Below are 69,393 nucleotides of genomic sequence, written 5' to 3' on the forward strand. Positions count from 1 at the left end.
AGATCATGACCTGAGCTGAGGTTGGAGGCTTAACCGACTGAGCCACCCAGGCGCCCCTGAATAAACTTAAAAAAAAAAAAGAAAAAAAAAGACCATCCAAACACGGCAAGGGGCGGGGGGCAAGTAATTGGTAAGCACTTCCTTAGTTCTAAGTTCTACTTTGTTCTTAGCTCTATTGCTTAGTGCCAATTCTAGGGAAGAGCTTTCTAAAATCTGTATTTCAACTTCTCTGCTTTCCTTTCAAAGTGCCCCTTAGATCTTATAGAGCAGATACCATCTAAGAATTCAGGGCCAAATCAGGGTCTGGAGAGAAAGGGCAGCCGAAGTGGCAACTTCTGACCACTAGAGGGACCCCAGGCACCAGCTACAGGTTTTTTTTGTTTTTGGGTTTTTTGTTTTGTTTTTTGTTTTTTGTTTTTTGTTTTTGTTTTTTTGCAGCAATCAGTGCTTGGAATGGTGCCCACCGCTTGGAAAGATTCAGGTCAGGCGCATATCTGGCTAAGAATCCCTTCATTGTTCTACAGACCAGGTTTGCAAGAGACCAAAGTATCCCAGCTCTGAGCCAGGGGATTTTAATTCAAGGATCCAAGCAAAGAGATTAAAATCATCACCAGGGGGGAACACAGCCACCGGCATCAAAGAAGAGGCATTCTGGTCTAGCTCTCTCATTTAACCTATCATCACGGATTCTCACAGAGTCTTCTGCTACCAAATATTCTGGTTCAGAATATCTCGAATCGAGTCAAGGACTACTGAACGCCTCTCCCCAGACAGCCCTGTTGCCCTGTCCATTTGGAGGAAAGCTGCTGCACTGGTTCTGGCTCTGTCCCAGTGCATGGGACACCCCTCCACTATGTCTGAGGATTCGTTCCTGTTCGGCCTCAGCTCGAATCCTTTCTGGAACTGTGAGCTCATAACTCAAATCAGATCTGTCCTCTTACTCTCACAGGGGAGCGGCTCTGTCTTCCTGTAACAGCACTGAACGGCATGCACGATGTATCTGTGTGTGTGTAGGTGCATAATCTCTACCTCTCCCATTTGTCTCCAGACCCCACAAGGGCAAAGCCGAGCTCGGATATGTTCACCCCTGTAACACGAGCACAGAGCGGTGCAGAGTTCTCTGTGTGTGTGTGTGTGTGTGTGCATTATTTACAATAATAGGAATGCCACAGCCGACCCCTGTAAGCTGTCATCGCTTGTGGAAAACCTTTCTTAACATTCAGTCAAAAGCAGTCTGGGTTACTTCTCCCCGTCCGGTGTTCCCAGTTCTACATCTGCAGTTGCACTCTGACCTCAAGCTCCTCTCGCAGGACAGCCATCCGGTTACGTGAAGGTAGCTGTGTGTTTTCGACATTTTCCCAGAGTTGGGGGTCCCACCCACCTCCCCTGCTCCTTCAGCCCCTCCGTGGAGAAGTAGCCTTGTCTCCACATTGCTGTCATTTTATCCACTCCCCTTTATTTTTAAAGTTTATTTATTTATTTTGAGAGAGAGGAAGAGAGAGAGGATCCCAAGCAGGCTCACCACCAGTGAGCCCACCAGCACAGAGCCTGACGCGGCACTTGAACCCACCAAGCGCGAGATCACGACCCGGGCTGAAACCAAGAGTCGGACGCTTAATGCACTGAGCCACCCAGGCGTCCCCACGCCCCTTTAAAGAGCTCTGATTTGTTAGCGTGGCCCCCAGAGTTGAGCCCTCCATTGCAAAGCTGGCCTGGGCAGGGCAGGAAGGCGCGTAGGGGTGCCCTGCCTTGTCCCGTACGTTGCGGTTCTCAGTGCAGCTTGAGTCTCATTCGCTTTTTGGCCGCCACACACACTATTGAATCATCTCAAGCCTGTGGCCAAGGAAACCTGCAAGGTTTTTTTTTTTTTTTTTAATAGATAAGAACTTCTGTTGAGTCAGGTCTCTTACATCCTGTTTTTGTGCAAGTGATTTTTTTAAAACGCAGTTTTGCCTTAATTTCTATTAAATTGTGTTTAATCTCTGCAGTTTTTGCTACCCCAGTGGCCTCCCCCCTCCAACCCACTTGTGCTCCCGACACTGCCAGGGATCTCCCTCTGTCAGTCAGTCAGGAACGTGGGGTGTGTGGCTCCATCCCGGAGAGCAAAAGAGTGGATGTAGGGAGGAGGCACACGAGAAGGCCTTTGGAGCCTCCGGGCTGCAAGCACAGACCTTCCACTCTTCCTCACCCCTTCGTCAGGTCACTGACAGGAAAGGGCAACTGATTTGTAAAACACTCTCTTCCCCCGCCGCTCCATACCCGTTCCCTCCCCTCTGGGTAATTGCCCATCCACAATCCACCGCCCCCCCCCCACCCTGGGCATATAAGGGGAAAATGCCCTTCATTCTTGTATCTTCTCTGCATCTGTACATAAAGAGCATTCCTGGCTGTGACAGTGAGGCAGGACCACGAGCTGATGAGGGGCTTTGAGATTTGTTAAGGGTCTTTAGTTGTGAAATAGAAGCCTGGACTGAGCAATCAAGGTGACCAAGGTCTCGTGGGGTTTCTGTGTGTCCATTAAGATTATTAAGGAGAGGGCTGGGAAATCCTGAGAACCAAGGAAGGAAGGGGACAGGAAGGGACCAGATGGGTCCAGGGAGATGTGGATGTCTAGAGCTGTGTGAGTCATTTCTATGTCTGCTGGTACCTGTCCCAGGGTCCTGAACTTAGTAGGCACTCAATGATACATCCTTTAGGGGCGCCTGGGTGGCTCAGTCGGTTAAGCGTCCAGCTTCGGCTCAGGTCATGACCTCATGGTTAGTGGGTTCAAGCCCCATGTCAGGCTCTGTGCTGACAGCTCGGAGCCTGGAGTCTGCTTTGGATTCTGTGTCTCCCTCATTCTCTGCCCCTCCTCTGCCCACACTCTGTCTCTCTCTTTTTCTCTCTCTCTCAAAAATAAATAAAACGTTGAAAAAAATACATCTTTGAAATGAAATGAGTTACACACCCCTAAGTGCCTTAAAGGGTTAACCTGACTAAATGCCCAGAGTTTCAAGAAAATGAATTGCCACAGTGGGTGGGGGTGGGGCTATCGGAGGTGAGAGAAGGAGCCAGAGTTCAGAGGTCGGGAAGGGAATGGGGGTGGGGGGAGCTGGGCTGGAACTGAAGCTGAGGAGAAGGAATGATAAGGAACAAATGGCAGGGAGGCCAAAATGTCTCTGAGGCCCACAAAAAGTGTGGGTTCCCTCCCTGAGTGTGATCAAATCTGAAGAGGTGGCCAGGCTCCAAATTTGATTCTGAGCCAGTGGAAGACAGTCTCCTTGAACTTGGGGGCCTCTCTGGGGACTCCCTTTTCCTTAGGTAAATATGAAGGATGGCAGTCCTCCTGGCTCGCCCCTGCTGTCCAAAGCTGCACTGTCCCGAAGGAAAACAAGCATCACTCCAACCTGAGGTTCAGGGACTGTGGTGAGTCCCCTGGCTGCCACTGGCCCAAAGTTGACAGAGAAAACAGGTTCCCAGGCCAGAAATCTTGTGCGACAGTCCCCCAGTCTCTTCAGCCCCCAACCCTGGCCACGTGTAGCCCTTGGAGGCCCGGAGAGATACCCTGGGGGGGGGGGGCTTCTGGAGAGGAGCTGGGTGCTCTGGGGCTGTTTACTTGCTCCTCTTTCCTAGGAGCTTGGAAACCCTCCAGGGTGGAAGTCCACACTTGATTCATATGAAATTAATTCATTCACATATTTAGCACACATTTGCTGAGCTCTATGTTCCAGTCACAAGAGAAAAAGCTCCCGTACTCTTGATACTTGCTTTTTTGTGGTGGTGGGGATGGGGGGGGGGGTGCAGATCAGCAGTAAAGTGGTAGCAAACAAATGAAGAAAAGGGACATGCACAGTGTATGACGCATACACATTGGAAACCTCCTGGCGAACTGGTGGAGAATAATTGGGTGTGTGGGGGTGGCGGTGGGGCTACATCACACTGCATGTCAGGAAAGGTCAGTCTGGGAAGAGGAGATATTTGCATTGAGACCCCAGGGATGAGAAGGGACGAGTTCCATAAAGTGCACAGGGAACAGTCCAGGCAGAAGGGATGTCGTGTGCAAAGGCCAGAATAGAAATGGGATTTGCCCATCCAAGGAACAGAACATTCTTTAGGTCACTGGGCCTCAAGCTTGGGGAGCAAGGGGGAGGTGAAGCCACAATCCATCACAGAAGTCGTGCTCGTGTGAAAGCCCAGAGTTAAACTCCACGGGCAATGGGGAAGGACTCCATGCCAAACTGTGGATGTAATATTCTGTTGTCCCAAAGAGAGATTTGGGAACTTTCATCAGATTTCCCAAGAGACCTATGATTCCCTCTTCCCCAAACACTAGTAACACCCGACTTCGAGGGAGAAGACAAGCCGCGGGCCCTTCAGAAAGACGCAGTTTGCAGGGCTCAGAACATTCTCTGGGAATCTTCGGGAGTAGTAGGCAACATTAAGTGCCCCCCAAATACGGTACAAACAAAAACAAACGTGGAGAGACATGTCGGCGTTGGGACAGTTGGGGCTCTCATGCTACAAAACCCAGTTCCCAAACACCTGGGCGGCCAGTGAGACATGCTTAAGAATTGTGAGGACTTCTTCCTCTCGTTTATACAAACGTGTCTAGAAGGTCTCCGAAATCTAAGTGTTCCACACAGACGGCTGAAATCCCCTACAACTGTGCCCCCACTTCCCCTAAACCAGTTTTGCAAGGGGCTCTGTGTCCTGGGGATCCCCTCTGTCCACGTAGGCCCCAGGCCCCAGAGGCGACACCCACTTTTGCGGGGAGCTCCTTTCTCAGCCGGCCCCGCCCCCTGCGTGCCCCACAGCCCTCCCGCCCAAATCACCCCAAAGATGCGCGCGTTCCATTTGGAAGGACTTGGACTTGTTAATTAACCTGAACAGTCACATTGGTCTGCAAGGTGCTTTGTTGTTAATTAAAGCTGAGATTCTCCTTGTGCCCAGACAGCAGCGGCTGCTGTTGTCAGAATAGATAGCATGCGATGGTTTTCATGCAAATCCCTGGCAATTAGAGCCGGCGAGGAATTGGGTTTGAGATCCCAGGGAAGTCTTCCATCAGAATTCCTCCGAGGGCCGCCCCTGGGGGAAGGCGATGATGATGATGGGGCTGTGGGGTTCGGGGTTGGGAAAAAGGGTGTGAGGTCAGGTATCTGTTTCCTACGTCCTCTGGGAGGGGCCCCAGCCCGGAATGTATGAACCGTGGGCCTCAGTGTTCCTCAGTGTTCCTTCCTGAGGCAGTGCGGAGGGATCCTCCCCAGGGCCTGGCCTGCTCCCAGAGCTTGCCTCCTGCTCCCCTATTTCTGAGAGGATTGTTCCTTTAGCCCAGGGGCCCAGTAACTCATACACGGCTAACGTCCCTGCCAACCCTAGGATTAAATTCTGAAGGGTTCTAAGGAAACAGGATCTGAATGCTTGAGGGGTCGCTGAAAAGATGCCACATTCAGAGCAGTTTGGGGGAGGTTGGCAGCATGAGGTGGGTCCAATGGCCTGGGGTGGCAGGACTCCAGGAGAGCCTTGAAGAAATGGCCACGGTCAGGATCAGGCTCACGGAAGGCGTATCCCAGGGCAGTACACGGTACCGGAAGGGCCGCCCAGAGGGACTGGGTTGGGATGGGCCGGAGATAAGTGTGGGGAGGCCGCTCCAACCTCCCAGACCTCTTATCAGCCACCGGCTTCTGCCTCCGCCTTTGCTTGGTGAGAGATGTGATAGGGGGGGCCTGTCTGGGTTTCTCTCCAGCCAGACCCAGCAGGAGCGGTTTCTGTCTAGAGGCCCGGCCGGGGCTGGAGGGCACAGCCCCGGGGGCTTAAAGACAGCCTCCACGTGCATCAGATTACCCTGGAAGGCTCAGCGAAGGCAAACACCCTCCCCTGCCTCTCAACTAGGTCAGCCTGGCATCCAGGGCCCCGCGAGGGGCTGGGTGATGTCCAGTAAGATGGGGAGAGGGCAGGGCTGGCGGGTCCCCAGGAGCCGCTGCAAAGGGGGTAAGAGAGAAAAGCCTGTGACGTCTTCACGACCGGTGGTTGGAGGCCTTATGATAATTTAGGTTTGTAAATTCTCTGCTTTTCCTGCATTTTTCTCGTCTCTCCTTTCTGTCTCAGAACGCGCCTCCCGCGGCTCCACCGGCCCTAAGTCCCGCCTTTCCATTCAGGATGTACCAATCCGCAGCTACCCCGGTGGTTGCTAGGAGACAGGAGATCGCGGGGTGGGGGGCGGGCGGATTTCGAGGCTTTGTCACGCACCCACCCAGGAAAATTCCGGAGCCTGTCTGCCGCCTGCCTGGGCTGTTCTAGCTCCCGCCTGCTCCTCTCCTGCACTCTCCTATTTATCTCCGAGCCCGGAGAGTCCAGCAGAAACGGTGTAGGGGAAAACCAGGTTAGCCTGCGTCTTTAGGAAGCCGAAAGGCGGTATCCGGATTCAGACAGGTGGGGAAGGTACCCTCTCGAGTTTCCCCAGCTTTGAATTGGGTTGGAGGGAGAAACTCGTTTCTGTGTGTGGCATCTTGGGTAGAGGGTGAATTTGTTGGTGGCAGAAGTTGTTCTCTTATCCAGTGGCTTCCGACCATGGCCCAAACTTGGAGGAAAAAGCCCCCAGGGTCAGGATCATGCAGCCGGGGGGGGGGGGGGTGTGGTATCTGGGGAAGAGGCTCCCAGGGCACCGGGGTGTGGTGTAGAAGGTGGAGGGAAAGATTTGTGGGACGAGAAAGGTTCATTTCAGGAGCCGGGGTTTGAAAGGGAAATTTGGGGGATTCTCAGCAGAAGATGAGTCAGATCAGGCCCCTCCCTTTGAAGTGTCTCAACCTTCTGGACTTCTTGATGTTTCGTTCCCGCTACGCATCCCACACAGAAAAGACTCAGCACAGAAGCCGGGGGAAAGAAAACTCATTTGGGCAAGGACTGAGTCATAAATCCTGATTCCACGTCCTGAAAACCAGGACGGAGAGGGGGACAAAGTGGAAGGAAGGGTCTCAGAGAGGTCAGAGCTGGCACACAGGTGTGGGTGGTGGTGCGGACACTGATGGGCAGGCGAGCCGCACGCGGACGAGTGGTATCTCATGCCTGCACCCAGCATGGATGGGTCCCTACAGATAGAGACAGATGCACACCCACGTGAGCACACGCACGCACGCACGCACGCACACGCACGGGGATTAGGGTCCTGCCGAGAAACAAACTTCAGAGAGATGATTCCTGGGAAGTGGCTTTGGGAATTCTCTCGAATGAATGTTCCCGGACTAAGTGAGGTCCCCCAGGATGTTCTCTCCTCCTTGCCCACCACCCTGATCTCTAAGCAGAGCCAACAGGTGTCGGATAGAAGGCGGAGAGGAAGGCGGGACGAGCCAGCCAGGGTGGGGAGTCACGTTCTTGGCTCGCTTTCACTCTTCTCCGTTTTTCTCTCTCCGGGGCCTATGGTCTCTATCCCTGCTCTTCCGCAACAGTTTCTCTTCCTTCCTCATCTGCTAAGCCATCTCTTCGAGTTTTTTCAGGGGTAGCGGCTCCCCTCGTTCTCTGGTGCCTCTTCTCCTTGCCTTTGAGATAGCAGTAGCCTCTAGAGAGAACATCTGTGCGCCCTGAGGGTGTTTGTACACTTTCTCCCCAGGCCAGCTAGAGAAACAGACGCTGGCCGGGAAGTCTGGTGTGAAATCCCTCCCTCTCTCCCTCTCCCTCTCCATTCTCCTTCCTCTCCTCTGCGTCCCCGGATAAAACGAGAAACCAGCAGCTCGGTAAAAGTAGCGTAGACTTTAATTCAGGTTGACAGGTGCGAAGGGAGCTGGGACTTGCCTCCCGGGGGGTCCAGATGAGAAGGCCGTCTTACCGAGAGAGGCAGGGAGGGCAGGGGCGTGCGGGTGGTCTGGTGGTAGAACAGGGCCAGGAGCAGGGGCGTGGCCACACCGTGGAGTATCGCCAGGGCCTCTGCCAGGTGCAGGAGCAGGTCCAGAGCCTGCTGGGCCAGACACGTCGGCAGTACCAAGGACTTGGACCTCACAAGAAAGTCCAAGCCCAGAGCCACCCCATGAGGCCACCAGAAAACAAACCAGACCCACAGGACACTAACGCAGGGACCTGGCCACCTGCCCCACGCTTTCGTCAGCGCCTTGGTACCTAACAAGCCCAGTGGCAACAAGGTGAAGGCGGTAAGACTGGCCACCACGTGCAAAAGCGGCAGAAACCTGGGGCTCTTGTTGAAGCTCAGGGAGCAGAGTCCACGGGAGGTGTCACTGGCCAGCGTGACGGGCAGCCCCAGGAGAAGAGCCGCCCCCCAGAGTCCCACAGTGAGCCACAGGGTGATGCCCGCGACGTGGCCCACACCCAGTTTGGGGCCCAGGCAGGCGTGGCACCCAATCAGCAGAGCCTGGGCAAAGGCTGAGCCGTACCAGAGCAAGTGTGCCAGGCGGCACAGGGCCGTGCTCTGCACCCCGTTGAGCCCCGGGGCCAGGATGGGCACCACGATACTGAAGAGGGTGCTGCCCACGGCCAGCTGTACGAGGACCGGCCGCTCAGGGCAGACCCGCCAGCGGAAGAGAGGCCTGAGAAGCGCAAAGAGCACGGCTCCCCCCGCAAGGATGCCCAGGACGCTGGCGAGGACGAAGAAGGGCAGAGAGGAGTCGTCGAGCAGGGGGCAGGAGCGGCAGGGGGCGGCGGCTTCCACAATGCTGTAGTTGTAGTTCATGTCGTAGGAGTCATTAAACTCATCCCAGATATCTTCTCCCAAGGTGAACTTCGTAGCGTCCTCATCCGCCACCTGGAGGGCATCCCCCAAGGGGACAATCAGATCATCGGCTTACCCCACTGAAGAGTCCGGGGGAATGAGGGCAGGGAGAGGGGGACAGGTGGAGTGGAAGCAGGGGGGACAGTGGGAGAGGCCGGCACAGGGAGCCCCGGAGCCTGGGAGGGAGGGGCAGGGGAGGGGACCGGAGAGCACCGTAAGAGTCGGACGACGTCAGGGCCGGGGCGCCCGGGACCCGGCTGGAAGTGAGGACGATGATGGTGGGGGGGGGGGGCCCAGGAGACCAGAGTGGGAGGGAGAAGAAGGAAGAAGAGGGAGGGTGAGAGACGAGGAGAGAAGGAAAGGCGTATGAAGACCACCGAGGGGCAGACAGAAAGACGATGGGCCAAGAGGTGGGGGGCCGCGGGCCTGGCCCCACACTCACCCGGTGCTGCAGACAGTTCCCCATGGTGCCGCTGAGCTCAGAGCAGGCAGAGGCAAGGGCCGGGGACGTCCTGTCGGTGACTGTGGCTCCAAGATAAGTGCCAGGGACTAATGAAGGCCATCGGTTCTGGGCAGGGCCATGGGCCAGGCGGCGGGGGGGAGCGGGAAAGTCAGGAAGCCTTTGCCCCACGCCCATTGCCTGTCTCGGCCTCAGGCCCGCGGGGGGCACCAGCCCAGGGCTTCCTGTTTTGAGGCTGGATTCCGCCAGTGGGACCTGCACTCGGGAAAGGAAAAAGGTGGCGAGCAGATGGTGGGTATTTTCCCACAGGTGGAAAGGGAGGGAGGCTGAGAAGCCAGGGGGCTTTCCAGCCAGGACGGATCCTTGAGGCACAAGGAAGGAAGAGAGGGCCAGGGGTTACGCGCAAGACAGAGGTAAGAGGCGTGCTGGGGGAAAGTGGAGGGAAAGGACAGTCGATGACTCTCGCTGCCGCTCCATCCCCTTGAGCTGGATCCAGGGCGACATGTTGGGGGGGGGCGGCGTGTCAGTGGGGCCTGGGGTTGGATCCTGGGGGCGCTCGCGGCCTGAGGGGCCCGTGCACCTGTCTGTGTGGGTGGCTGCGTGCTGTGTGCCGCGCGCACGGATCTGAGCGCCGGGTGTCAGGCAGGCGCCTGGCCGGTCCGGTGTGGGTAGGGGAGGGGCTGGGGGGGCAGTTGCCCAGGCTGCACAATGAAGCTGCTTCGGGGAGTGACCGGGTGTCTGGCCACCTGTGGGCGCGGTGAATGCATTCTCCATGCAAGCACCACACACAGTGTGACGAGTCAGAGCAGCCCCTGGGGGAGGATGGGACGGCAGATTTTAAAATGCTGCCTATGGGGTAATCTCTGTTCATACTTCTGTGGGGGGCCGTCACGCCTCTGGAGCTGCTACACCGGGCTGGCGTCCTACCAAATGTGAAGCTCCTCGCAGGGCTGGGGGCTTCGACGGCTCTCGGGCTGGCGGAGGGAAAGCATTCGCTCTGCGGGCGCGTCCCCCTGAGCCAACGCCTCTGTTCTTCCGCCGCCCCTTCCCCTCCGCCGCTTCTCACGCTCTCTGCTGTTTCGTTCCCCACCCCTGCATTTTACTCTCTCTTGGGTGGGGACGGGCCCGGACGTTGGGAGGGGGGAGTCACGGAGCACCGGAGTCAGAAGGATGAGATAGGGGCCCGTTAGGTGACACTATTTCATTCCAAGAAAGCATGGGATGTTTTCACTCAGTTTCACCAGGTAGCTCTTTCTCATCTATGTTGGGGTGCGTGCGGCCAGAGGGGGGAAGCAAAGACACACGGTGGGGGGGGGGGTCCCTCACACAGATGGTCCCCATTCCCCCCAGGGTGCCAGCTCAGTTCAGGTTCAACGTGAGGGGGTTGGACAGTGACTCTGGCGGGGGCTGGGGGGGGGGGGTCTCTCCTGCAGTGCGGTTGACGGTGCCTCTGATTCCATCTCCTCCAGCACCGCCGGGCAGAGGGCAGCGGGGAGCAGTCCAGGGCCCCACCCCGCACACTCTGGAAGGCACGGACCCAGCCCAAGGGGGGCGAACACCCTTCTCTCCCTTGGAGAGTTCTGTTGTTTCCATCAGAGATGCCCTCGGGCGAGCGGCCCGGCAGGTGCAGGGGACACCGGCAGAAGCCCTTACACGCACACATCCCCACGGGGGCAAGGGCAGGAAGAAGGAGGCAGCCGGACGACACGGATAATCCAGATATATTGAGGGTGGCCCCTCTGAGATCAGCACAGGAGAGTTAGAAAGATTATAAAGATACACGATCCCCTCCCTGCTCCCGTCCCCCCACCCCACAGACAGACACACACAGCACGACGGCCCCTCCCCCCCCCCCCCCCCCCCCGTACAAATATGGCTTCTGTGTAATATGGACAGAGTGGTTCAGCTCAAAGAGGAAAGGTCATTTTCCCAAAAGCGGGTGCTGGGAGACAGGGAGCCCACGGGCCTGGGGCCCTGGGCCGCCTTGCTGCTGTGAGGGCGGGGGTGCCTGTGGTGCCCGAGGGCCCTGACCAGCGGCTGGAAGATTCGCGAGGGCGTTACCTGAACTGAGGGGGATGTGGGCAGGCCTCAGGGAGGACGTGCTGGAGCGGGGAGCGGGGCCAAGGGGCTCTGGCTCTGAGGCAGGGCGCCCCCAGCAGGACAGGGAGGGCGCGCAACCTCATCTCCACGGCAACAGAGGAAGACAGAAAATCGAAGGCAGGGGTGGAGATGGGAAGGAGACGGGCTTCAGCCCCAGCGCCCGCTGAGCAGGGTATAGCGACTACGCACGGGGCGGGGAGAGAAGTGACCGTGGCCATTCCAGGGTCAGTGCCGGGGACAGGCCTGAGGCGTGCATAGCAAAGGCTGTGGCACTGACTCCATGGCTCCGAGAAGGGAAACCGAGGCAGGGTTTGGATGCTCCGTGTCTGAGGGAGAGGCGAGATGGGACAGCCGAGCAAAACACATTCTGGGACTGTTCTCTCCGCGACGGGCGGGCACCGAGGGTGGCCTGGGACGTGCGGGGATGCAGCGGCAGCCCAGGCGAGGGACACAGCCCGACCAGGGCTCCCCTGCCCCCGAAGCCCTTCCTTCGCGCGTCCTGCCGCCTCCCACCTGCCCGCCTGCCCCGGGGCCCTCTCTCTTTCGCGCGCGCGCGCGCACGCACGCGCACACACACACACACACGTGCACACACACAGACACAAGCACAGACACGACAACCATACACCCGCAGAGTTCACATTACTCCCCTCGTCTGGGCAGGAAACGGCTCAGTGCAGTGAAGCTCCTTTTAGTATTTTTGTTGTTATGTCTGCCTGGCTGCTGAGGGAACGGGAAGGGGTGCGGGCGGCACAAGCCGGGGAGGAGTGGTTGCCGAGCGATGCCACGGAGGAGTGGTTGCCGAGCGACAGTCGGGGCTCGGGGCTCGGGTCAGCGCGAGGGGCCCGGAGCGGCGCCGCTCCCACAGCTGCCGGAGCCGGGAGGGGACAGCCTTCCTCTGCGCCGCCCCCGAGGGGCCCGGCTTCCCCGGCCGTGGAGGGGGCCCAGGGGTCCACGCCGTCTCTGCCATCCTTCCTCTGCCTCTGAGAGGTCCTCTGCCAGGACCCACGCCTCCTCGCGGGGGGCCTGCATCCGCCCCGGGGCGAGGCCCGGGTCCCTGCCTGGCTGCCTGCCACCTGCAGGTCACGCCTCCTCGGGACCCCCCCCCCCCCCCCCCCCCCGCTCGCCCCTCTCCCGCGGTGGTGGAGGAGGGGGGAGGCGACGGGGCGGCGCCTGGTTCCCTGTCCCCAGCTGGGGGTGTGCGGCTGGCCAGCAGAGGGAGGGCCCCCTGCGGCTTCCGCCCACCACCTCCCCATCCCCTCCCTGGAGAAAGCCAGGTGGAGGACGCGGGGCTGGAGAGGGCACCCCCCCCCCCCACCAGCCCGGCTCAGAGCCCTGTCCTTACGCCTCCGCCTTCGCCCTCCTCCTAACACTCAGGGCCTTTAGCTTTCCTCACCCCGGGGCCCCTGCCCCTCCAGCCTGGAGACGGATTTGATTTGGGATTGTTATAAAAATAATAATAACCCAAACGCAGAGAAGCCACGGAAAGGGCTGAGGGCAACCCTCCCTCCCCCCCGCCCTCCTCCCTCCCCATTCCAAACCGAGTACAAAACCGCACCCAAAGCAGACATTCTGTACAGGGGGGTGGGGGGGCCGGGGAGCAAGCGGGAGGGGCGGCCCTGGGGTCGCTCTGTACAAGTCCAGGTTGGCGATGGCCCCGGCAGTCCCCGCGGGGCCCCTGGGGGCGTAGGAGGTGGCTGGGCGCCTCTAGATGAAATACTCCTTCTTGTCATCCCCGCCCGACTGCCCGCCTTCTGCGTTGATGATGGCTGTGTCCGCATCTGGGGCGTCATCCGAGCCTTTGGCCTCGTGTGTCAGGTAGGTTCCTGGGGAGAGGCAGTTTCCACACCTCTGAAGCCCCCTGCCCCGGCCTCGCCCACCCACCGCACCTGCTCCTAGAGCCTTCTTCCCCGCCCGACCCAGTTTGCATCTTGCTGTCAACATCCATCACCTGACCGCGCCCCCACGAATTAATGAATGCTAACCTTAATTAGAATCTCATTTATAATACAGGCAAAAAAGCGTGCGTGTTAGTGCATGTACGTGTACGTATGTACACATGCGTGTGTGCATGTGAGTATGTGTGTGTACATGTGTATAGGTGCGTGTGTATGTGTGCCTGCATGCATGCGTGTGCACGCGAGTATATGTGTGCACGTGTGTATGCGTGTATGCATGTGCACGCATGTCTGCACATGTGTGCTCAAGCGTGCATGCACCTGTGTATATGAGTACGCATGTATGTACACGTGCGTGCCTGTGTATGTGTGCATGTGTGTGTATGTGTGTGCACCCGCATGTGTATTGTGTACCTGTATGTGTATGTGTGCATGTGTGTATGCACATGTGTGCGTAAGCATGTATGTGTGCACATCCTGTGTGCATGTGTGTACACCTGCATGTGGAACGTGTGCCTGTATGTGTGTGTCTGCATGTGTGCATAATCATGTATGTGTGCACATCCTGTGTGCATGTGTATGTGTGTACCTGTGTGTATGCGTGTGTGTGTGCACCAGCATGTGGAACGTGTACCTGTATGTGTGCGTCTGCATGTGTGCATAATCATGTATGTGTGCACATCCTGTGTGCATGTGTATGTGTGTACCTGTGTGTATATGTGTGTGTGTGCACCTGCATGTGGAACGTGTACCTGTATGTGTACGTGTGCATGTGTGTGTGTCTGCACATGTGTGCATAATCATGTATATATGCACATCCTGTGTGCACGTGTGTGTGTACCTGTGTGTATGTGTGTGTGTGCATCTGCATGTGGAACGTGTACCTGTATGTGTGCGTCTGCATGTGTGCATAATCATGTATGTGTGCACATCCTGTGTGCACCTGTGTGTATATGTGTGTGTGTGCACCTGCATGTGGAACGTGTACCTGTATGTGTATGTGTGCATGTGTATGTGTGTACCTGTGAGGACACGCGTGTGCACACACACACCCTAGATGGGGACAGGGAAACTGCAGCTCAGCCCCTCAGCAGGCAGCCGAGATCCGGGTCCGCCCAAGCACTGGGCTGCTGGCTACAGCAGTTGCAGAGGGGAGCGCCTGAGAGGAGGGTCTGCGGGCACGGATAAGGGGAGGCGGGAAGAGATGGTGTGGGGACAAGGGGCCCCGGAATCAGAGGACAGGTAGACGAGAAGGCAAGAAAGCGCAGGACAGGATGGGACAGAGCGGCAGTTCGGGCTGGTCTCTGCCTTCAAGCAGGAGACCCTGGAGGCAGAGCGGCGTGGGAGCAGCAGTGGCTGAGTGGGAAGATCACCGAGGGATCGGGCTCTACTGCGGGGTTGGTGGCGCTCAGTCATCGCAGGGCTGGCGGCCTCCTTTCTCCTCTCACACTCCAAGGGGCCACTGAGTCTCCAAAGGCCTGCCCCCAGCCCCCTGCTGCCTCCCCGCCTGCCCCCCAGCCCCCTGCTGCCTCTGACCTTTGTGCCGGATCAAGTAGTGGCCCAGGAAGATAAGCAGGATGAGAAGCAGGAAGACGATGAAAGCCACGATCCCACCAATGATGGCGTGGTAGGTGCTGGACGACGAGGGCACTGGGCTGGGGTCTGCAGGGAGGGGACGCACACAGTCAGACCTGGGAAGAGCCCTTGTCTTAGAGCCTCTCCGGCCATGGGTATCGTACACAGCACAGGACACGGGCCGACATCAGGAGAATGGAGCGCGTCACACGGCAGAGGGGATAAGCCTTATTTTGTACCCTTGTCTGGAACGCAGTAATTATAAAACAAATTATGTCTTCACGAATAAGCTGATAAATCTGCTCACACTCAACCCTTTAAATTGTGTCCGTGGCACCGAAGCTTTGGTCCAAGTAGCTTTAACATTTCCATCATTTCTCGTTCTCTCTCTTGCTTCGACTTTCAGCGGGTATCAGAGTATTCCTTCCCTGTCATCATGCCCTCTTCCCCTCCTGCCTGCTTGATGTCCAGACCTGGCTTCTGGCGGGGGGCTTCCCAGTCCGTTCACCTATTGCCCTGAGACCAGATCGAGGAGGTCTGTCTGGTGGACAAAGCCAAGAACTGGGAACTCTGGTAGCACCTTACAGAAGGCGATGCTGTGTAATGACCAGTGCTCCCTCTTTGTGGAGAAGTTTGGGGTTCCAGCTACATCCCAGTCCTCCAGCATGTCTCATCTGGGAGGTCTGGGACTCCAGCCTCACATCCCAGCATCCACAGGTTTATGGGAAAGGCAAAGAGACCTTCCTTCATGGATGGCCCCCAGTGCTTTCCTCCCACGGTGGCCCCTGTCTCCGCCATCAGATTAGAGAAACCGCCCTCCACTGCAGCATTTACAGGGGACAGATCCTCAGAGCACAGGCTGGGCCACAGGCGTGCCAAGGACAGCACCAGCTTAGTCCAAGTCCCAAATATCTGAGGAGACGGTGCCCAGGCCCAGGGCATAGGCTGGATGTGTCCAAAATTGCATTAGCCGTAGATATAACTCCTCCACCCATGGGAGAGCCACTGTTTTCCCACAGACTCTGCTTGAGTCTTGAGGCCTCACTGACTCCTTATGTATTTTGTCTTTCCTACCATGTCTCCTCAGGCTTGACTGGGCAGCTTTTTGGTTCCTTGCCTGTCTACGCTTAATTTGAAACGAAAACATTTACGCTCTGGTTTTTTTGGTGTTTTTTTTTTTTTTTTCTGCTCTGCTTGGGAGGGAGGGAGAGGATGGGCCTTGGGGCTCCATGACATGATGGGGTGGGTGTGAGGGTGTTAAGGCGGAAGAAAAGGAGAGAGGTTACCCCCGTCTTTCTCCCAAGCAGTAGGTGATACGGTCCACATTAAAAATAATAATAATAATCCTGGATCATTGTTCCAGGGGCTATGGAAGTGGAAATCTCTTAGATAAACACAGCTTCCCACGGCCATCAGTTACAGATCCCTGTCTCTAGGTAGAACTCCATTTCTTCCTTCCAGGCTGGTGGCGTCAGGACTGCTTAGGATCCTCCTGGAGGAAAATGCAGGACCCCCTCCTACCACCAGGTGTCAGCACCCAAGCAGGCATGTCAGACGGACCGCTGGTGGGGGTGGGACCAGCAGGAGACCAACCACAGGGGCGCCAGAACTTTCTCTCACTGCCAGTGCCATCAGAGTTGGCTGCCGGAGCTCTGGGGGACAACACTGGACCTCAGCCTTGCTGCTGGCATCCTACAAGAGCTCTGTCGTGCGGAGGCAGCTCCCACATGCTGAGGTCTGCCCATGGAGCCAGAATCACCCCATCTACACAAACATCCTCGTCCCAAGGTCTCAGGTCTCTTATCTATGGGAGCCTCAACTGCCATCACCTCGCTGATTTAACGGGCATTTCCAATAAGGGAGTCCCTGCTGTTCCCCCGACAGCGGATCTCCCCTATTCTCAGGAAAGGCTTGTGAGGTTTCCTGGCGGGACCCCACTGCCATTGGGTTCTTCCAGACTTCTGCCAACTCTCCAGTAAAAGGACCTCTGTGCTAGCCTGTCACTCCTCCTGAAGCTGGGTTTTGTGGTCACACCTTCGGGGAGAACTTCAGAGAAGAAGCGTCACTAGCGTCTCTGGAAGACAGGGCGTCGGAGGAAATGCCCTGTGCCTCAGCCGAGTACAAGCGGATCTCTTGTGTTCTGCCTCGACCCACTCTGCTGTGGCCAAGGTCTGCAGGAAGGAGTGCAGCGGCACGCCTCCCATACTGGTCACGGGGGAGGCAGTCCGCTGGACAGGGAAACCCCCACAGCTGCCCCGGAGAGACTCTGGGGCCTCTGCCAGAGTGGGTGTAGGGGTGCGGGGAGGGGGAGTGCAGGGGTGCAATGACGGCATCATGTGGGCCGCCAGTGCTAACCAGAGGCAGACCAGAGCCCGCTATTGTGTTGATTGTCCCGTATTACACATTCCAGAGTGGACCCAGAGACCGAGGCCCAGGCCCTCCCATGGCAGGCTCCTGTCCACTCACTTGGCCCCATGTATGGCGAGGGGCGCTCTCAGGAGATGGAGAGGCAGAGTGCGGGGTGGACGGAGGGGGGCTCACCGTTCACGTTGAGCGTGTAGTAGGCCTTGTAGCTGCCCATGTTGCTGGTGGCCGTGCAGCCGTAGGTCCCGCTGTCGCTCTTGTTGAGGAAGGGGAAGATCAGGGCACTCTCCTGGGTCATCTTTAGCGGGGGCACACTGCCTTCCTTCTCCCACAGGTACTGCTGGGGGCTGTGGAGGCAGAGAAATCACACGTGTTAGGGGGAGAGCAGGCCGGGGGGACAGAAGGGGAACAAAAACAATAACTGGGCAAAGGAAGTCAAGGACAGTTTGACGAAAGCTCAAGAAGTTACAGGAGCCACAGACACGAGCTGTTCGGAGGGAGGGTTCGATTTGAGGATGAAGGAGATTTTCTAACTTGTGTCTGGCTGTGGCTTGGTGCCCCTGGGGACCTCGGGGACAGCCAGGGGGTGACCTTTTCTGCTGCTTTGTAAGAGAAACAGAGGATGGATGGTGCTGGACAGGGGAGCAACGGTAGGAGGGAGACGGGGACACTCTAAGGGCAGATCACAGTCTGAGGTACAGAGGTGTGGCAGGGGCAGGAAGAAAGTGGATCTTCTTACACGGGATTTCCGCGACCCTCACAGTGAAGCAACAGCTTCTGGCCCTCGCGGGGATGCGGAGGGTCTGGCCTAATCTTCGCCGTTGGTGTGTCTGTGGAGAAGGAAGTGATGTCAGGGCAAAACTGTCCCAGCGTCCAGGAGAGGGCCGCCCCCTCACCGTCACCAAGCCGTGTATGACAGCCTTTACCCCTCAGGAGCCTACGGGACCAGGGACGGGGCCTCCGCCCTTTGCCTCTTGCGAGCCAAGTCCACTGTCGCTACTGAACGTGCGTGAGATTCGCACTGCAAACTCGTAGAGGTAGGATTTCTGAAGGTCTGTGCTTGGTGGGACCCGAAGGGGCATCCTAACAGGGAGCTGAGGAGGGTTCACGGGTGCACCTGTGCCCAGCACATAAATGGGACGTAATCCACATTTCTGACAGACCAGTGAACTTGAACTTGGTCATTTATTGAGCTCACAATCGCTCAATCCTCTCTGCTCTGCACGGGAGTTTAAGCCGGGAGTGACACTTGCACACAGAGCATCATTTTTAGTGGTCAGCCCAAAAGTGAAGGAAGAGCTTTGCAACAACAAGAGACAGGGGTCATATTTTGGCTGCAAAAAGGCGCTGACACGATATAGATGGGCTCTGTGACGGAATAATGGCATCTGCCACTGGCACCAGCGGGCTGCTAGCATGCTAGGTCCAGATGGCCTCACAGAACAATGCAACCAGATGCCGGTTTAGAACAACAGATAAAGAGGCCAAGCTTCCCCTGAGGACAGAGCCAATCTTAACACCCAGTTAATGGACGTGTTTCCATCAGATCAAACAGGACAAAAAGAATCAGGCCAGATGAGAGAATGGGGGTTCCAGGGTCCCACAACCACAGAAAAGTCTAGCACAGTGCCTGGGGTATAGCATTTGTTGACTGACTGATCGCAGTTGGGCCTGGAGGGAGTCAGTGCCAGATGGCCTGCTACCTAATAGAGAAGTCTTTGGGGTTCAGACAGGGGAGGGCCCTCGGAGCCCTGGACAGGGACCAGGGCCTGGGGGAAACGACCCCAAGGCCAGGGGTCCCCACGCTCATAACTAATGAGCAGAGAGGCACCTCACAGCGGTATAGAAGTTTACAAAGTTCTTTCATATATTTTCCCCTCGATCCTCACGTTAATTCCGTGAAGTAAGGGGAAAAGCCACTGAGAGGTGGCGAGCTTTGGTGAAAGACACACAGCCAGTCACTGGTGGCACCACAGCTGGGATCCGGGCCAGCTGCCTCCAGCTTGCGAGTCTGCCCAACGGAAGTGACGTCACCCCAAACCCGCCTCACGTTCAGCAATGGGCTTCAGCAATGGGTCTAGCAATTAGTCTGAAGAGCACCGATGTCGGTCCTGGATCTTCCATAAAAAAGATGAGGCACTGGAATTATTTTAGGAAAATGGCCCGCCTCTAGATAAGTTAGGACAAGAGTAATTCTCTGTCTTCTGCTTTTGCACTTCCTTTCGTCTTAGTTCCTCCCACTCGGAAAAGTTCCAAATCTCCTGAGGTGAGGGCGGATGTGCCCTGTCCGTACTCAAGGCAGATTCCACAGAGAGATGGGGACCCTTGGAAAAGGTTCAGGGTAGTGACTGTGAATCCCAAGAACACCACAGCTGGGGCAGACAGGAAGGACCGCCAGGAAAATCTGGGAAATCACAGTATGTTGGTCTAAGAAGGGGCCTCGGTGACCGCCATGTTCATTTTCTCATGTTACAAATAAAGAGTCAAGCTCAACGGGGTAAAGCTATTTCCTCAACCCCCATGACCTGGAAGTGGGGGAGGGCAGGCTAGAACCTGCATCTTCTGACTCCTGACTCGTCACACGTACACCACAGTTTACAATCTGGCCGCATAAGCCTGGCCTAGATCGGGGCTTGGTAAACTTGCCCTTTGGGCCAAATCCTGCCAGCTCCGTGTTTTTGTAAATAAAGTTTTATTGGAACACACCCACGCTACTTTGTTTACATACCATTTACGGCTGTTTTCCTGCAGCAACGGCAGAGTGAATTAGTTAAGACCACGCGGCCCCCAGAGCCTAACATGTTTGCTCTTGGGCCCTTTACGGGACAGCTTGCCCGCCCTTGGCCTCGTGCTGTCACCTCGTGCTGTCATCTCCTCACTTACCTGTGCCCACCTCGCTTTCCTTTCCCCACCCCCAGCTCATACCTGACCCCGTTCCACCCACAAGCCCACAACATACATAGAACCTCGATGCGCTGAGAGGTGGATCTGTCAGCCCCCTTTAGAGATTCGTGGTTCACAGAGCATACGATGTCTGCCCCGTCATCGTCCCGGGAAACCTGGAAGGTCACTGAGCTGCTCACGGTGAAGGTTTTTCCGTTGGGATCTTCCTGGACGCGGGTTGGTTCCCCTGGAGTGCAGAACAGACACGCACACGCGCACACACGGGCGCAGAGTGAGCCCTGACGCACAGATACAGTGCGGGCCCCACGGGAGACATACAGATGGTGAGTCTCAACTTAGACACACTTAGACAGTTGTGAAATGGTTATGTACACACAGGGAGAACGTAGCCCTAACACACACATACACACACACGAGTGTGCACGGAATATCTGTCCTTCTCCTCCTGCGGATGTGCACACACACAGACACGGAGACACGCACGCCTCTCTTCCTCCCCCGCCCGGCCACCCCCTCCTGAACCCCAAAGCAGGGGGGTCTTACCGTGGAGCTCTTGGTCACCTTTCCTCCAGGTCAGCTGGGCTGCAGGCTTGCTTCCAGAAGACTGACAGTTTAGGGTGGTTGTTTCTTTTTCCCGTAATGATGACTTATAGCCAGAGATTATGGGCTTCTGTGGGATTCCTGCCATGGAGCGGGAGGGGGGGGGGGATGGCCAAGATAGGAAGGAGAGGCACCCTCAGGTGACCTCAGCTCTCCCTGCAGAGATGGCCTCTCTGAGGGTCAGGATACCTGGGTCCTGCTTTGGTGTAGAGTGGGTAGAAGACTAGAGAAATCATGTTCGTCTCTGGCCTCCTCCCTAAGGACCAGTAGGGAAGGTGCGATGCGTGACCTGACACCCCACCGCGCGGCTGGGTGGCTAAAGAGTTGGTGGGAAGCTCCAGGGGGGAGAGAAGGAGATGGAAACATAGGACCTGGAGAAGAGCACGTAAGCAGCTGCGGTTACTTGGACATTATAATCACGCGCAGCAAGCACTTCCCCTGTTTCCCTCCTCCGGTCTTGGGAGGCACGTGGAATGGATGTTAGCATCTGTGTGTCGTAGGTTAGGAGATTCAGGCTCAGAGAGGGTAAGGGGTTTCCCCCAGAGCAAACAGTAAGTAGAGGAGAAAGGGCTAGATAGAACCCAGAGCGCTTTGCATTTCCTTCCGTGGCAAAGGAAGCACGGACTGAACTTCTCCCCGATGCTTGGAGACCTGGCCTGGCCCCTGGCTGCCTCAGGGGCTCACCTAGGAGCTGGGTTTGCCAGGCAGCGTGCTGCGGAGCCCCTGGGGTGGGGAGCCTCACCGAGCACGGTGACGAGGGACTTGGCGGTCCTCACGGGCATGGTGAAGATGGAACAGGTGTACTCGCCCTCGTCCGCCAGCGCCACGTTGCTGATGCTGATGCTGAGCTCGTGCGGAGTAGATCTGACCAGCTGGATCCGATTGTCACGGAGGGCTGGGGAAATTGGCAGAAAGGGGGCGGGGCTTTCACTGGCACCTGTCATGCTCACCTCCCAGTCCCAGGCTAGCGTCTTGGGGAGAAGGGGTCTAGTGTGGTCGAGGGCAGGGGACACGGCTCCAGGGACTGAGCCGCCTTTATGTCCCAGCCACTTTGCTGAGCCGCCGGGGACAGCGGCCTCAGGGACGCTCAGAACAGTAGACTTGGATCTTGTGGGCTTCCTCGTCAAGTCCGTGGGGGCAACTCTGACACCAGCTAAATCTTAGGGCTCCTCTGGGGTGTAGCCACGCCGGGACCCTGTAGGACCATGCACGGCTCAGGTCAGAGCTGTGATGCCGAGATTTCTCTGGAGTCAGTTGAAGAGCCCAGTGTGCTTTCCTGGTGCTCAGCCTCTGGACCGCAGGTGCACCTGCCCCAGCCCACAGTACCCCTCCCCCTCCCCCCCCCCCCCCCCCCCCGCCTTCCCCGGAGACAGGAAACTTGGGACACTACCTCTCTTCTCCCCAAAGTAGAGAGTCTGCTGGGCCGGGTTAGACCACTGCAGGGATGAGTCCTCATGATCCTTCACTTGGCACTTGAGCACGACGGTGCCACCAGCCACCACTGTCTCATCAGACGTCCAGGGCTGGCTATCTGCAGGAGCACCAGAGGGTTAGCCTCGTGGGGAAGCCCTGCCCCGCCACCCACTTCTGGGCCAAAGGACCACCTCCTCTAACCCAGACCGTCCAAGGCCCAGGCGTCTGCGTTCTCTGAAGGCGTTGTTGTGGGGCGGGGGGGGGGGAAGGAACAGAGGTGGCGGGGAAGGGGAGACAGACCTTATTTCCTCTTGCTTGCAATCCACAGAGAAACAGTCACCTGTTGGATGTTTGCTGAGTGAACGGACAGGGCCACGGCATTTAGAGGAATAGAGGCGCCCAAATCTACACACAGCACTGTGCACGTCTCTTTCCTGAGAGACGGCACTTTGAAAGCACGCACACGCACCTGCCTTCCAGGCTCTCCCTTCCTGCCTCCGGCTGCAGGTGAGAGCGAGGACAGGAGAGGCGCTTGGGACGAATAACCCCGAAACTAAAAGTGAGGAGGGGCCAAGCCAGCCTCGGGTCCCCCATTCGTTGACATAAGAGGGAGCTGAGAAAACTGTGCAAGAAGTAACAAAAAAGATTCAACAAAACAGAAGAACCGAAACATTTTGGCACAGACTTTGCCCCTCCTCCCACCGTAGCTTCCTTGCATCGGTAACTCACATTTCTTCCAGGGTCAGGACGACCCGCCTCTCAACACACAAACCCGAATCACCCCCCACCCCGTGTTATTTTAAAGAGTAAAGGATTAAAATTTTCCCTTCCGTGTGATGGCAACGCTTTCTCACCCCTCTCTAGTCAAATTGAACAACAACAGAAAGGACGAATAAGGTATCGGATGGATGGGCCATCTGACTCCCAAATGTGCCTTCTAGTTGGCTTCGCCCGGCCCCCTCCCCGCGTGACACTCGCTTCCTCCTCCACCCACCGTGGTTCCGTGTTCCCCTCGGCGTGGATTCTGCTCCCAGGGTGGATTCCCTCGTCTCCGGGACTTTCTGTGACCCCCATGGCAGTGACCCCCACAGAACTAAAATAAACAACGCCTTCCAGCTCTGATTCCCAAGCCTCTGTAGCATCTCTTCTGTGGCACTCACCTAGTTAACCAGCACCATTCTCCTCTGACTAGGAGGCCAAGAGACTTACTTCCTCCAGTCCCTGATTGAGTAATTTTAAACAATCCCCATGTTCCCTACGGCGCTGACCTTACCCCTGCCCTGTCTGGTATTCCTTTCTTTTTTGGCTACCGGAGCTCCATTTCCAAGAAATGCATAATGAATGCTGCTCGCAGAGAAGGGGCCCCTGAGGAGTCAAGGTGGCCTGTGCTGGGGTTGACAACAGGAATCCTACTCCGGAGGGGCTGTCTACACACGGGAGCACAAAGTCTGGCCGCTGGTTTTCGTGTTTGGAATCGTAACAGAACTGAGGGGGATCTTACGGGATCACGGAATCCGATTCCCTCATTTTACGGATGTAGACAATGAGGCAATGGAGGTGGGGTGATTGCCTACGAGCATTCTAGAATCAGTGATTCCACGTGGGACTGGAACTCGGTCTGACTCTGTCAGTGCAAGTGGCCTTTCCGTTGGAATGCTCCTCAAGTAGCCACCTAACTTGAATCTTAAAACCACGATTTTTAAGATTAGTGAGCCAGAAACGGAGCTGGTGGAGTAAACTGGGACGTGATTTATCCCTGAAATATCCGAACGAAAAGGGCTTGGGAGACCTTTCATTTACTGCCAGCCGTATACCAAGTTTTGACGTGTAATCCTGTTCTCCCCGGGTCCCTTTGAAGAATGCTGCCTCAGTTGTGTCTTCCAGAACCTGTTTATCCTGAGTCATACACGCCTCCTGGCGTCATTTTATTTTTGGCAAAAGGTGTAGAGATGCAGAGGTCTCTGTACTGGAGTAAGGGAAGAGGCGTAGGCGCGAGAGGGGTCGGTGGTGTGGAACTAAGAGCTAAAATGTCAGATGGAGGGGAGAAGGCGCTGTGCGGTAATGAGGGGAGTGGGGACAGAGGGCAGAGGCAGCATGAGTGGGAGACGATGTGAGGATGTGGTGGAGGGAACCGAGGGACATCGTGACGGGGGGCCTGGATTCTCACCTTGACTGGCCAGCATGTCAGGGCTGCCCCAGACTGTGGAGCTCACTGCCTCGCCGAGTGGAGCCAGAGTTCCCAGCTCCAAATCCTGCTCCTGCCAGTAGCCTGGGGAGAGAATCTCCATCAAGGATGAGCCCTACAGACTGGCTGCTGCCCTCGGGACACTTGGGCTGCTGGGGGTGGGGAGAGGACAGGCCCCTCTGGAAAGCGGGCCCTCCCGGGATCCCTCCTGAGGAAGCGAGTGAGGTCTTCCTCCGGGAGGCGGCGGAGGATTTGCCAGGAGGGTGCTAAGTGTCACCAGTCAGAGCCCAAGGAGATCTGAAAGATCCTCTGGTCCGGTTCTCCCACTCTGCAGGTGAGGACAAGGGAGCCTACAGCGGTGAAAACTCACTCGGTGAGGGCCATGCCAGCAAATGAAAGACTGTTCATTCCTTAGCCAGGATTCTTTCTGCTGCACCACAACAGCAGGTTTAATAATCGGGAAATACTTTCACTCTTCATCCTTTTAATAAACCTGTGAAACACACCCGCTGGTCTTATCATTCCTGTAATGCAGCGCGGACGCAGAATGCAGTGATTTGCCCAAGGTCACACGAGCCGAAGGACACAGACTGGAAGTGAAATGCCGGATCCCAAGCCCAGAGCTCTGTTACTTTCCAGCTGAGGCCCCTCCCAGTGCAGACGGGGCCGCGCTGGGCTGGAGGCCGCCACCTGCTGTATCAGGTGCGCAGCTCGCGGTGTTCCTCCTGCCCCGCCCCCTGCCCGCTGGGTCTCCCGGACCCTGCTCCCTGCCCGCCCCGGCACAAACCCCAGGGCCCGAGTCGCCGCCTCTCTTCCCGGCCGGCGGCCCCTGGACCCGCCGCACGAGCGCTGCACACAGCCCGCGGGGCCTGCGTCCCCGGCGCCGCCTGAAGAGGCGGAGGGACAAAGGAACCCGCCACGCGAACCGGCCCGAGTCTCCCGCCACAAGCCACAAGCAGCCAATCAGGGACGCAAAGCGCGGTGACGTCATCGGCTGCCGAGCAGAGTCGGGAGCGGCGGCGCGTCCCGGGCCGGGAGTCGCGGGAACTTCTCGGGCGGCGCGGGCGCCCGCCCGGCCACCAGACGGGGCACCGCAGCCCGGGGATGCGGGGCGGGGGTGGGGGCCCAGCCCGAGAAAGAGGCCTGAAGAGAGGGGACAGGACGAGGTGGGGAAGTGCGAGGTCCGAAGGAAAGGGGAGAAGGGACTGGGGCGGGAGGAGGAGGAGGAGGGGAGGAGGGGAGGAGGGGAGGGGAGGGGAGGCTAGGGGGAGAAACTGGGCTAGGACCCCGAGAGAGAGCTTCAGAGGGTCACCACCGGCCTCCCCGGACCCCACACACATCCTCCAGGAGATCTGAGAAAAGACTCTCCTCCGGCAGGAGAAGCGTTCAGGATTGGGAGGGGGGAGTGCAGAAGACGGGAAACCTGGGACCCTTAGCGAGAAGCAGGCAGCAAAGGGGGCGCGCAAAGTGCTGGTGAAGAGAGGCTAGAAGGCTGAGGGTGCCCGAAGGAGAGGTGGCCGCTCAGGGGCCCTGAGAAGCAGCGGCGACTCCGCCGCCTTGCGTGGACATCGAGGCTGCAGACACCCTGACGCTGGTGAGTGTTTCCTCTTTATTTTCCAGGTTGCGTGTTTGTGGGCGCTTGGACACACGGTGGAGAGCCAGACTGGTTGCACTAAAGCTTGGGACAGTGGAGTGGATTGGGAGAAGCCGGGGAGGGCTCAGTGCTCAGCCCCCCAGGACCGGTTCTCTGGGCACAAAGGAAGCGCTAGCCAGGCCTCTGCGCACGTGAACGGGGGCGGGGGGGGGGGGCGCATAGCCATCTCCTACTTTGGCACAGGACCTTCAGTCTGCAGGATGGGTCTTCAGCCCCGAGTTCATTTAATGTCAAAACAACCCTGAGGCCCAGGCCACTCGACAGAATCGCTTTGTAGAGAGGAGGTCTTGAGGGATCCAGGGACTGGACCAGCACACCCCTCAAGAATGCCCTGTCTCCCTTGGGGCTCTCAAAGCCTTTTCAACAGCTCTCTTTTCTTCGTGTGGCATTTCCACCCATTGTATTGCCGTCACTTGTTTACCTATCAGGCTAAACCTGGTCTAAACTTCCAGCTGGTTAACAGCTGGGGCCCGACCCACCGACCCACCGACCGTATTCACCTTTGTGTCTTCAGCTCTTAGTGACCTTAGGCCTCTCAGCGCCTCGATGGGCTCTGGTCTGGTGGCTCATCTGTCACTCCTGGGGCTGTGCTCTGCTGTTCTCCCTCAGGCAGAGGAGGGGCTTCCCACAGTGTGGACTCAGTCCCCACTCCGCATTCCTTCTTTCGTCTGTACTCTCTGGCTGCCTTCTCCTCAGTTGCTTTTCTCCCTGCATATCTTTTTCTCATCTCTCCCCTCCTCCTACATTTTGCCAGCATCTTCTCCCCTGTATAGGATGAACACCTGAAGTGGTCAGGTGGGGCATTCAGACCAGACTCCATTGTTCAGGTGAGGGGACTGATCACTAAAAGGAAGAGTCTCCGATAAATGGCATCTGTCGTCCAGATGTCCGTGGAATTCACTCCAGTCTGGTTTGTAGCGTGTTTTAAGAACTTGATGAAGAGAGAGCTGTTTTAGGTGTTTTTCTCTTTCTTTTCTTTTCTTTTTTTCTTTTCTTTTCTTTTCTTTTCTTTTCTTTTTTTTCTTTTCTTTTCTTTTTCTTTTCTTTTCTTTTCTCTTTTCTTTTCTTTTCTTTTTTTTCTTTTCTTTCTTTTTTCTTTTCTTCTTTCTTTTCTTTTTCTTTTCTTTCTTTTCTTTCTTTCTTTTCTTTTTTCTTTTCTTTTCTTTTCTTTTCTTTTCTTTTCTTTTTTCTTTCTCTTTTCTTTTCTTTCTTTCTTTCTTTCTTTTCTTTCTTTTCTTTTCTTTTCTTTTCTTTCTTTTCTTTCTTTTCCTGCTGGGATGATATTCCTCCCTCTAATTCGAAAGGGACTTATGATCTCACGTCTCCTCTTGAAACCTATCGGGTGGTATGCCTGAAAGTTTTCTCACTGGGTTTATAACATCGTACACCAGTAATGATAAATTCTGAATGGCCACTCTCCTGGCGGCGGACGAGCGATTGCAATGCTATTAACAGAAACATGGGTAACTAGCAGAAGTTATGACGCGGGCTGCGAAAGTCTCGGGCCTCTGGGTTCAGATTGTGCCGGCCACTTATGACATCAGCATAAATTCCTCCACTGGACTCCCGACTGGAAGGGAGAACTCTGGAGCGCTCTGAAAGGGTGGCATGGCCTTTGCAGTGGAATTTGCGAACGTTCCGCTCAGGCAGGGTCATTGGAAGGAAATGCAGACACTGGACCACAGAGCCACCAGTGAGGGGCGCCCAGGCTCCTCGCAGGGAAAAGCAGTGAGGAGAATCCCAGCCAAATGTGCCTTATTGTTTTCCTGCTTACAAGCCTTCCCGTTGTCTGCAGGTCACATCCAGATGTGTTAGCCTGGCCTTCAAGATCCTGGACAGTCTGATGTGACCATGCCCTTCAGCTTTGTCTTTCCTTTACCCCACCCGTATCCCAGACATGATGCCATTCTGAGGTCTTTCTAGAAACCCTTGGCTTTCCTGCCTACATTCCTTTCCTGCCGTAGCCCTGCTGATAATGCTCCCCACCCTTCCTTGCGTTAAGCTCTTCCCGGGCTTAAAACCTACTCTGTGTGGCACCTCCTTTGAGCAGTCTTCCCTGATTGTCCCAGGTGGAAAAACTTTCCGGTTCCTCTGACTTACAACACTTTATGTACTCGTCTTAAATTATGCATCACTCTGTGTTGTGCTCCAAGTCTGGCTTCCCTCTTAAGTGATAAAGATTCTGCAGGTAGGGTTGACATCCGTTCGTCTCTGCGTTCAGTACTGCCCCTGAGGCAGCATGCTGCACACAGAAGGTGCTTAATAAATACGTCGTTAGTAAATGAATCAGAGGTGACTGGCATCTTCTATTGTAAGAACTAGGCTCAACATCTGCCAGTGGAGAGGAAACAGCAAAACCAAACAGGATAGGAAGAAACAGGACGAGGAAGAGGGTAGATCATGCAGAGGCTGAAGCCCTAGAAAACTTTAATGACGTGCTCTGGTGCGAACCGATATTTACTGATCACCTTGTGTGCTTCAAGATCCAAGTTAGGGCTCTATATTCATTATCCAGAACAACCCTTTGAACAGGTGTTATTATGCATATGTGAAGGATGAGTTGACTAAGACTCAGAAAAGTTCAGTGACTCATCCATATGATGGAGCCGGAGAGCGTGGGGATGGGATGGCTGTCCACCTTAGACCCCTCCGACTGCAAAGCCCAGACTCTCTGCACAGCTTTGCCGCACCACCGCCCTCTGCAGAAGCGTGCATTTCGCGTGTGTGGTCCTGGTGGTGCAGGAGTTATGGGGTCAAGGTTCCTTTCTGCCATTGCTGGCCAGGGGCGGGTCACCTAAACAGTATTCACACTGCTCGCCTGCAGTCGAGCAGAGTAACTGTAGCAAGATGGGCACGGACGCTTGTGTGGTGATAGGATGATTTGTGCCCACCGAACGTCATTGTTAATTGGGTTTCTTCATGTGTCTTCATCTATACCTCTGGGGGATCCTTCATTCACCCCTAAGAGCCTTACAACGGGGGACTTCTCAGTTAACCCAGCAGCAGATGTGTTTAGTTAAAGCCAACAGAATCCCCTCACGTTTTCCTAGCAGTCTGATGTCTGGGCTGAAGACAAAAAGAGTGTCTTGTTTGCCCTCAGTTGCCTTGGGGGTTCCTTAATTCTTGGTTTATTTACCCAAGCGTTCCAGTATCTTTAGGACTCGTAGTATTTTAAAGGACAAAGTAGCCCTTTCATTCCCCCCTCCATGTCCTTCTGATTGATTGTTCCCATTAAGAGCCGCCGAGGTGGCTGTTGGAGACTTAGTGATATGCCCTTGAAAACACCCGTGACTCGTGTTGTGCTCATAGCACACGCCTCGCATATAGTAAGTGCTCAAGAAATATTTGTCGAATAAATAGACGAGTGGCACGAATGAATGAAAACGTAGCGTGTCTCCACTCTAAGTGATGCTGGGAGGGAAGTCTTTGAAAAGGTGCCAGCGTATCTACCCCCTGATTGCTTGGTTCATGTCTCCCCTGCACGTCTGCTGTGGGAACCTACGGTGCATTGCCCTTTGGCCTGTGACACGGTCACAGGTGCACGTGCGGGGTGCTGGGACAGGGACAGAGCTCTCTCGTGTGACCGCTGCTGGCCTTGCTGGTGCCTGGGTCCAGAGCTCCACTTCCCTGATGAGAGAAAGCCAGCTCCCCGAGTAGGAGTTGATGATGGTGATGGTGATGATGATGGTGATGGTGACTCAGCATTTCTGTAACTCCAGAGTTAAAAATACTCTGCGTCCCAGCCTACTTGTTATTCCTCACGACTACCATGACAGGTGGGTGGAGGAGTGTTATCTCCAAGGGAAAAACACGCTGGGGGCTGTGGCCCAAAATACTGAGGGGACCCACTTTTAGGATCGTTTTCCTACACCCTTCGCTGCCCCCCACCGCCCCCCCACTCCCCCCCGGGCCGGGTCATCTTGCCCTGATTCGTCCCTGACCTGAGCTACGTGGTGAATCCCTGTGTACATTTGGTTCACACACAGAAGAGAACGGGCGTGGCGAAATCACATTCGGAACTCAAAAGCCCCTGGAGCTTTTCTCTTTGCCCAGAGCCACGTTTTCCTTAACTGTGAGCGTCTGCTTCTGCACTGGGAGGACGGTGGGCCAATCCCGGCGGAGCGCTGACTTAGGTGCTCACTCCAGGATCTGGGGAGCGTCACTTTAGAACACGAGACCCTGATCAGACGAGGAACTCTTTTCGTTCTTAACTTTCACTCGACTCGCAAGTTCCTCTTGCGGCTGCTGGGGATTCTGCTCTCTCCTTCTGCCTTCCGTCCCTTTCTAACTGTCCTGCCCCGAGGGTGCCCCGAGTGTGCCCCGAGCGTGCCACGGCGCAGTCGGGCAGAAGCTGGGGCCGCAAGCGGTGGGAGTTACTCTGTCAATTGGGACCGTCTGTCTTTCCAGGTGTATTTCCTGCTCGTCCTGTTGCTCCTTGGGGAGGGGCCTCTGGCCCCTCACGGGCTGCAGGATCTCCTGAGGGGTGCCCCAGCTCAGCTCACATGTGCAGGGGCTCAGGCTTGCTTCAGAGCTCGGCCCCGCTGCAGCGACCCGCGGCCTCCCTCCACCTAGGCCTTCCCTCCACCCTCTCTCTGGCTGGGCCCCTGGGACCTCTCTCCTTGTTGCCTCCGTCCGTTTCTGTTGCTGTCTGGCTTTTCCTCCTGGAGCCTTGTTTATCTCCGTTCCCTCTGGCTCCCGGCAGCCTCCCGGGCCTGGAAGGCACTATTCTCTCAGCTTTGCTTTACTGTCCCGGGAGGCATGCGGGATCTGTGTGAAAATAGATGGTAACTAGAGGTGGGGAACGGAGCCTTCACTAGAAGTGGGGCCTGTCGGGCTGATTTGCCCCGTGGCTTGGTGAAGCGTGGCCAGGAGGTTCAGACATACAGAACCAGGAGTCCTGCACCATTAGATAATCCAAGAGATTGGGGCTTGGAAGGGGCTGATGCAGGCTCCGGTAGGTTTATTGCTGAATGTTGGCAGATAGATGCCTTTCGGTTCATTCCTAACCAGGTCGTTGAAAATGAAAGGCTTTTGTTTCCTGGGCTTGGAATGGTGTGTGGCTAAGCTTTTCCAGGCTGAATGAGGAGGAGGGAATCTTTGGGTTAGTTGGCTAGCTGGCCTGCGGTGGGCGTAAGGGTGGGGTTAAAACAAAAAGCTTATCTGTGTGTTAACCCTCTTTTCACTAAAACCAAAAAAGCCCCGCAAAAGAAACAAAAACAAACAAACAAAACCCCACCCCAGACAAATTTAGTTATTCCAAATGTTTTGCTGTATCCAAATGTTAGAAAAAAAGTAGCGAGCTTCGACATGTCATGAATAAATATATTTTGTCTATTTCCTAAAACCCAGCCATCAATTTGCATGTCTGGTCATTTTCTACTGACCCCTAATGGCCAGAGGTGGGTAATCCTAAGATCTTTTTGATTCCATCAGACGGAGGACGGAACTGATATCCTTTCTGATTCCCTACTGCCACACTTCAGTTATTCCTCTCCTCCTTCTGTTATGCCTAATTTTCCCCCAAATATTTCCCCTCTATCATTCTTAGAAGCATAGACTTTTACAGCCGATAAGAATGCGAGGTAGCATCCAGGGCAAATCTCATTTTTTAAATGTCTGTTTATTTTTGAGAGAGAGAGAGAGAGAGGGAGAGAAAGCAAGGGAGGGGCAAAAAGAGAAGGAGACAGAAGATCCCAAGAGAGCTCTACACTGACAGCAGAGAGCCCGATGTGGGGCTCGAACCCACGAACCGTGAGACCATGATCTGAGCTGAAGTCAGATACTTAGCTGACTGAGCCACCCAGGTGCCCCACAAGTCTCAGTTTAAAGAAGAAAAATCAGGGACACTTCAATGGGTTGAGCGTCTGACTCTTGATTTCGGCTCAGGTCATGATCTCACGGTATGTGAGACCCAGCCCCACGTTGAAATCTGCCCTGACAGCGGGAGCCTGCTTGGGATTCGTTCTCTCTGTCCTCCTCTCTCTGCTCTTCCCCCACCCTCTCTCTCTCTCTCAAAATAAATAAATAAACTTAAAAAAAAAATAAAGAAGGAAAACCACGGCTCAGAGAGGTTAGGGAACTCGTGCAAGGTCACACAGGCAGTGTCTGGGAGCCGTGGTTAGAAGCCCATCTCCCGTGGTTCCTGTCATTTGATAGCAGCCTTGTGGGCCAATGAATTCAGAGGTTAAGTTGTCAGCTAGTATGATTTTACTTTCCGTGACATGTACCCCCCCCCCTGCTCCCCAGGGCTCTGTGTATTGCAGTGAGGCCCCCCAGGACCCCAGACCTCAAGGGAGGGAAATGCTCCTAAGTGCCAGGCAGGTTACAGGCGGAGTGAGGTGGGGTGGGGGCTCCTGCAGCTGTGAAGAAGGGCGTCTTCACAGACTCAGGGCCTGACTGGCCGCTTCCGGCTCTCACAAAAGAGGACAGCAAGGGGCAGAAGGCACTGCCATGCCCGGAGCTGTTAAAAAGGCTGACTGAGGACAGGCTGTGTGCGCATGCGTGTGCTGGCATCTGGTGGGGCCGGCTGCGGGATGCCGAGCTGACCGTGAGGAGGGAACCGGCTCCAAGAGAGGAGAAAGCAGAGGAGTGTGTCCTATTCTGGAGCTGAGGAGAGAGAATAATCTGGAGGCAGAAGTGGGCTTGTGGTAGGCTGAGGGGGCCCCTCAGAGGCTTAGTTAAGATTCCGAGGAGCGGAGACTGAGAAGTGGGTGGCAGAGAAGGAGGTGGGGACAGCTGTTGCTTTGATTTGCTATTGAGTCAGTGTTCTCGGTGCATTAGCACTGGGAGGGAGCCCTGGGCTGGCCCCCAACCAAAACAAGCCCCTCTGTAGCCAATACTGTGTTGTAGCAAGAACTGCAGTTGGGAGACAGAGAGGAAGGGGATCTGATCCCCAAAGCGCCCCTTCCCAGCCTTAGCTCTTGTCCTTCCAGGACTAGGCTGTGTTCTCTGGACAAGCGTCTAGTGTTCTGCACTAAGAGGCTGGGAGGGGATGGGGCAGAGCAAAGAGGATGTCTCAGTAAGGGCTTGGGGGAGAGTGGCTGGGGTCTGTGCAGCTCGGAAGGCGGGGCATGACATCATTCCCGTGGGTGGTAGCTCTGAGCCGGTTTCGGAGCGCCCTTTGACCCCACCTCCTCATTCCCGCTCACACACACAGACATCAGGACAGGTGCGACCCGGGGTCTGCATGCTGATGCAGCAGTCAGGAAGCCGGACTTGGTCTGAACTCTTACCCGTCCCCCTGAACCAAGCGCAGACACTTCACGCTCCTTCCCTAAATTTACCTTGCTGGCGTAGAACTGGGAAACATTCTCCCATCTTAGAAAATGCTTGGGAAAGGAAATGTAACAGAGGCAGTGTGGGGTAAGTGAAGGCAGAATTCTGTCTAGCTCGTGGGAAAATATGTTTACGGGAAGGTAAGGGGCTTTCCCGTAAACTGGGAAGGGGCAAAGTAGGGCAGGGGCGTGGGGGAGACACAGAGTGGGCGCCCTGGGGAGGAGAGACCGCAGTCCCGGCCGCAGACCCTCCGTGCCTGCTCAAGGGTGTGGATGGACCCCCTTTCTCAACAGGCTCAACTTACTTATCTGCTTTGCTCGTTATGTCCTACTTTAGATATTTCAGGCTGATGGCTTGGCGTGTGGGGGGAAACAATGCTGTGAAAAAGTTTAATTTGTTAGAAGTCAGGCAAGAAAGGATTCATCTCTGCTGGTTCTGGTTTTACGGACTTGTTTTTACCGTTTCCCTTCACTGGGTGATCAGAGTCGAGGTGTGGATGGCAGGTTCAGGGCAGCGGTGAGGAGCGTGACATAAAGAAAACTGTGCTCTGCTCCACACGCCTACACCGCTCCAGCCCCCTCCCTCATCCTAACAGATTTAGTCTCTTCCCTTTCCCGTTTCTCACCTAAAAAATGTATTTTCCAGAGGGTGGCACATTGTCCGATTAGCCTTACTTTGTGCCTTCCTGGGGGATTCTAACACTTCTGTGAAATAGACACTTTCTTCCGAGTCTGCAGACCTCACAGTCCCCAGAATGGGGACCCACCGATCTCCTGTTCTTTTCTTAAGCCTTCACTGAGTATCTTCTCTCTGACGAGGGTATGTACTCAACTTTGTTCTCCAAAATGTGTACACATCCCAACCTAGTTACCCTCTTTCTCATTCAGCCTGTGCCCCTCAACACACATGACAGGCTACAGCTTTCACTATTCATATCTGTTTTTATTTTTTTTTCTGACACAAATACACAGCCTTTCTTATGACCCAGATACAGAGCCCTTTTCACAAGCCCATTATTAGTCAGAATCCCTGACTTCCAGAAAACCATATGGCTTAAACTCAGAGATTCTCCCCAAAGCAGAATTCAAGCTCCCTCTTCTGCTCAGACTCCCCAGGAGAGGGACAGAATCCTTTTCTCCCCAGGGCTGAGGCTCAGGCCATCTGTCACTGACACTGGACTCCAGGGCTTGGAAACCAGAAGAGAGTTGGCATGAAGCAGCCGTGGAGGATAAATGAGAATATGTGAGGCCCAGGGGCTTAGTGGTGGTGGTTTTTATATTTGTTTGAGATGATAGGATAGAGATGAGAGGAGAAAACATATAATACATCTTTGGAAAGATTTCATCATCTTGAGGAATTAGACTAAGAGTTAGTAAGAATGAGTACAATTGTCCTGTCATTTTTGCATTTGCCGAAGGACAAATGATTAGGAGCAGATGGCCAAACTGGCCCATCGTTTCATAATAACAGGAGAACTTGGCCCTGGGCTCTTCAGAGGTTGATCTAGGCCGTGCTAAGTCTCAGGTTACTTGTCACCGATGTAGTTATTAGAGTCTTGCTGGGTTTCTAAGAAGTCTCAGGTATTTAAGTCAGAGACTCAAGAAACCTGTTCACCCTCTGGAGCTTTTGTACCCTGTCTGAGGGTTTGGCTGGAATTCTAGAGTCAGGATTGGAAGCAAAGAATCTGGGCAACAGAAGAAGACAAATAAATGTAGGAAGCTAGGATCTGCATATTCACAAGGAAATCTGGCATGGGAAGTACTCGTTCTCCAGCCTGCCTTGCTAATATCCGGGATTACATGAAGGAAGTACAGAGCTAGGTAGTGGTTAGCTTGGAGATGAATGGCTGAGATAGCAGCCTTCATTTCTTTTTCTTTTTTTTCCCTAGGGCAAGGTGATGCTTCTGACCCTTCTGACCCTAAACTGGAAGTAGATGAGCCAAAGGTGCTTATAATTAGCAATCAATACACAATTAGTGCAGGTCTAGCTGGGGTAAGGGAAAATAAACCCTTAGAGAAGACTACATTTTAGTTCCTTGTATTATTTAGCTTCTTATCATTCTCCTGGAGATCTTCAGGAGACAGAGAGATGAGAGGGTTAAGGAATCCCAGAGGTAAGAGCTCACGTAGAAGAATGATACGCATTTTGAAAAAAAATGTTGGAAGACCTGCGTTAGAATCCTTTCTGAAACACGTCTGCTGTTCATGAGAACAGGGGGCTCAGGGAGAAGAGTAGATAGGAGATACTCCAGCTGTTACTGTAACCCAAAGTCTGTCTTCCTGAAGGCTCGCTCATGGAGATAAATCACTTCCATTACCTGTCCTTGAGGAATGAAGCTTCTCCTTGTTTCACAGGAGGAAATGGAAGAAGGGCCCTGGAGATTCATCTTGGAAGCCTGCCCCCCAACTGGATTCTGCTGGAGGTCATTCACAAGTGTTAACTCTTATATGAACTATGACTAAGAAATTGATACGGGGAAATCAGCATTTAGGGGAAGATCGGCGTGTGTAGTTCTGATGTTATGGGAGGAACAGGCTATCTAGTCTCAGACTGGCAGGGGCTGAGCATTCTCGGCTCCTTGCCGCATTTGACGTCATCGGCTTATTGGCAGATACCCCGAAAGAGTAGCAGAGTCCAGTTTAAAGATGCGCTTCCTGAGATTCGGCCAAGGACTTGGGCTCTGGGATAGGATGGCTGTATTTAAAGCCATTTAGTTCTGTACAAGATGGTTGTAAAGATGGGGGGGGGGCGTGAGTCAGGGTTTTGATATTTGTTTCCGATGTGTCTCATATATTAAATTCCTCTGTTATCTACTCGGATAACCCATGAGTGTGTATTATCTTTATATTTACTGCTAAGGTTGAAGGAAAAGAGAAAATTAGCACCATGAAAGGACAGTTTGTGTTGGTCATCAGGCTAAGAAGGGCGTACTTAACAAATTGAGTAGGGCTCATTTTGCATCCCACATTTATAGGGTATATGTGGTACACCAGATTATGAGCAATACCATCTCAATCTCAAGCATAACTATGTGTAGTTCTGTTTTTAATTTGTGACTCCATTTATGGCGGAACATCCAGTTCTTTGGAGGCCATCTGAGGTCACTGTAGGCCCTGGTCTCCTGAGCATTTCAAACAGCACATCTTCTCAACCTCAGTATTACTTGCTCATTCTGTCCCCTTCCTACAGCTGTATAGACGGTTGTGAGGACCTTTCATATCTATATCTCAAGGCTTGTTCCCCTCTTTCTAGTTGAGCAGGTCAGGGATCATAGCCAGGTTCACTGGCTATGTGTGCTCCTGGTGGGGGAGGGAAGGAGCTGCACCTTAGAGAGTGGAGATCATGACGGGTGGAGGGAGAGCAGGACCACGGAGAGCAGCAAGAAGGGCCTGGGGTGGCTTGTGGGGGGGTTAGCACCATGGAGAGCTCAAAGCTCCAGTTTGTTCTGCAAAGAGCAGGGGAACAGGGATCATGGGTTAAGGCGCCAGCTCTCCGGGAGTCAAAGTGAAAGAACAGACATCAGGACTCCTGTTAGGATCATGCTATACCCATCACTTGCTCTAAAAGGCCTCCTTAGGTGCTTTGTTTGAACCTGTCACATATACACCCAAAATTATATAAACAGTCAAGACCGCCACGAGACTGAGTTTGTCAACATGCGCCTGAGTAATTACGACAATTACGTAGGTATTAGTGGCGGTGGAGGGGGTTTTCATTTGCTTTAACCAGTATCTCTTCTAATTAGGGAAATAGTGCCACAAAGTCTGTGTCTCCTCAGAGACACTAGGGCAGGAGCAAATCAAAGTGTGCTTATCACCAGATGGGGTATGAAGTGTATCAAAGTCATCGTGCCTTGAAGCACCCACAATTGCTGTGAATAGTCCAGTCTTCATCGTGCATGGAAAGGAGGGGTGGATCAGTCCTCTTAAGAGGGAATTTGTCTTTGGGACATTAGTTGGGACATTTGGTCAGTCTCTTTACACTTAGAGGAATTTTGGTAAAGGGGCAAATGGCTCTCTCCTCAGTACTTGTTGCTTCAGTGAAGAATATGTAGCTTTATTAAGCCTCTATTTTGCAAAAATCTCAACGGTTTCATGTGTTCAGGACTCTGGAAATCCTGGTTTCTCGGGGCTAGTTATAACAGGATTGGGTTGGGTTTTTACTCGGGTTATAGGGACCCTGAACATCAGCTGGTTCTGACTTTGTAAAGACTCATCACTACTGCTGATCCTAGAGGAGGAGGCTGGCCTTTGGCTCTGAGACTTATTCTTTCTTTGCTTTACAGTTACATATGGAGTGTTTATTCTTAATTTGATGGAGTTTTTAGAGACCCAAATCTTTCTCTGATGGCTTGCCTCTCCAGGCTCTTTTTCTGATGGTCTGTTTCTCTTGATCGCTCATAAGCATTCCCATGGGGATTGCTATTGTCAGAGTCTATGGATAGACCTTTAGGACATGACTTCATCCAGGAAACAAAGTGTTCCAGTATATGGGCCTATAGCCAATGGTGAATCAGGAAATGCTAAATTTTAACATGAGGGATGGAAGGCGAAGATACGATTACCCAAACTTTCTAACGCCCTGGGGATTTTTCACTCAGTAGTCAGTAAGGAGGTAGTCCAGGCCACCAGTTGCTTTCCTGGAGAATCTGGAACCCAGGTTACTGTCCTTGGGTGACATTCTGTTGCTCAGAAGCAGATGACAACACAGAGATTGTAGAGCCAGTGTGCAGTCTACTGGAGCAGGAAACAACAAAGAATGTGACTACTCACAGCCCCCCAGGGCTCTCTGGTGATGACTATGAAGATACTATTCCTAGCATATGACTTGAGGAAGGACAAGCAGCCTTTGGTCCCGTTCTGCATGTCATGTGGACTACAGGCAAGTTGTATGAGCAAGGAGTCCCCAAATCAAATCTAGGGATTTACAGAGCAATCACACAGCTACCCAGTCTGCTGTTTCAAAGTGACCAGAACACCAAAAAGATGCCATCTGTGAAATTTTATGGCTGCAGAACTGTGAGTCACTCTCCAAGTGAACAGGGAATATCTCCAACAAGGCACTCTTGAAATTAGACTTGGGTCTCCAGTCTTCCTCAGTTGGGAGAGGAAGGAGAGAGCGAGAGAGAGAGCCTGAGGCCAGCCAGCTGGCTCCCTTGCTGTCAGCTTAGAGCGGAGGACCCCAGGCTGGGTGGGGCAGAGCCCCAGGGCATAGGGATTTTAGGCAGTGTTGGTGGGGGGGCAGGGAGAAGGGTGAAAGGGCTACAGGTCTGTCTTCTGTCTTTCAGCAAGAGTAATTCTCCTTTGGTCTGTTTTACTTCCGTGATGAAGGAATTTCACATCTTTAAAAATAAAAGTGAGAAAACCACTGTCCTGGAAGGAACCCCGGAAAACAGCAGTGCTGCTTGGCCCCAGAGAGAGCTCAGGCTCAGGGCAGAGTTCTGGGTGTGGCTCTGGGTAGCCAGTGAGTGAGCCACAGCTTGGGGCCCTGGTCAGACAGACTGGTTCTGCGTGGAGTTAGCTAAGTTCTGCTGTACCGGGGTCTCTCTGAAGGCCTCAACTTCTCTGTGCCAGGAAGAGCACATCTGGAGTTGCAACCAGGAAGAGCATGGGAACAGAACAGTTACAGCTGCAAGAAGGAAGAAGCAGGACGGTAGAGGCCTGCCAGGCAGACCCGTGGGCAGCTCTAGAGTGAGTGCCTGCTGGACTTCTTGGCACATTGGGCATGAGCTCTCCACTGGGCACCTGGCCAGGGGGCCGAAGAATGGATGGCAGTGGACGGAAGGTCATTGGAAAGGGAAAGATGTTCATGTATGGGGCAGTGCGGGACAAGGTTGAATTGCTACGAGCTGAAGCAAAGCAGGCTGTCCACCCATCCGCTCTATGCTAGGTCAACTCACAGGGTGCTGGAAGTAAGTTGACAAGGAAGACCCCAAGGAAGGCTGTGCACAGTGGTGAACGTTGAGCTTACCAGAGCTCAGCACAGGACACATGAAGTTCACAGGTGTCGCATCCAGCAAACCTGGAATTGCCAGCCTCTACCAGTGCTAGTGGAGGAGTGTGAGAAGGAAGGAGCAGGTGGGAAACCGAATGTCCAAAGTGGCCCTGGGCCTCTAGCCACAGCACGCACGGTCAGGTTCAGAGATCGTCTGCTGCCCTTCCGTAGCCTCTCAGTCCCCGTTCAGCTTTAGGAACCCTAAAAACCTGATGCTGTACCCTAGGGAGCTATATACCCCAGCCGCACATGAGGTCTGTTTTCTTTCTGCATGGAAAGAGCCACTCCACACACACCCTTGACTACTCAGACATTAGTGTATTAGGGTATCTTGTCCTTAAACTTTCACACCGCATCTCCTTGTTCGGGGCAAACATTATCCGGGAAGCTATGTACTGCCTGGCTCCCTGCCAGGGGACCCAGGCCACATCAGGGGCACTGGGCACATCTTTGGCATGACCCTGGTCAGAATGCCCATCCATGGGCATCAAATCTGTGCTCCCACCTCCCACATCAGAGCTTCTTAGGCCCTTCTTAGGTCTGGAAACTAAGAGGTGGAATTCATTTAGATAAAGATCGTGTGTGGCTGTGTGTCTTCCACATCAGTAAGTCCTGAGATGTTGCACACCAAACGGATGTCCATTATCGAGACGGATAATGCTCTGCGAGGAAAATGAGGCTCGATTTGACTGTTCCTCGGGAACAGACCTCCCTCCCCACCCATCCCTGACTTCCCAACCTCTCCTCTGGAAATTCTCCATTCTAAAGTTAGTGCCTTCCCCTCTTCCCCCTCAAGCACTGCTAGGAAATGTTTATAAATACGAGGACAGAGGATTTCTCTTCCTCTCAACCTTACATCTGGGTGAGGGCTGGGCCCCCAAATCGAGGGCCAAGACGAAATCGTGTGGTTGGTGAAGAGAGACTTGGCTAGGATATAGATTTACTCTGTTCTCCAGTGTTTACATCCTAGAGCTGGAGTGCTCCCAGCTTTCTGGGGTGACTCCTTTCTGTTTAGGTCCCAGCCTGGGGCCGTCAGTCCCCACTGCCCAGCAGGTGCAGTTTGGGTCACACTGTCTATGGTGAACGCAGCTAGTGGGATGAAAAGGCGGGGGCTGCAGCTGGAAGTCAAGGCCTAGAAGAGGATCCTTCTTGGGGCACATACACCCGGCAGCCTGTCCTTGCCGCCGTGCACCCGGCTGGCCCTTGGGACCACCCCCCCTCACCTCCTCAGCCAGTAGGGTCCTCAGTGTGGTCCTCTGGGGAAGGGGGATTCCGCCCAGGGGAGGGGCTGCTGTCTCAGTGGTGACTCCCTTCAGGGTGTTGATGGGTATCTGGTGGAAGGAGTCAGCCAGCCCTAGGGAATGGACCCCCAGGGTGCTCACGCTGGCCGGCCGAAGCTCCTTTATCATGACCCAGACAGGCCTGAGAGCGGAGGTCAGGGGAGACGGAGTGATTCCTCCAGCACCCAGGCTGCTCGCCTGTTTTCTTCAGATGAAATTCTTTACATCATCCTCCCCAGCTTCAACCCCTCCCCTCTCCACCCCCGCCCCGCCCTGGCCCTGTGCCCATCCCTGCTGGCCACTGGGTCCACAGCCCAGGAGCCGCCTCCCCTTTCTCCTCCCCTGCGGTTCTCTCTGTTTTTCGTTGGCATCTGGCCGGGCATAGCCACCACCCTCCCCCTCACTCTCCCCACATCCCTGTGCTCCGCAGAGGTCCCGTCCCCTCTCCCCCCTACCGCAGCCCAGCCCTCCTCTGACTGGGCTGAGGATGCATTCCGTTAGTCCCTCCACTGCCTGCCCTCCCACCTCCGGGGACCTGAGGCTGTGAGCCGTGGCTCCCTTCCTGGGCTCCCCACAAACTGTCCCCTGCCACCCCATGAACCGTCAGCTGCCTTTAAGAAAGCTGAGGGGGCCCCCACAGCGCTGACCTACATAGCCGGGTCCTGGGCGGGAGGGGCTCTTCCCCAAGTCCCCTCACCCTGGCCCCGCCTCCCTGCTCCCCCCACTCTCTCCCTTGTCTCTTACCCTCACAAACCCGAGCAGGCTGGAGTTCCCACCTGGGGCAAAGTGGGCCGGGCGAGCTACCCCACCCCAAATCTGGGAAGATCCGTGCTTAGCCCAGGACAGCCTTGGGTTTTCTGGGCATCCTCCTTCCCAAATATCTTGATGCTTCCTTTTGCCCAACCTTCCCCCACCTCCTCCGCTCCTGTCTGGGCTTCTTTTCCCAGCTGCTGCCACCGCTAGGGACACTGCCATCCTGGCACCCCCCCCCCCCCCCGCCCTGTGTTGTTGTTTTGCTCCAAGGAGAAGCCCCCCCCCTTCCTTGCCCACGCCCCCCTCGGCAGCCTCACCCAGGACCCTTCCCTGCCCACTCGGAGCTGCGCCGCGGGTGGGGGCGGGCGGGGGGGGGCAGCGATGTTTGCATACAGCAGTTGGGGGGGGCTGCACCGGCTCCCCAGCCCCTCCAGACATACACAAACCCCGACACACGCCCGGACCGAAACGGCGACAGATCTCACTCCGCCCCCAACACACACTGACACAGACATACACACAGATACTGACACACAAACGCACAGGCAGACACCAACACAGACGCGCACACCCAGACACACGCACACGGGCAGCGGCACGGCCAGACCCGGGGCGGCCGCGAGCCGCCCGGGCCCGGTGCACACGCACATCGCGAGGCGGACGGCAGGTGCACAGCGGCACGGATGCCCGGACGGACCCGCCCGGCTACAACGGCGGCGGCGTCGGCGGCGGCGGCGACCCGAACCCCCCGCTTCCAGACAAAGCCCACAGGCTGCCCCCCTGCCCCCGCCCCCGCCGCGATCGGAGCCCCCGCCCCGGCGCCCCCACCCCCAACTCACCGTCCTGGGAGAGGTTGGCCCCGCCGGGCGCCCCGCAGCTGGCGAGGAGCAGTAGCAGGGGCAGGGCGGAGGGGCCCCCCATGGCGCGTCCCGGCCGGCTCCCCGCTGCGCGCGCTGGCGAGCCTGGGTCCCCGGGGGCGGGGGGCTGGGCAGGCGGTGGGCGACGACGCTGGCCGACCGGGCGCCCCCGAGCCGCTTCGGAGCCCGGGGCCGAGGCGGGGACCGGGAGGGAGCCGGGCGCTGCTGCAGTCGCGGGGATTAAATAGGGCGCTCGGAGCGAACCATTCGGCTGGAGGTGGAGGGGGGGCGGCGGGGGGCTGGGCCGGTCGCGGGGGGGCCAAGCTGCCGCATTCCCCACTCCCCCCGCCTCCCGCACCCCCTCCGCGCCCTCGTGGTGCCTTCCACCTTCTCCCCCGGGAGCTCTGCCAGCCCGGCGCGGGTGGGGAGCCCGGGGAGGGGGCTGGCTCAGCAGTGGGACCCTGCGCGCGCCCCTCTTAGGCTTGGGGCGGAGGGAGGGGAGCCGGGCAGGGCCTTGGGCCAGCTGGCGAGAGCGGCCACTGCAGGCCCGGGCAAGGGCGTGCCCACCGGCCCGAGATCCTCCCGCCCCGCCCTCCCGCTTTTGGCGACCGGGGATCCCCTATCAACAGCGTGCCCAGCGACATCTCCCTTTGGGTGGCCAGTTACCCTGACCTTTCTCCCAAACACACACACACACACACACACACACACACACACACACGTCCCTAGTTCCTCTGACCCGAGAGCCCCTAGTCCTCTGTCCAGCAACAGTGTGCGGCCCCGGGCAATTTCCCTTGAAAGGCTTCTTCCTGCAACCCTCCAGGCCACCAGTCCCTCAATCCCCTGTCCAGGAAGTGACTCCCCCTCTGACACCTGATTTCACTTCAGACTCTTGCCCAACCGAGCCATCTACAAAGCAACTCTGAGCGTCCCCCCTCCCCGCCCCGCTTCATCCTCTCTGTCCTCCCCTTCCTCCCAATGTTTGTTCTTTTTTCTTAATCTTTCAGAGGACCGTGCCCTTCCTTCTCAAGTTTTAGTCAGTCAGGTTCTTGGGTGAATGGTCTGATCTGCAGACCCTCAGGAAGATGCCCCCTTCAGGAGCAATGCCTCAGTGGCTAGAGTGGCTCTTGTCCCTGAGGCCAATATATAGAATGGGTGAGAGAGGCAGGGGGTTCATGCTTGGTGAAGAGAGTCCCACGTCCCTGGGGTGGGCCGTATTCTTTGTGACCTGAGTGTCTCTGGAAGGGTCTTGGTGCATCTCAGAGAGAGGCCCCTCGAAGTCAGCGTTGCTCAGCCTTAGCTTTGGGGATATTCCTAAATTTTAGACTCTCTGAATCAAAGAGTTTTAGATATATTAGGGTTCTGTAAAAATATTTGGTCCAACTCCTTCTTGTACAGGTGCAGCTGAGGTCCAAGGTGGATTAACTACCCTCCCAAGGCTATACTGCCAGTCATCAGTAGAAAACACAGTGGTGGTTAGGTTAAGGGGCGATAGGATCTCTGAAGTGTCTTCTGGTCCCGTGAGACCATGAGTACATGTCTTCTAACTCCGATGTCAGTCCCTTTTCTGCACTGGTCACTGTGCCTCACCATGCTAATCCTTAACGTTTGGGTAATCTTTCCTCCTCTCAGATGGGCATTCCCAGCCCTCTGTGATGGACTTAGATGTCTGTCACCTAGTAATTCAAGGACAAGGATGTGGGAAGTGCTTTGTAACTGGTAAAGCTCCATATAAGTGTTAGTCGATGATAGAGAGGCCAGTGCATATTCTCTGGGAAGATCCTTCAAGGTGGTCAGAATGCTGTCCCACTGTTTTTCTGTTTCTAGAATCTCTCTGTGATCTGGGGGAAGAGCTGTGCCTGCCTCTTGCGTGTTTCCTGAGTTAGTTAGACTTACTTGCAGAAGTTTGGGGCTATCACGGGCTGTCTGACTTGCTTGCTTTCCTATTTCAGTGACTCCCTGACATCTTAAAAGTCTCTGTGAGATGACGACGGAGAGAGTAGTGTGGTTGAAGCCTGTGCAGACCAGAATGCAAGAGCGAGGAGAGGCCAGGAAGGGAGGCTGGCCTTTCAGATGGTGGTGGGGCCAGGTTGGCATGAGTTGAGTCATACAGAGAGAAAGAAAGGAGTGGCTGTGTTTTCAGAGAGAATGGGGCTTCGGAGGGAAGGATCAGGCTCTCCTGGTTAAAGGGTCTTAATGGCTAAAGAGTATTATCTTTGCGGCTAGGAGAGGCCTTAGAGATCATCTGGCTGGGCTTAAGAGAGGACAGGTTAGTGTCGCAGGAGTGACAGGGGACGGGCGCGGGATAGGGACGGCAGGATAGGGGATTAGTTCCCAAGCGCCTCCAACTAATCGTCTTTTCCATCTGGTTCTCCACCGCGATCCCCGTCTGCCTGTCCTCACTTAATTCTCTAACGGCTGTTGGTCTGGCCCCACCCTCTACCGTAACCGCGTGGGATAAAGACCAAGGGTAGGAAGAGAGCCGTTTTGGAGACGGTACGAAGAGGTAGCGAATGAGAATGCAACCCTCTTTTCCTACTGGCTCCTTTCCCCTTTTCTGCATCATCGGTATCAGTGTGGCAGCACTTTAGGCCCTGGGAATACGAAGCAGTCATTGGCTTTTGGAATCGTAGAATGCAAGAGTGTGAGAGTTGTAAGCGACCTTCCAGATTACCTGCTTCATGCCCCTTGGTGAACGGACGAGGAAGGGAAGGCCCGGAGAAGTTTAGGGACTACCTGCATTCACACAGCTGTGCAGAAAAGGGGCTACCCATGTTGGACAGAGGAGGCAGACAGGGCCCTCGGGGGCCAGAGGAACGAGGAGACTCATGGTCAGTCCTTCCGAGCCGTATACGAACTGAGGAGTTGTTCAGTCCCGTGCGTCTGAGCGGAAGGGTAGTTTCTCCCGCAGGTGTGGATGTCTCCGTTGGGAACCACACCTTGCCTGCACTCATTGTAGTGTCCTTTGTGCCGCGCACAGCCCCGCAGCTCACCGGCTTCCCTTCAGTAGGAGCAGAGTTTCACAGAGCAAGACTGACCTACCAGGACGATCCCCGTCACGTAAAGAGGTAAAGTCGAAGTACCCATGCTGGACCGTGATCGTACGGTGACTTTCCACCCGGAGACGCTGTGACACACCACATGCGCTTCTAAGAGACTTGCGCAAAGTGTGGAGTGGGTTGTCTGTGGGACTGAAGAGCTGGTCGCTACCTACAGTGGACACTGGGAGGGTGGGGAGCAGGGAAGGAGGGCGGGGCGAAGGCGGGTTCCGGCGTCCACTCAGCCACGGCCTGGGGAGCTGGGGGTGTGGAATGCGAGGCTGGACCCGTGCTGGGCTGGCGGCAGCTGCGTGGGCCCCAGACATTCCTTTCCCCACGCTGCTGCTCGCTGCTCTTGCTCCTGCTATGGGATGGGAGGGGGCCTCAGCCGAGTGGGGTGGATGCTAGGTACTCACCAAGAGGGGGCGATCGCACCTGTGGGAAGCCCCTCGGAAGACCGGGCTCGGTTCTGCTCTGCCAATCCTTCTTGTCGCTACGACTTTTCCTTTTTCCGTAAACTCCACGTGGGTTTCCGTGTTGCTTTTCTTCTTAATTTTCCACCCAGCTAAACCAGTGCTCCTCATGCTGTTTTCTGCTTCCATTATCCAGTTTTAATTAACCCCATCCTCAATAATAACCTCGGTGTACGTTTTCATTCTAACCTTAATTGAGTTCTAATTTCAATCCTAACCCTAATCTATTACAGACTCTAACTATTAATCCCAATACCAACCCCAAGTTAATTGTCAATTTGAAGCAGCATCTTTATTCTAACCTGTTAAGAGCCCAGCAGTGAGGACAGCAACACGCACATAATAGTAATGGTCACAGGGGCCGTTCGAGAACCCGTCGTTTGCCACAGTTTGCACTGGGTCCTTTACACGCCCAGTAGCTGACCGAGGTTCTGGAAATACCCTCCTGTGGTTGGAATTATTAGCTGCCTCACACACATGAGGAAACAAAGGTGTAACGAGACTATGTCATTTGTTAACAATGGGTCCAAATCCACTGTTTAAGGTCCTCTTGCCCTTAAAACCTGTGCTCATTCCCCTTTCTGCCAACGAATGCGTTCTGATCATCCCTTTCCTAAAATCCCGACTAAACAATCAGACTCGAATCACTTCCTTTTTAAGACTTTTTTAAAATGTTTATCTTTGAGATGAGAGAGACGGAGTGCCAGTGGGGGAGGGGCAGAGAGAGGGAGACACGGAATCTGAAGCAGGCTCCGGGCTCGAGCTGTCAGCACAGAGCCCCGTGCGGGGCTCAAACCCACAAACTGTGAGATCACGACCTGAGCCGAAGTCGGACACTTAACTGACTGAGCCACCTGGGCGCCTCTCAAATGACTTCTAAAATACTGCGTTTCTTGGATTATTAGTTGAGGTGGTTGTTTTTTGTTTTGTTTTGTTTTGTTTTTTGTATTTAGTGATACAAAATGGAAACCAAATAAAGCAACAAAAGTCCAAATCTCCCTGCCCAGAAACCCCACCAACACTTAAAAACATTAGTGTATTTATAAAGTTAAAATAATCAAACTATAGAGAGAAACAAACTGAAAAGAAAAGCCTCCTTTTCCTTCCCAGACTTGCTGAATTCCACCCCACCCCCCAACCTCAGGCGGCGGGGACATTGTTGGCATTGAATTTGTCCAGCAGCCCTGCCTCCCACAGCATATCAGAATAACAGACAAAGTCAAGGTCAATACCTACCCATGAAATCGCCCTGTGTATGCATATGACTTAGGCATGAGAACCACTAGACAATTTGAATTTATGATTAACAGCGACTGTTAAAAGGGCAACCATGCTCCAGGTGCTACACGAAGTTCTTTCTATTTAGTATTCCTTTTGGTGTTCCCGAACGTTCTGGGCAGCGTGCATTACCCTGAACGCACAAGTGCAGTTGTGTCTGAGCCTCAGGTGGAGATAAAGCCTGGAGAAGCCAAGTGACTGGCCCAAGAGCACAGAGACTTGGCTGAGAGACCCGGGTTTCGGAACCTGATTTGTCTTACTCCAGAGCCTCTGTGTGTAGCTCCTGGACTTAGCCCGGAGGCTTGTTTCAGAAGAGGTCATGCGAGCTCCCTCCCTGCAGGAAGGAGGAGGCATTGCTTGGTATGAAGAGACGAGGCCGACCCGAGAGACAGTAGGAGGACTCGGAAGGATCTGGGAGGAGGCAGTGCAAGGGGAGACAGAGCAGGACAACTGGCGCACAGAGGGGGACGAGTGCGAGGTGTGCATAATCGGGCTGGACAAGTAGGAGCCGAAACCGGGGACGGTTTCTGTGATAAATTCAGGCCAAAATAAAATCACGCCGTAAATGTGTGTGCCACTATTGCTTCAGCGACGGGCTGATTGATGTATTTCAGAGACACAGTAGACACACAGAATCATCTGCAAACAAAAATACGTATTTTCGGTTACACGGGTATCTGCAGCTTCGGCAACAAATGTCTCAGCCTCCTTGTCCTTTTCTCTGTGCCCCAGCAATATTAAATGGCTTGTAATTTCCCAAACACGCTATGTCGTTTCAGGCCTCAGTGCCTTTGCACATACTATTTCCTGTACCTGGATTGCCCATCTCATTAAGTGCTGGGGTTTATCTATCCAAACTTTGATTAGGTGCCACCACCTCTGTGAAGTTTTCTAGCCAGAGATAATCACTCCTTGCGAGGTGCTATCAGTATGTGCGATATAAACCACCCCCCTCCCGTCCCGTCCCAACCCCCACTGTTACGTTGTGGGTTGCCATGGTTTGTCAGTATGTTTTCCTTCGCCAACTGGGAGCTCTTTGAGGGCAGGAATGATAGTTCATGAATCTTGTTATTCTCAGTGCTTAGTGTAGAAACAGGAAAATAGTAGAACCTCCGTTGATTCTACTGAATTTAGCTGAAGTGATGTATTGATAAACACGTAGCCTTAATGATGTATTTATAAACACATAGGCTGGATAAACCATCTTTTCTCCAGGCGTGTATACATGTATATAACCACATTTCGCCGGCATATCCCCTGCAGTTCTGTATGTGTTCACGAAGACACAATGTGTCCAAAAGAAGGTGAAGGATTCTAATAGGCATGCAACATATTTCCATCCACTTCTTCAAGATACATTTTTGTAATTCTTGGAATTGACTTGAGAGCTTGCCTCATCCTTTTGGGTATATTCAGTTGTGGAAAATTTTCATCCTTGGAGGATGGCTTTTAATTTTGAAAATAGCCGAATGTCTTAGGATCCAAGTCTTATGGGTAAGTGGAGGTTCACGTCGGGTAATACGAAAACAGGACTTGGCTGGGAAGTCAGAGTAAATGACCTCCAGGTTGACTAATATGTTGCTTCCTCAAAGAGGAGTTCTAGAAAATTTCTGAGTAGTGGCTCTCTGGTCTATTTGTTAATACAAACAAAATGAAACAAGAGTGTTGTCAATTGCTGCTCACCCTGGTGGACAGCGGTGCTTGGCTAGAAGAACACAAAAAAACCGTATGTCCAAGGAGAGAACTCCCTGATCCTTCCTTCCTTCCTTCCTTCCTTCATTTGTAGTTTCTTGGGTTTTTTACGTCCAATGCGCAATGCTAGTTGAAATCGGGTGTTTTGACCCAGCTGTTTTGCTGCAGTCTATAAAAAAAAAAAAAAAATCTGTAAACCCCCAGGTTTTATTTTTCTCAATCGCCAAATAGAATGATTGGTAGATGTTCTCACCCCATGTCTGATTTCCACCCAATTTTTTAGCCTCATTTTACTGTGGGGAAAAATGCAAAAGTCAGGGAAAGGAGCGTTTCCAGGGATGCAAAATACTTGATAATTAAGACCAGTCTGACAGTAATGGTTTGCTTTTTAGAATCATAAGATAGGAGTGAATGTTAAAAAATGCTATAACAAAATGTCAGTGTTTGGTGCTGGGCTCTTGAGATGAGCAAGTAGGAAGCTAACCTTTAAGGAACTCAGAGTCCAGTAGGGAAGATCGGCGTGTAGACACATAATTGCTCCACCCTGGGATAAATGCTATGGTGCCGTCCCATATGTGGCCCAGCAGAACCCCAGGAGAGGCAGAGAGTACATCTGTGGGAAACCTTAAGGAAGGACGAGGAGTTGACCAGGTATAAAAAGGACGGACGGAGGCATTAGCAAAAGAGGGGGCGGTGGACGCGAAAGCAGGAAAGCCAGAAGCAGCACGGCCCGCTGTCGCTGGATCGTTCAAGGAATTTATGCCAGAGAGTGTTCCTAACTCTGCAGACGAGGAGCCATCGGAGGGTTTCAAGCGGGGAAATGTCAGCGCCGGATTTGCATTTTAGAGCGATAACTCTGGCAGTGGTGGATGGATGGGCTGGAGGGTGCACATCGTTGGACTCCGAAGCCTGACCCTTGTGGGCACCACAGATACAGCACCATGACATCGAGTAGGACCCACTGAGTGTGGGCTTGTCTGATGCTGTGGGCAGGCTAGAGATAACACCCAGAACACTACTGTAGGACCCAGCCGTCCGTACGCTGTGTGGACAGTGCCCTGAAGCACAGCACCTTTCGGTTGTGTAGAGGAAGGGGTAAGTACGGTGACCAGCTGGCCTGGCCTGCCAGGGACAGAGGCACCTTCCGGAACTTGCAGTGTCAAGATGGGAAAGTCCTGGACCAACTGAGAAGGGTTGGTCAACAGACCAGCCTCAGTGGCACCTGTTACTCGGACCGTCTCCCTAGCAACCAGCTGGGGGGGGTCATCTTCAGGGCAGACTGGAGGGGAAGAAAAGCCGAGTGAGTTATTTTATATTTTAGGGGAGGGGAGGGGGGGAAGGAGTCGGGGGTAGTGGTGGTTCAGAATAGCTAGGCCAGTGGAACAGAGAAGAGAGAAGAAAGGCTAAGTAGGAGGCAGAGTGTGGAGGCCGGTATCTGCCCAGGACCCCACCTCCGCTCCCTGAGATCCTGGGCTCTCTGCTGGTGGTAGAGAACATTGCAGACTCAAAAGAGCGAGCGTTGCAAAGAGCGAACATGTATATTTAGCTTTTAATTCATGCATGGAGTTCATATATTCATGCACACACTTGTTCACTCGACATTCACGGAGTGCTTGCTATGTGTCCAACACTTGGCATGTGCTAGATCATTTCGTTCGCACGCACGACGTGTCGGTCGTTATGATTCCCGTTTTACAGATGAGAGCGAGGAGGCTCGGGGAATGTGGCGATCTCCTTTGAGCCACACATTAACAGGCAGAGCTGAGATCTTAACGCAGGTGTGGCTCCAAAGTGCCCGCGCATTCCAGCAAGCCCGTATATCCGCCTGTGAAAAATACCGCAGGGGCCCGGGAGATTCTGGGTCTGCAACTTCACAACGAAGATTGCCCGCCTTGCTATTAACGAGTGTCCCCAGATGGTGCCTAGACCCCGACGGCCCCGAGAAACCACACGCCACAGCCCGTGTCTCCTCGCCGACTGGTGAGCGAACCCTACGTGTCAGTGGCTCGTTAGAATGCAGGTGTGTAAAAAGCAGAAAATACCTGAGTTTTTCAATAAGTGGTTTTCTTGACTCTTCCTCTGCAGCGATTGCTAACCTTGTTTGCAGAGCCCCTGTCCTGGCCCTGTCCTGTCCTGTCTTTCTGACCCCCTATAGCCTCCTGGCCACACCGGTTCCCCCCGGCCGGAGTATCTATCTCTAACACCCCCCGACCTCTGCGCTGGCCACCCCCTCCCGAGCTGGAGCCTTGCCTCTGTGCGCTGTGCGAAACTGCTCCTGCTTGCACACATTAGCCCTCCGTGTTACCTCCCCAGAGGGGCCTTCCCGCTGCCTCGTGACCACCTATCGTGTTTGGTTTCCATCTCAATAATGCATCTTTGGTTTGTCTCTGTCCCCCGTGCCGCTTCTTCTGTGGACAGAATCTCCAAGCAGGGAGGAGGCTCTCTGTCAGCTTGGAGCAAAGTTGTGTTGCCAGCGGCCAAAGGATATCGCACTTGACGATGTCTGGCACGTGATAGGTGCTTAAGAAACGCTTGACTAAACGCATGGAAGAGAACGGTCTCACTCATCACGCCGAGAGTCTTTGGTTTTACGCTCTGAGTTTTGCAATCAAGAACTTTTTCCTTCGGCCCAGAGTAGATCTCCCTCTGCCACTAAAAGCGTTTGCTTCTGGTTCGCAGAAGATGGTATCTCTCCCTCTTCACCAGCCTCTGGAGGCCCGGAGACCGTCCGTCAACCGCCCCTCAACCTCCTGGGTGTCAGGTATGAACGTGTCCGCACGCCTAACCTCCTGCCAGTTCTTTTTTCATTGCAACCTCTTCTCTGATCCTTTTTCCTTAGATACTTGGGTTCCGAACAGGTCCTCGTAGGTGGATGAGGCCATGCCTGATGGCTGCGAGTCCAACATGACAGGCTATTCCTAGCTCTTTTGTAGCTTTTTCTGCTGTTCTTGGTTTCAGACTGTCCCTTTGGCTCATTCCTGGTCACGTGTGGTCCACTTTGGTCCCAATATCTTGGTCAGCCCTCGAAATCCAGAGCTTGCTATGGTTAGAGCAGTGTTGCCTCCCCAGGCGACACCGTATATTCTCACTCCGTTCCCGGGAGCCCCGGCTAGTGTTGGGACAGACTACGATGGGCCAGGAGTGACTGCGTGTCCTGCTCTAGGAGAGTTAAGCAAGTTCTAGGAGCCGTCCCTGGCTCATTGAAGAGACAGTGCAGGAAGGGCAGAAGCGCGGCTTTGGAAGCCGGGCTCGCCTGTGCTTGAGGGTGGACCAGCTGGGCACCTCCTTTCTCTGAGACCAGGGTTTTCATTTGCTAAGCGTTAGACCTACCGTGGACTGTCCTGCCGGCTTGTGGCGAAGGGGGAGGACATTCGTGTGAAGCTCCTGAGAACTCAGTACGCGTAAGTTACCTTTCCCTGTGCCCCCTTCACCCCGGAGCAGGCGTGTGAGGGGCTTTGTCCACCTGCCTGGCTGGACCGTACATTCTTGGTCGGTGCCCACTGACTCAATACAAAGTGCTACCTGGAGCGGGATTTTCCCTTTCCGATTCCTTGATGGCGCTTGCCCCGCGCGGCTGTCTCGCCAGCTCTCTGCTGCCCTCGTGTGGCCACCCTGACCCCTGGCCATTCCCGATCCTCTGCTCCCTCGGTGTGGTCGCTTTGCCGTAATGCAGCCTCTTCCAGGCGTCTGGGCCCAAAGTGGCTCCTCTGCCCTCCGTGTTTCAGACACACGCATCAAACACATCCGAGGCTAATCTCAGCCCTCTCTGGTCAGGTGATGTTGTCTCGGTTCTTTCCACGTCCCTTCGAGTACGCGGCCCATCTGTAAGAGGCTCTGGGGGACCCGCGGTGAGGGCTTGTGTGCCAGCAAGGCCTCGCCAGGCTTCCGGTCCCACAGTCTGTTGCTTTGCACGACGGCAGGTTCTCTGACCCACGGGTGCTGAGAGCAGTATGTTGCCGGAGGGCGTTTAATCATAGATCTCCCCTCTTTTTTGCCCTTAAATTCGGATCTCTTTAAGTCAGTGAAGGAAAATACAACTACTCTTGCGTTGCCCGGGGTAATGGGGGACCTTGGATAGACCCAGAGCGCCAGGACTATGGCGTGAAGACAAGAAAACAAAGGGTCTGTGGGCTACCGCCTTCGAATCGCGTAGCTTGTCTGGCGAGGGGGACGGAGGGTTCAGGATACAGTAAGTGCGCTGTTCTGTTTGAAAAACTTTGTGGGTGAGACTAAGGGGAGAAATGCATTTGGTGACCTGGCCCTAAACTAGATTTGAGAGGGTAGGACTTGCGTATCAGATACCGAAGAGTCTTCTCTTTCTCCCAATGTCAGTGAGAAAAATTTTGTGGCAGGATGTTATGTGATTGAGTCGGTATTTAAAGATTAGTCCTCAGATTCAAAACAACAAAGGTGTTGATTTTCTTCTCCCTCGTCATCTGTAAATTCAGTGCAGTCCCATGCTAAGTCCCAGTATTTTACTTTTATGGGACTTGCCCCATCGATCCTAACATTCCTTTAGAAAAGAAAAATCAAGAATAACCACAATTTTTTTTTTTTAAACACATAGGGTTGGGGAGGTTGGGGAGGTTGGGGAGGTTGGGGAGAGGGTTTTCCAGCTATGCTAAGTGACTTTAAAATGACAGCAATGAAAACATTGAAGTATTTCCCAGGAATATACAAATAGTCTGATGGAATAGGAGAGGGAGCATGGTCACAAACTAATGTGGGAATTTAGTGTATGAAGAATCATACAGTACATCATATACTACGCTTCTAATCAACCAGGGTTGGGCTGTTTCAGTGAGTGGTATTAGAATAATCAGTTATCTGTTTGCAAGTTGGGATGGGGTAGGTCGAGCCCTCCCTCACACCGTATACAAAAATAAATTTCAGCTGGATGGAAGTACTGAATTTTATAAATAAACCAAACCAAAGGACATTGCTAAACACAAGAAAAATATGTTTACTCTCAGAGTGGCAAAGACATGCCCAAGCCAGACGAAGAACCCAGACTCCATGAAAGAAAGGACTGACAAGTTTTACTGCTTAGTTTTTCTTAAAAAAAAAAAAAAAAAAAAGATTAATTGTAGATACCATGAACAAAATTTAAAAGTCAATGACAGACTGGAAACATTTTATTTACAATACATACAGCAAAGTATTACATGGTAACATGCAATCTAATAAATACACATAAAATACACATGTATCTAATAAATACACATGAAAAGGCAAACAATCCAATAGAAAATTAGCAAAGGATATGAGTAGGAATTTTCAGAAGAAATACAGTCATCCAGTAAACATCTGAACAACGGTCAGCTGCACTTGGATTTGGAGAAATACAAGTTAAAGTAACAAAGAGATCTGAGATTGTTAAAAAAGTATCAAAGGCCCGTCAAGATTGTTAAAAATTAAAATGATGGATCATATCCAGTGTTGGCAAGTGTTTGGGGAAATAGGCAAATTCATTTATTGTCAGTGAAAATGTAAATTGGTACAGTTGTCTTGGAGATGTTTTGGCAGAATGTATCAAAATTAAAAATTATAATACCGGCGGTGTCGTTTCCACAAATCTGTGCTGTACGTCTAGTCACACACGAGCGCCGTAATTTATGTGCCTGGATGTGAATCATGCCATTGTTTCCAGTAGTGAAAAATGGCAAACATCCTAAGTACCCATCAATAGTGAATTGGTTAAATAAATTATACCGTGCCCGTACTCTGTAATAACACATAACAGTTAAAAAGAATGAGGTAAATTTATACATACCAACATGGAAAGATAACCAAGATGTATTGTTAGGTGAAAATACCAAGAAAATACGCGTGCTATTACCCCTTGTGTGTAACGGGAAAGGAGCCTACAGCGACATACGTGCCTCTGGTCCATTTCATCTACGCGTAAATGTGTGTTTAAGGATATGAATTGCTAGCTACCGGCTGTGTGACTTTGGAGAAGGTGCTTAACCTCTCAGTACTTTATTTTCTGTGCGTGGCGAGTAGAGCGGATGATAATAGTACATTTCCCTTAGGGTTGTGTAATGTGAGGCTTAAATAAATGAATCTATTTGAAGTGCTTCGTCTAGAGCCTGGCACACGGTAGCTATCTGATGAGTGATTTTATTATTCAGATACATATGCAGCTTGGAAAACTATGATTTCTGCAGTGGGCGTGAGGTTTAAGGCATACGGGAGGGGGGCTATAATTATTTATATGATGTAGTTCACTTTTTAAGAGTGATTATGTGCTTCTGTGGTGAGCAGATTTTAGGGGCTCACCCGGCTGGCTCACTCAGAAGAGTGTGCAACTCTTGACCCCAGGGTCGCGAGTTCGAGCCCCACGCAGGATGCAGAGATGACGAAAGTAAACAACACTGTAAAAAATTTATTCGGAAAGCTTCCTCTAAGGAAATCTGTGAAACGATGTCAATGGAAATCCAGGAATGAAATCCAGCAGCTCTGAGCCGGGTTGGCGGCACTGGGACAGAAAGGAGGTGCCGTGGTTGGTGTTGGTTGTGGGGAACGAGAGAGGGAAAGGGCAAGGCCTGCTCTCAGTTTGGGGGTGTGAGTGACTGACCTGGAAAAGGCTGAACCACGGAAAGCAGTTGCGGAGTAAGGACAGTCTTCACGGGGTGCAGTGTTTGGGGACGGAGGAAGATTAGTTTTGCTGAAGCTGTGTTGAGGTTAAGCTTCTGGGACCCATCTCGTGGGGAATATTCAGGACCCTGCGTGTAGAGACTGGAGCCCTGGAGAAAGTGGGCTGTTTCAACACCACCCGGAGGCAGAGCCGCAGAAAAAGTCTCAAGCTCTCAGGTCCCCTTCTAAGACTTCCCTTCTAATCCTTCCACTATAAAAATTAAGAAGTGTGGTATTCTGGAACAGTCTCCGGGCCAGGAGGACAGAGACCTGTTCTAGCAATTGTTTATTTTCCCCCAGCAAACGTATATTGAGCTGCTAGGACCTGCCAGATAGATGCTGCTCAGACTGACAAGACAGAAGGGGCTGGAGTTCCTCACCGCCCCCTGCCCCCCACCCCGCCGGCCCCGGCAGGACACAGCCCCTCGCGCTCTGTGCTTTAAGAGCCCCGTGTGCAAGGGCGGGAACGGTGCGATGATGGGTGCACTCCAGTCTGCTAGGGCAGTGGTGGACCTCGGGGAAGATGGGGAAGACAGAAAGGGAAGTGACTGGGCTGGTTCTTCAAGGAGGAGGGGTGGCTCCCCAGCAGATGTGAGAGTGGGGAGAAGGGAAGGGCATTCTAGAAAGAGGAAACAGCGCATCCCTGGGCTTATCAGTGTGGAACCAGAACAGTTTGGGGGTTTTTGTGTTTTTAATTTTACGGAACTGTAAGTATTTTGGCATTGTGCAACATGAGGCTGGAGGTGGGTGGGGAATGGTAATAAATGAGGTTGGAAAGAGGGGCAGGAATCAGACTTGTAGATGGCCGTCAGGGTCTTCTCGGGGCTCCAGAGGATCATCAAGGGGTTTTGCCTTCCAGAAAGATCACCATCGCTCTGTCGGCCATGTGTCAGATGGGTGGAAGGGGAAGGGGCCACTTGCAGAGAGAAAACTGAGGGGTTATTAACATACTCACATAGGGGCGCCTGGGTGGCTCCGTGGGTTAAGCAACTGACTTCGGCTCAGGTCATGATCTCGCAGTTCGTGGGTTCGAGCCCCGCGTCGGGCTCTGTGCTGGCAGCTCGGAGCCTGGAGCCTGCTTCGGGTTCTGTGTCTCCCTCTCTCCCTCAAAAATAAATAAAACATTAGGGTGCCTGGGTGGCTCAGTCAGTTGAGCTTCCGACTTCGGCTCAGGGCATGATCTCGCGGTCTGTGGGTTCGAGCCCCGCGTCGGGCTCTGTGCTGGCAGCTCGGAGCCTGGAGCCTGCTTCGGGTTCTGTGTCTCCCTCTCTCCCTCAAAAATAAATAAAACATTAGGGTGCCTGGGTGGCTCAGTCAGTTGAGCTTCCGACTTCGGCTCAGGGCATGATCTCGCGGTCCGTGGGTTCGAGCCCCGCGTCGGGCTCTGTGCTGACAGCTCGGAGCCTGGAGCCCGCTTCGGGTTCTGTGTCTCCCTCTCTCTCTGCCCCTCCCCTGCTCACGCTCTGTCTCTGTCTCTTTCTCTCAAAAATAAATAAACATTAAACTAAAAATCAGGGATGCCCGGGCAGCCCAGTCAGTTAAGCATCCAGCTTCTGCTCAGGTCATGATCTCAAAGTCCGTGAGTTCGAGCCCCGCGTTGGAATCTGTGCTGACAGCTCGGAGCCCGGAGCCTGCTTCGGGTTCTGTGTCTCCCTCTCTCTCTCAAAAATAAATAAAACATTAGGGTGCCTGGGTGGCTCAGTCAGTTGAGCTTCCGACTTCGGCTCAGGTCATGATCTCACGGTCCGTGAGTTCGAGCCCCGCCTCGGGCTCTGTGCTGACAGCTCGGAGCCTGGAGCCCGCTTCGGGTTCTGTGTCTCCCTCTCTCTCTGCCCCTCCCCTGCTCACGCTCTGTCTCTGTCTCTTTCTCTCAAAAATAAATAAACATTAAAAATCAGGGATGCCCGGGCAGCCCAGTCAGCTAAGCACCCAGCTTCTGCTCAGGTCATGATCTCAAAGTCCGTGAGTTCGAGCCCCGCGTTGGAATCTGTGCTGACAGCTCGGAGCCCGGAGCCTGCTTCGGATTCTGTGTGTCCCCCTCTCTCCCCCTACCCCACTTGCACTCTGTCTCTCTCTCTCTGTCTTTAAATAAATGTTAAAGAAATAAAAAAAAATAATCAAATACTCGGATAGCCCTGCCTTCGAAGGATGCGCTGTCTGCAGTGGGCCAGAAGCAGCAATGGAGACGGGGGTGCGGGTGGGGGTGGGGGTGTGTGCACCTCGTGGCTGCAGAGAGGGAACAGACTGATCACAGCCGCTGCTGAAATCCTGAGCGTGCACTTGTGCGAAGGCGTCATGGTGGACCCCGCCCTGGATGACCAGCCTGTCTCCCTCATAGTCTCCTCCCAAATTCGTCTTCTCCCTTCAGTTCACTGTGTGTAGCCGGTTCTCTTGCTGGGGTGCAGACCTCTGTGATAACTCACCTTGAAGCCTCCTGGCTGGACCCTCTCGAAATTGCCTACCCCACGCATCCAGAGTGATCGATGTGAAATGCACACCAAAACACAGTTCTCGCTTCCTTAAAACCCTTCACGGCCTCTGGCTTCTGCGGGATTATAAGTGAAGTCCTTTAACATGACGTACGAAGGTCTCTCCGATCTGGTCTTCTGGCCACGGGCTGTCACCCCCTGCCTGGGACTCCGGGCTTCAGTGACTCTGCATTTCTTGTAGTTTCTCACACAGGAACGAGGCGTGAGGTGTAGCTTTATCACGCTGTCCTCTCTTCTTGGCGCGCCTTTCTTCCTCGGGGTCCCCAACACACACGTGTGCACACACGCACACACGTATGCACGTGCTCGCACACACGTCCTGGCCCCGCCTCTCCTCTTGCTCCGGTGAACAACTGTTCTGACTCTGTGCAGCTTACGTCCGTGGCTCGGGCAAACCTCCTCAGACCTTCGGACCCACGTTCTCTAGTATCGTAGCATGCTGGACGTGTCTCCACAGTTGGGCAGCTTTGTTTTGGGATTCTGTTTGTTTTCTGTCTCTGACCGTGCCCTTATCGAGGACAGATGTGACGTCTTCCGCGTCTTTGTGTTCCCAGTGCCTAGCACGTGTCGTGGCCTGTAGCACACATTCGTGGATTTGCAGAATAAATTAATTAATAAGCGAGTAGGTGGATGGTGCTACCATGAAGTAAATTAGGGGGTCATAAAGAGCAGAGGATTTACGAGGAAATGTAAGTTCAGATTTGTACAGTTTACCGTCGAAATGCCCATGAGTCATGTAGGGAGTGTTATGTCTAGGCAGCAGAATATTCTAGTCTGGCTGTCAGGTGAGGCGTCTGGCCGTAGGTGTGGAAATGGGCATGTTCAGCTCATCACAGCCAGTGCTGTTTCAGATCATTTGGGAGACAGAAGAGAAGAGAGGCCACGCATACTTTAGGGCAGTGCTTTCGACCACAACCCACAGAAGAAATCAATTAATTTATTTTCTTGTGACTTAGAACACAAGAGTCTACACAAACACCTGTAGGAGTACTGGAACGAACATTCCGGAAATGATGCACGCTCTTCTTTTTTTTAAAAATTTTTTTTTTCAACGTTTATTTATTTTTGGGACAGAGAGAGACAGAGCATGAACGGGCGAGGGGCAGAGAGAGAGGGAGACACAGAATCGGAAACAGGCTCCAGGCTCTGAGCCATCAGCCCAGAGCCTGACGCGGGGCTCGAACTCCCGGACCGCGAGATCGTGACCTGGCTGAAGTCGGACGCTTAACCGACTGCGCCACCCAGGCGCCCCTGATGCACGCTCTTCTTAGAGGCTGATACGTTCTGCTGTTCTCTTTCTTGTTCTGTTCTGCCCTATCCTGTCCTGCCATTTCTCTTCTTTTCTACTTAATAATATAAAAATGCTGCTGACAGTCGGGCCAGCGGTCTGATAACCTCTGCTCTTAGGGCCACGGGTATTTAAGAAGGAGGGGGAGGGCCCGGTGAGGGGACAGAGAAGGAGGAGCCAAGGTATAGGAGGAGAGCCCTTGGGAAGCAGGGAAGTGAATATTCTCGAGAACACAGACGTGTGTGGCCCGAAATGCTGTAGAAAGGTGAAGCGATGCTCTTGAACCTGACGACCAGGAAGCGGTTAGTGACCTGAGCAAGAACATTTCGGCACAAGCGAGGCTGAAGTCGCCGAGGAAGGGAGACCTTGAGCCTACAGCCCGGTCTCCGTGAAAACGGAGACTGCAGGCGTGAGGCTCCCTGGGGTTCTCGCCACCTCCCCTCATTTATTCCTTGTAGTGGCCTCCGAAGGCAGGCATTACTTGTGCACATTTTGAAATAAACAGGCAATCCGAGTCTCAGAGAGGTTCGTTTAGGTGCTCCTCACCACGCAGTAAGCTGACGCACTGGGACTCCAACCTTGCTCAATCCTGCCTTTGAAGTCTGTATTTTTCCAAGTGGACCACAGCAGTTAGTCTATTTTTGTAATATTGGATAAGTAATTTAATTTCTATGGGCACGAGTTTACTAATCTATGTAATTACAGATGGAGAGGGTTGACAAAAATTATAGACTACAGAAATACACAAAATAAAGAGCAAACATTCACCCACTTAGCATTATCAATTTAATCTCCAAACCAGTTTTTTTTTTAATTTATAAAAGTAATAAGATCGCGTGGTAAAAATTCAGCTAATGCATAAGGTCAAAAATGAAACTTAATTATTTAAAAGTCTTTTTCCATTTTTAGCACTCAGTGATTCCAGGACGAGGCTCCTTGATCCTTTTGGTTGTCCCGTTTCCGGGGACGACTGAAGGCTGAACATACCGTCCCCTTCCCCACACTCTGTATAGAGACCCCCGTTGGGGTGACCCCACGGTGGCAAAAGGAGAGCCCTGAAGTAGAGGTCAGCAAGCCTGGGGCTGGGTGCAGCGCTGTGGAAGACCAGCTGGCTGTCCTTGGGCAAAGCATCTCCTTTATCTAGACGTTGGTTTCCTCTGCTTTGACCTTTGGTGACTCGAGAGAGAATGAGCCACTGGGGGGAGACCACGGGCTGGGGGGCTCGCTCACCCTCACTAGGTGCTGCCCTCCATCTAGGGTGCTGCCCTTCCGCCACCCATCCTCCTTGTTGTCCTGTCCCTGGGGCACCTCCCCTCCATCGTAAGGGTAGGGAAGAGACTTGCGGGGAAGGTCCGAGACCGGTGTCGTGGGTGCCCTGTCTCTCAGCAGGTACCATCCGGGGACACCTGCCTGCCTGTGGCAGAGCCCAGCCCCCGCTACTTCCCGGCTGATGACTTTGGGCCAGCCACGGCCTGTCCTTGATCAAGGTTTTTCTTTTGTAAAAGGAAGATCACGGTCGTCACTCTTTCCACAATCTAGGAGAGTGCTGATGATAAAATGAGATAAATAATTAAAAAAAATTCTTTTATCATCATTATGCCTCCTGCTAATACTGTTTCTTAGACTCTTGACAGACAGCAGGAGGGAGGACCGTGAGAATCCAACTATTTCCTTTGGGAGGAGCCTGAGGGCAACCGACTGGGTTACTCAAAGTCAAAATGCTTCCCCTGCACCCCGTCTTCGGTGTGGGGACAGCTCTGAGAAGGGCCAGTCCTGCGTGGCAGGTGGGCGGTGACCGGCTGCTGGGTAAGGATGAGCTGCAGACCCTCCTGATTTCTCAGAGGCCCCTGTGCGAGGGCGGGTTTGGTCCCTGGGATTGAAACGCTCACGGTCACACGTTTGGTATAAACTGATGTGTGGTGGCAGAACACCTTTCTTCTCTTGCTGCTGTGGAGTCGCTCTGCTCTACAAGGTGAACTTGATGTTCCCCTCAAGGCTGCTTCCTGGCTGGACGGGGAGAGGAGCTGTGGTAGAGGCCAGAGACCAAGAAAGCCCCTTTACTCCTAACAGTGGGCGTAACTGATGTTCTCCCGCCCCTGGGCCTGTGATCAGAGTCATTGATGCTTTAAGGGGCCGTCTTCCGACTCTTTGGCCTCTGGCCTAGAACATCTGCCCTCTTAGGGACCACGTCACTGTGGTAACCGAAGATTAAGGAACCTGGTTGCCAGCCCGTCCCCGTGGCCGCTCAGTGCCGGGCGATCAACAGGCCCAATCGGGGCCCCCAGTTTTAAAGCCAGTAGCGCTTGGAGCACGGAGTCCCAGGCAGGTAAAGCAGACACAGGTGTGTGGGACGGCATGGAGCTCCTTGGACTTCTGGAGGTGGTCATGGTGGAGAGAAGGACCAGCAGGTCATTCTGGACAGGAATCTGGCACCGTATGGACGGGCTGGAAGGAGACTCAGAAGAACAGGTACCGTAGACCGAAGATTTAGGAGGCGGCAGAGATCTGGGCAGCAGGGGAAAGGGAAGAAGCCTGGAGACCGAAATCTAGAGGAAAGGAAGAGAGGGCCTGATGGTGAAGGAGGGAACATACCAAGACTTCAGAGCAAGCGACGAGAGCACAGTGAGCAAGTGCGAGGTTGGAGGAGTTCGGAGGCCTGGGGAGCAGAGAGCCTCATGGCTGGTGGCGCGGTGACAGGGACAGCAGCAGCGGGCTGAGCGTGCTGGAGGCCAGGAGTGGGGAGTGTGGACAGTAGTGTTTGGAACAGATGGACCCCAGATGAGAACAGGTGGGGGTGTGGCCAAGAAACGGGGCACGCCACAGAGTAGACCCAGTGGGGGAAAGATTGGAGAGTGCCAAGTGCACACGGCAAGTGGGGAGAAAGGGCATGGACAGGAGTGTGCAGAGGTACGGACAGAGTGGGAGGGGCATGTAAGTCAGGACGTGACTAAGGGTGACGTGCCCTGGAGAAGACGAGAAATGGAGGCGACAGCAAGAAGACACCGTAAGGAGACGGGACCGGGGAGCTGGTACCGAACGCATGAGAATGGTGGCTTAGGGTCAGAACCGCGGGCGTAGAGAGAGCAGAGGAGGAACGAGGGGTAGGTAGCCCCGGGAAGTAACTCACCTTTGGGAAATTGGGGCGAAGCAGAGAGAACGTCTCCCTCCAAATTCCCAGAAAGAGCTGGTGGGAACTGATGGCCCGCTGCCTGTCTGTTCATTAAATGCTGCTGGCTTCCTCGTGCTTCTTGACCGAAGAGAGAATTTATATCCTTGGAACACACTCTCTAGAATTCTCTCCGGTTTCCCGGATTCCATCTCCGGATTCTTCACCATTCCTCAGACTCCCTTGAGGGTGGACCTCTGTGTGGAGTCCTCTGACCTTGACTCGTCCCTGGAGGTACGGTCCATTGTCCGGACAGCCTGGGTCCAGGTCTCCCGTTGGGGAGTCTTGAGAGTAACCCATTGTGCTGGGCTAGACTTGGAATCTAGGATGTGATGATTCAGGTAGAATTTGCCCTTATTTGTCCTCTTTTGGCTTGATTCTCAGGCCCACTAATTACCTGGATCATTGCACTTCTTCCCTCTTAGAGGAAGCTCTGACTTCTCAGAGCTCCTTTGCGGCCTCCCTGGAAGGTGCTTAGCAGAGGGGTGAAGGGGGCTAAAATAGGGAGGTTGCTGAAGTAGGGACATACCACTTTTAGAGGATGTGCCCACCGTGGATGTGAAGGAATAGGTTTGGGACAGAGCAGGCACAGCAAGGTGAGGCTATCATGGGTAAGGGCTGTATGGTCCAAACGTCTATTTCAACTGTCTCATTCCATCTGAATCCCTTAGCATTTAAAACACGGGCTGATGGGTACAGGCGCCCTAGGGAAGCTGTGAGCAAGACCACAGTGGGGTGTAGGATTTAATTTTATTTGTTCCTGGGCCAATGGGAGATTTTTTTCTTTTTTCTTTTGGCATTTGTCGTAGCATATCCCAGCAACACTTTATGAATGAAATAATGTATGAGCATCACCGGTGTGTCTGTGGGGTCAAAGAGTGGTATTCAGTTAGAGGCGTGAGTAATGTTTGAGTCATGGATCTTTGGAGAATTAAATCAGTGCAAAACATTTTTTGGAAAAGGAATGGGCTCATGTTCTCAAGGGTCTGCATAAACACAAATGGTGTACCTAGTTTAAAAGAAGAAGACGTACTGTCCTCAATCATTGGGAATGACTTAACTTCACCTTTCCTGCCTCGTTACAACCACTGCTTTCTTTGATGGTTTCCCTCCTCATTTTTAAATTAAAAATCCAGTTTGGAGACATTATTCACACTTATCAAGAAGCTTTCTCTGATTTATGGATGATAAAGTGAAGCTAGATAAGTCAGAGACGTCCCTTATTTGAGAAAAACCTTGGACAGTCCAGAGGGTTTTTGTTGATAGAGATCGTGAGGAGAAGGGGTCCTGGGAAGGGGGTTTTGCTAGAATGGGGAGATTGCTGTGGGGGTGAGGGAAAGATAAAGGAAGGTTATTCAAGAGGCAGGGGGCAACTCAGGCACCAGAGGCGAGACTTGTGACTCATGGGACTGAGGCAGGAAGGGGACGACACCTTGCTCTATGAGGTCACAGCTAATCTTTATCCATGGCACTTATCATTGCCCCCGACTTACCCTGGGGAAGTGGAAGGCTGTGAAGTTCATTTCCGCAGGGATTCGGGGCAAGTCAGCTGCAGTTTGCTACTGCAGCTGGATCTTCGTGTGAACTTGGAAAACTTGACACCTTATTCGGTGGGCCATAAGACGGATTTTGGCTTTTCTCCTGTACCTCTTTCAGAGTAGTTCCTATGCTGCAATTTGCCCACAGGGTCCTTGAGGGCGGGACCGTGCCATTATTTTCCCTCATCGCGGTATCCCCAGCACCAAGCAAGAGCATTGCACGCAATGAATGGGGCCCCTGGAAAGTGCTGGGGAGCTGGGACTCTTCACTCAGGGTGTGGAGAACACGTGACCTCTTCAGAGGCAACGAACCTTTGGGCAAAGCTCGGGACGGGCAGATTTGGGTATAGGACGCCATCTTTATGAAGAGTGGGGGGCGTGGGTCTGCGCCTAAGAGAACTTTGGTGGAGCCTGATGGGAAGTGTCCTGAGGACCTGTTTTGCATTCGCGTGGTTCCTGGCTGGCTTGGGGGGTTGAGCTTCCCTCTACAGGCACCCGAGGCTTCCTGACTAGCCCTTTGACTGGCATCTTGTCACTGGTCAACCCAAGTATTGTGATAGCTGGCCAGCTTTGAGTTCTGCGTGTCATGTTCTTGGAGTAGTCTAGGGTAGGTATATTAAGAAAGGCCTGTTCTCTGCCTCTAGGTCCTGGGGGCGGGGAAGGCAAGCTTGGTTGGGTGGCTGGCTCTTCCCAGGTGTTGGTCTTCTCCTGGCCCCCTGACCCGACTGACTCACCTTGGTCCCATGCTTGCCCAGATCTCCTCCTTGGGGCTGTGTGAACTGAACAGCCAGGGGAGGGTGAGTCTTAGAGTTCTCAGGGCCCTCCGAGATCTTCCAGTCCAAGAACGTTGTGTTGTCACATCGTCCTTCACTTGACCATCAGCCGGCCTCGCGGGTTAGAAAGAATGGCCTTAGACTGTGATGGGAGTCAGTCGGTGGTGTCGAGTGCTGGGAATAGACGCACACACAGAGGGAAGGTGGGGGAGTCAGCTCTCTGCTTGTAATGTAACCTTTTAAGTGGGAGTGGGGTGGGGAACACCGAGTCGGTCTTTAAATCATTGCATTGCCATTGGGAGCACGGAGGGCAACTGTCCCCTGAATGTGTCTGGCAGTCAAACGAGAGAAAAAGAGCAGAAGCTGAGGTGGGAACGACTTGGATTAGACATTCAGAAGAACCAGCCCCGGGGTGGGGGGGACACTGTGACCAATAGTGATTAGCAACTGTAGCCTCCCAAGGAGCCTTTTAAAACTAGAAACTGTTTTCCTGGATCTGGGCTGGGTGTGGAGGTCTTTGTGTGTGGTTACGGAGGGCTGGCCCATTTGATTGTCCTCGGATGCCTCCGGCAAGCCCAGCAGCTGAGAAAGCCCCAATCTTTAAATCCGGGGGTCCTGGGAAGAGAGGAGGGCAGACTGGGAGCTAGGGAAGGTGGGGGAGGGGAGCAGGTAGGTGATCGCCAAGGGCTGTGCGAGGACCATCTGTATTTCATTAGGGAGCTGCCACTCTCACCCTCCTCTCTCTCTGTCACACACACACACACACACACACACACACACACACTCACCACACTTCCGTCTCTTCCTCATCCATAATTCCAGGGGAGATGCTGAAGGCAGAGCACATCAGACCCTGGCTATCTCTTCCCGGGCTTGACGGGTTGACGGGTGCGGCTCTTAGGGCTGAGAGCTGGACCCGTGTCCCGGAGCCCGGCTTCCCCGCCTGGTGCTGCCTCCGCCTTCACGCTGTCTCTTTACGGGAGCAGGTCCTTTGTCTCGGGAAAGGAGGGCTTCCCTGGATCCCCCAGCTCTGCCCAGCCCCTGTCTGAGAGCATCCGGGTGGGATGAAACCACAGCGAGGGAGAGGGGTGGCGGTAGACCTGGTCCCTGGTTCCCTGGCTGGGCTGGGTGAGCTTTGCCTAATTAGCATGAGAATAGAGAGCCTTTCCTGCCTCCTCCCTGGGGATGGAGAGGATGGGGGGCCCAGGCTCCGGCTCCATCCTGCCCCATCCGAGCTTCTGGGACTGAAAGCGACTGCCGCCCCGGTCCTCCAGTCCTCTGAGGACCCAGGACCCACGGTACTGGGAAAAGCTTTGACGGAGCCTGCGGGTGGATCTCCACTCCAGATTTTCCAGCTGTCCCTGCCCCCCCACCGCTCGAGAGAGCAGGATGCCCGAGATGGCTGGTGATGCAGAAGGTATGTGCTTTTTCAGTTCTGGTGCTGATGCTGTGTGTGTGGTGAGGTCTCTGTGGCGCAATGGACGAGCGCGCTGGACTTCTAATCCAGAGGTTCCGGGTTCGAGTCCCGGCAGAGATGGTCACCTGGCAGGTGCCTCTTTTATTTTGCGTGCTGTCGTGCTAGGTTGATAATTACATTTATCTCTCCCTGGAGGCTCTGGGGAAGAGAAAGGAAACCTCTTTCCTTGGGAATCATGGACCTCCTCTCCTTTTCCCTTCCCTCCCTCTTCATGCTTTCTCTGTTCCTCCCTTACGGATTTTCATTGTCTAGCGGAGGCTCAGATGTCTGCTGCTTCTCTCTGCTCGGCCCGACTGACACAGCCATTGAATCCTTTGCCTCCTAGGACCGTCCACGGGCACGCAGGGACCAGGGTGCCAGGGCACGGGTTCGGGGACCACTGCGGTTCCCTCCTTCTCATCTGAGAACTCAAACAGGCAGACTGACCCATATGCCCCTGAGGAAACGTCCAGCTGTCCTCGACGGTAAGGGTCCCCTTGACCGGGGTGGCTCAGGGGGCGGGTGGGGTCATGCAGAGGACAATTTATTCACCATCATTGTCATTCCTGGAGCTTTCCGTGCTAAAGCTCTTCACCCACTTTCTCGTCTACAAGGTGAGATGTGGTCATCGCTCTGTCTTCGTGGAGTAAACCGCACAGCAGCACACGGATTATCCGTGGCAGACGGACTTGTCCGGGAAACTCCGAGGTCTCCTGCGCCTGGGGAGAAAGTTGGTAGCCTTTCCTGTCTGCAGGGCAGACTCTGAGGGTGGCGTGTGGGTGTTATTTCCGTAACTCCCCGTCGCCATCAGGACATCTCGGCCCTCCTCATCCTCCTTTCCCTTCTGCTCTCCTGCCCTGCCTCATCTCATGGCCACGTTCAGCAAGGCTGGGAGCTTGGGTTTCTACTCTGGGCTGGGCGGGCTCTCTCCCCCTGGCGTACTGCAGCTCCAGCCTATTAGTCAGAGCGAGCCGCCCATGCTTGGACGTGACCTCCACCCCAGCTGAACCCGGGAAACCTGAGACACACCACACAGCTCTCCTCCCTCTGCTGGGGTGGGGAGTCAGTATCTCTCCTACGTGGGGCTCTGCACGGGCATCCAGCGGACGCAGCCCTGCACTCAGGCTCCAGGAAGCTGGCGCGGGGTGAGGGGGGCCAGTCCACACAGGGTGCCGCCAAACCATGCCAAGCGGTGGGAGCTGATAGGGCAGATAGGAGGACTCTGGCGGGAGCCTTTAGGACACCTGCACGTCTGCAGCAAATTGAAACTCCTGAACTTCATTTGAAGTGGGATAGTGCTTTACAGCAACTTAGAATTCTCGCAGGAAGAGCCCACAGGGCTTTACCCTTCTGAGTCCTTTTGGAAGAACACAGCTCAGGTATTCACTACCTCCAACGGCCCCACGGACGTGCCCTTCGGAGGATACCGGTGGGGACCAGAAATTCCTGGGCAGACCCTTCTGGAGTCTTTCTTTATTGTTAGCCCTGCTCATCCTAGATATTTTTGCTTTAAGCTCTGAGGGGAAGAATTATTGCGTGGGGGATGAGGTGGGGAGAGAGTTTGGCAAAGGGGCCCATGTCACCTTTTTCACCCATGTCCAGAATATTATGTCGCCGGGGGTCCCCTTCATCGTTCTGTTGGAACGTGGCCGGTCCACCATAAGAAGTAGGAAGTTAGTCGCTCTATCACTGTTCAAAGTTGGGGCAACGGTGCACATGCATTATGGCCGGTTCCAAGGCTTGCTCCGTTCTAGAGGTTTTCTAGGAATAAAGGCTTCATGAAATTGTGGGGGTGAGGGTTTAGGGGTGGAAACGGGGAGGGGACGTGTGCCCAAGTGGGCACTGGATTGAGATTTGTTCAAATGTTTGATCAGGGTGCAATGTAGCCCAGCCCCTCAGGTGAGGCTCAATACCGGTGAGGACTGAAGCCCGTGGACAGCCCCCAAACATGATTTTAGCCAGCCATTTCCATTTCCTACCTTGGAATTAGAAGATCTTGGTTGAAGAACACCTCTCTGAACTTGAACTGCTTATTTATAACGACAAGGTTGCTTTATGTGTCCTCCAGATGGCAAACTGAATGAGAAAGTCCATGGTACGGCTCTGCACAAATACATAGCCTATGTCACTTCTGGGCTTGCTTTCTGTCTCCCCTTGGCATGCGGGAAGCGTGCCTGGCTTCAGAGTAGGGAAAGGTCAGGGTCTCAATGGCCAGCCGCTGTCCAGAACATCCAGGGTGGCGGTGAGCCATCATCTGGGGCCGACATTGACTTGCACTCCCCAAGAAAGAGGATAGATTGGAACTTTGTGCAGGTGGGGTCCTTCAGAGAGCAACCGTTCTCTCTGTGCCTTAGCTGGGAGCTTCATCTCAGCCGAGTAGGTAGAGGTACCTGCTAGCTCCACCGTTCAAGGGAACTAGAAGCTTCCACTTACTCACACATCACCCAGCCATCAGCTACCTCAGTCTCTGAGGAAGGGGTATCCTGGGAACTTGAAGAAGGGTATCATAAGGACTGGGGGACAAGACTTTTCACTTTGGTAAAAGTTTCTTTATGTGTGATAATAGCTTTTTCTGAGTAGGTGGGGGATGACTTCTGATTTATGAATATCATAATGGCTGTATTGTAAAGAGCCTCAGACTCTACAATAGAAATCAGTGGTTTCTTTGAAAGTCACTTTCCTGGAGGACTCAAATGCTTCAGAGGTGCTGGGGGTGGTCATTAATTACAGAGTATGTGGGCAAGATGTGTCTTATTTATTATTGTATTCTCAGTGCCTGAAATATGGTAGGCATTTGATGGATATATTTAAAGAATTAATGCTGACTTAGATTGGCTATAAATTATGTAGATGGGAGAGAAAGAAATGTAGCTTCAGGGATCAGGGGCACAAGCAGTATCTTCATGCATGAATTCATTAACTTTACAAATATTCATCAAGCTCCCATGTCGTGCCACTTCCCATGACCCACCAGGATCCACATTAGCACTGCCTGCTTCCCGCATGGAGTGCGTGTTCCCATGGCAGAGATAAGGGTTGGGTGAGCGAATATTACTATGATAGAATTGTAGGTCAATGTACCTGCTGGAAGAACCTAACTGATGATAGAAGGTAGAGTGATGTGAGGCGTGGTGGCCACGGAAGACTTTCGCAGGAGGTGACATTGAATGAAGAATGAGTGAAACCAGAGAGATCAACTAGACCAGAGAATGGGCGGTCCAAACAGAGAAAGAGCCACAGCAGAGACCCTTAGGGGGGCGCCAGCTGGATGGCTTTGGGGGAAAGCACCGAGGTCAGTGGCTGGAGCGGAGGGAGAGATGGGGAGGTTGGCTCAGGGTTGCCTATGGGGCATGTCATAGAGGGTGAGGTTCTCAGCTCTGTCACGCCCAACTCTGCCTTGCATAGTACGCCTGCTATTTGCTCGCTTCTTTACTTTCCTGGGATGAAATTCATAGGTAACGTAACCTTCCTGCGCACGATATTAAGTCAGTTTAATGTCTTTGTAATATAAGACAAAAATGAAAGGAAAGAAATGTACAATAAGTGATACATACAGCAC

General features: G+C 53.8%; 2 protein-coding genes and 1 non-coding gene across 4 annotated transcripts; 1 reads left to right on the plus strand and 2 right to left on the minus strand.

Moving 5' to 3' along the window:
- Window positions 1-7,703: 7,703 nt before the first annotated feature.
- Window positions 7,704-10,776, minus strand: ACKR1 (atypical chemokine receptor 1 (Duffy blood group)). Its single transcript, XM_030302754.1, has 2 exons — window positions 9,135-10,776; window positions 7,704-8,725 (listed from the first exon to the last, which is right to left on the minus strand). Exons 1-2 carry the CDS (start codon window positions 9,327-9,329, stop codon window positions 7,730-7,732), a joined length of 1,191 nt encoding a protein of 396 aa, XP_030158614.1. The 5' UTR covers window positions 9,330-10,776; the 3' UTR covers window positions 7,704-7,729.
- An 80-nt stretch (window positions 10,777-10,856) lies between these two features.
- CADM3 (cell adhesion molecule 3) lies at window positions 10,857-42,086 on the minus strand. Of its 2 annotated transcripts, XM_030302752.1 has the most exons (10): window positions 41,987-42,086; window positions 24,174-24,275; window positions 21,984-22,124; window positions 21,336-21,488; window positions 20,537-20,674; window positions 20,049-20,219; window positions 17,829-17,919; window positions 17,267-17,436; window positions 14,687-14,812; window positions 10,857-13,078 (listed from the first exon to the last, which is right to left on the minus strand). In XM_030302752.1, exons 1-10 carry the CDS (start codon window positions 42,066-42,068, stop codon window positions 12,960-12,962), a joined length of 1,293 nt encoding a protein of 430 aa, XP_030158612.1. In that variant the 5' UTR covers window positions 42,069-42,086; the 3' UTR covers window positions 10,857-12,959. The 2 variants fall into 2 exon arrangements, with proteins under 2 accessions (XP_030158612.1, XP_030158613.1); XM_030302753.1 differs by lacking the exon at window positions 24,174-24,275 and having other exon boundaries at window positions 41,987-42,085.
- Window positions 42,087-65,841: 23,755 nt separating this feature from the next.
- TRNAR-UCU lies at window positions 65,842-65,915 on the plus strand. Its single transcript has one exon. It is a non-coding gene; the product is annotated as a tRNA-Arg (tRNA).
- Window positions 65,916-69,393: the final 3,478 nt, after the last annotated feature.

The sequence above is a fragment of the Lynx canadensis genome, chromosome F1 (assembly GCF_007474595.2).
Source record: "Lynx canadensis isolate LIC74 chromosome F1, mLynCan4.pri.v2, whole genome shotgun sequence".
Classification (NCBI taxonomy): domain Eukaryota; kingdom Metazoa; phylum Chordata; class Mammalia; order Carnivora; family Felidae; genus Lynx; species Lynx canadensis.

Coding starts and splice junctions, on each gene's coding strand:
- CADM3 (XM_030302752.1), bottom strand. CDS start 42,068: ATGGGGGGCCCCTCCGCCCTGCCCCTGCTACTGCTCCTCGCCAGCTGC. Junction 21,489..21,983: donor CTACTTTGGGGAGAAGAGAG/GTAGTGTCCCAA, acceptor CAATTTCCCCAG/CCCTCCGTGACAATCGGATC. Junction 20,675..21,335: donor GTCCCTCGTCACCGTGCTCG/GTGAGGCTCCCC, acceptor GCTCCATGGCAG/GAATCCCACAGAAGCCCATA.
- ACKR1 (XM_030302754.1), bottom strand. CDS start 9,329: ATGGGCGTGGGGCAAAGGCTTCCTGACTTTCCCGCTCCCCCCCGCCGC. Junction 8,726..9,134: donor GGAACTGTCTGCAGCACCGG/GTGAGTGTGGGG, acceptor GATGCCCTCCAG/GTGGCGGATGAGGACGCTAC.